Source organism: Pinus tabuliformis, chromosome 3_1, assembly GCF_031772625.1.
Source record: "Pinus tabuliformis cultivar Carrire ecotype Pingquan chromosome 3_1, CPIR1, whole genome shotgun sequence".
NCBI classification, from domain to species: Eukaryota; Viridiplantae; Streptophyta; class Pinopsida; order Pinales; family Pinaceae; genus Pinus; species Pinus tabuliformis.
The window spans coordinates 18,984,087-19,056,175 of NC_142301.1; positions in this window are offsets into that span (position 1 = coordinate 18,984,087).

Consider the following 72,089-nt stretch of genomic DNA (forward strand, 5'->3'; position numbering starts at 1 on the left):
CCCCAAAACATATGAAGAACACAAATAATAAGATCTACTCAAAAGAGTAGTCCATTGGTACCATGCACGTGCATCTAGCCATTCAAGAGAAAGGTGAACCCTCGATCCAGCTGGTGCCTCACTTGCTTGAGATGGAAGTTGACCCTGGCAGCTCTTTTGTGTTGATGTGTAGTAGGTGGATCATCGCTCCTCTCTATTTGTCATGCGGGGGTTGTTGTCCTTGTGGCTAATTCATTGCCATCTTGTTGGTTGTTTTCTTGCGGGGTGATGTGGGTGGTGTTATGCTGAAGTGTTAACCAATGGTGTATCTTTCTTTAATTCACCACCTACTAGAGACTGATTGGGATCTGGTACATGTTGTGGTGCCTGCTGTTGTTTCTTATCTTCCAATATTACTTCAACCACTGAGTCCTCATATGATGTATCAAAACCTGTAATATTTTTTGCTTCAGCCTCCTTGGATTCTCCCTGTTTTTCTAGTACCTGGTTTGATGTTTGTATTTGGTTGTTGACCATCATGGGCTCATCATCTGATGTGTCAGTGTCATTATAGCTTTGTACATCTACCTCCATAGTCTCTGTTTGGGTCTTAATAGAAATATCCTGCAATGTTATTTTCTTCTTTTTATACCAGAACTTCAGGAATTTCTTCTGCACATTAATATTGATAGTACCCATAGATTCCATCGAAGGGTATCCCAAAACAACATCCATGTTACCCATATCTGAAGTATAAAAATCAGAATGCAATACATACTTATCCATAGAAATCTTCAAATCTTTATAGACTTGCACCTGCTCATTATTAACCTATGTGTGCTCCATTTGTTTTGTTGGAACTTGCAATTTGTTTTCCAAATTGACATTTATAAGTTTTTTCTTGCAACTAGGATTTATAGACACAATGATTTTCTCCTTCTGAATACATCCATGAACCTACAATAAGGAGATACCAGCAGAAAATAACCCTTTAGGTTTCTTGGTTTCCTTCTTTCCTGTAAAAATAAAATCTTTGCTAGGTTGTGTGTGTGTCTGTCTGAACTTAATAAGAGACCCAAAAAAATTAGATTTAGGGTCAAAGTGGTCACAAATGGATTTTTCGAACATCTGCCAAGTAATTGTCCTTGGATAGCATTTAGAATGCCCCTGCCACCATTGCCATCTTTCTTGGTCCAAGTAAAGGTATGTCACACATAGTTTAGTTTCATCATCTACGATGTGATTCAAAGTGGAATATTGTTCCATTTGTTTTAGCCATATTGTCGGATTAGAGCCATCAAATTTTTACATCTTCATCGAATTCCAATCTAGGCACTGGAATTTCAAATTCGCACTGCAGTTGTCTCACCTTCACAAAAATTTCTGAAAAAGAGCTGATTTTAAATCAGCAATATCTCCCTCATCCATACTTCGAATCGACCAATTTTTTTTTTTTAAATTGGGTATTTTTTCACAAAGAAATCAGATCTATAATTAGATTCTGCAAATATTTCCCTGGAAGATGCAAATCTGATATGCAAACTCATCGCCCCGAAAAATGTTTGCCACACAACTGATTTTTAAATTAGCGATATCTCCTTGATCTGGACTCTAATTCGGCTGTTTGTTTTTTTCAAATTGGGTTTTTTTTCACAAAAACCATAGATCTGCAATTAGGTTATGCTGATTTTTGACCAGAACGTATAGATCTGATCCACAAACTCACCGCCCTGAAAAATGTCTACAACACAGCTGATTTTTAAATCAGCATTATCTCCCTCATCCAGACACCGATTCAGCCGATTTTATCTTTTAAATTGGGTATTTTTTCACCAAAAACTCAGATATGCAATTAGATTCTATAGATTTTACACTATAACATATAGATCTGATCTGCAAACTCACTTCCCCAAAAAGTTCTTACAAAAACAATAATAATAATAAAACAATTCTTCGTTTTTCCCAAGAAAGTTCTCTAACACCACTTGTTATAGCTCCGATACCACTTGTTATAGATTTGATCCAAAAATATAAGATAATACAAATATACCCAAGAAATAACAATATCTGAATATAGAAATGCTGCACTTTATTAATATCAAACCCTTAAGGTAGGGAAACACCATACATTCACTCATTAAGGAAGGAGAACACTCCACAAGCCATATGCCTATTCATACAATATTCCTTGACATCTCTCAATGGTGAGTCTCTAGCCTCTATATAGGCCTCATACATACAATACCATGGGTCATTACCATGGTTCCCTTAAGACCATCTATATAATACCATGGGCTTATTACATTATTGCTAACTACTTGTGGTCCCTTACATGATACGGGTTAACCACCTTATTTATTACTATGGCCCATCCCATTATTACATTATTCCCTTGGGTACCTTCCTCTGTACCCCATATTATCCCCCTAGGTATACTACAACAGACATGAACTTAATGAGATGGGTGTAGAGGATAGAACTGAAGCTATCATAGAAGTCAAAAAGGTTCTTTCTAAAAAAAACCTTATGCTTAACCTGGAGGAAAAATGCCATAACATACAGGTGGGAATTGATAGATTCATGGCAAAGTTTCAAATTTTGAGGGATAAAGGCCTTCCAAGTCCTATGGTCATCCATGACAAACTAATGACCCAATTGGATTACGTTGACAGATTAAGGAAGTTGTCCAAGGAATAGGCAAGCACTTCAGGTATCAAAGCCTTGCCAACAGGGAAAGTATTGTATGATACTTTAGAGAATCTATTTTTCCTAGAGCATGAGGTGAAACATCTATTTGTCACCAAGCCTAATTTTGCCAAATACACTGAGGTAGATGAGATCTATACAAGAATGCTCAAAGTAAAGTTACCTGAGGATGAATGGTGGGAAAAATGACAGATTTACTATAAGTTACGACAATAAATCTGAATGGAAGCCAGATGAAACAGGTGAACAGGGTCAAAGAGTAGCAGGTTAAAGAGTATTAGTAAAAGACTAAAGAAAAAAGATGATTCCAGCGTAAAAATATCAGCCAGCTTAAAAGAGAACAAATTCAACTGCAACATCCAACACTACCACAATAATAGGGACATCATGATGTAGTTTTCCATCCATCTCTATCTTCATGCTTGAAGATGTTTTTATTTCCTTAATTAAATCTCAAACTGTTATGAAATATTTTGTAATATTTTTTGTATAAATACTTCCCACTTCAAAGTATTTGGGGTGGATTCAAAGACATTTTTGTAGAATTTTATAAAAAATCAAAGTGCTATTGTATGAAAACTGGATTGGCTTGCTGGATCATGGAATAAAGTTCAGACATTTTACAGGATTCTTGTGTAAAGTGAAAATAAAATAAGTATTCTCTCACGTGTATTATTTTTTTTCCTTATGTTTATTAATAATCACATGTGTTTCTATGAAATCTAAATGGTAAACTAGGAATGATATTTCATAACTTGCTTTAATGCACTCTGTCTTGACTATTTACATTCTTAATGTTTTCTGCTAAACTATCTTACTTAGGGAATTCTTAAATGCTCCCTTACTTTCGTAGTTTCTCCTTGTGGTCTATGTAGCAAAGGATTCTTAATTGCTCTTTGTTGATGATCACCCTCGGTTCCTCATTATAATCTTAGTCCAAGGATTCTTCATTGCCCTTTTACCCTGGTTAGAATCATTCCATCCATCAGCCCTTTGAAGATTTGCTTTTTGCTTTGTTAGTCTACCCCGTAAACAATCCCTTTAATGATCTGGTCTAGTTAAGTTATCCTTTGATTGACTCCATAGCCCAATGGCTTGAAGACCTAGCTCTATCCATCTGTTCCAAGAATTCCACCACCCAACTTTCAATCAAAATCAAAATCCTCATGAACACTAAGAACTAGCCTAAAATCTAATAGAAACAAAGTTAAATTATAAAGAGAGAGCCCTCTCTAGACTTAGGTTGGCTAGAACCTGAGTCTAAAAGATTTGGTTTGTGGTTACCTCAGATTATTCCTTCTTTTGATAACTTCTAGGGAAAACTTCTGAGTGATAAAATGCCCAATTGCGCAAATAAATTGGAATAGTTAAATCTCGTCCACTGTTGATATATAGTTAGTTTAAAGCCAAATATTCTATTTATTTAAATAAGGCATCACATTCTCATTCTAGTTGGATGTTTATAGATTATAAATTTAATTCATGTATTAGCAAACTACCTGTCTGGTTTGTGATTCTGTTTTAATGTTTTTAATATTTTCGTTGTCATACTTTAGAATAAGTTTATTAAATTAATTACTTTAAAAATCATCCATCAAAAAAAATATTAAAATACGTATTCATTAGAATGTAATTATTATTATATATTTATATATGTAATTTGATGAAGTATTCCATTAAACCATAGTTCTATTATATTTTCTAATATTAAAACTAAGTTTTCTTTGTAAATGTTACATTTTGATTTAAAAAAAAATTAATAAAAACATTTTCACTCATAATTTTATTTTTAAACACATTTTTATTAGAATTTTTTATTTTATTGGAATAACAAATAGCAAATATTTGTTTTTTTTGCTTTTAGCTAATAAATAGAGAAATTTTGTTATTTTATTTGAATTTGTGAAAAAAAGAAAATTACATTTTATGTATATTCATTAAACTAAGGTATGGCCATATCAATTCAATCGCTAAATAGCCATGGCCATAATGGTTATGTTATGATAGTCACTTCAACATATGCAAGATTGATATGCATCACATTCACATTGATTGATGTAGTAGCAAGCTACCCACTTGGTTATTGTGTTTTAATGTTTATAATGGTTTGGCGGGAATAAGTTAATTGAAAGACTAATTAAATCAACAAATTAATTCAAAAATTCAATTCCTCTTTAACAACATTGTCACCCATTCCTTGTTCTAAATTATGTAATGTGATGGAATAATCATGCATGGTAGAATTACATTTTACCTTAAGCATGCCAAAATTATTAATTGATATCCTAATAATTTCTGATGATAATTTCTTAGACTATTAAATTTGGAAAAAATGCATTTTTACTTTCTACCACCTTAATGTGGTGGCTTTCTTAGTTGTTAATCAGGAGTCATCAATTAATTAAGGACATTTCGAAAATGTTGTCACATTTTATGTTGAAGAAAATGTTAGATGTTGGTTTCTTAAAGTTGTCATGGTCTTTTATCAACTGTCTAAGTATTCTCAACTTGTATTATGAACATGTTTTGACTTCTCACAATCTTTTATATAATTCAAGGTAAGCTTTCAATGCAATAATCATGTATCCTAACACAACTAGCATATCTACAATATGCCAATAGTCAAAAAGTGTGCGTGTATATATATATATTTGGGAAGAATGGTTTTTATTTCCTCTATTTATGTTCAATTCCATGCAAGTGACATGATGGTGAGAAATATAGTTTTAATGGCCACTTGCCCATAAATATTGTTATATTGAACCTCAATCTCATTAATCTTGGGGTGAGAGAGAAAATAATACCCCTCAACACACACACACACACACACACACACACACACACACACACACACACACATATATATATATTCCTTTACAACTATGATCAATTTTATCTTGGATCTTACATGTTTTTTTAGGTGCATTTTCTTTGTCAAATAGATCTAGTATAACCAGACTTTTTGTTGTTAAAGTTTAATGATAAATTATGTCCTCAAAATCAATTAACTTTGGTTGTAAAAGTCTATTTTTCTTTGTTGGTCATCCATGTAGCTTAGCCTTGGATAGCTAAAAAGAAAATCAAATATTTTGCAACCATAAAAATCTGCACAGGTGTTTACCATTGAAGGTTTCAGAGCACCTCGAGCATGGATAGTTGGTCGTGGTACATGATCATTTTTATAATTTCTTCTTCAAAAATAAAATAATGATAATTTGAATTTTAAGCGAAAGGGTGTTTTCTATCTATTTTCTATTACAAATTAGAGACTCCTAGATTCAAAACTTTTGCCTCAATTCACAAGACAATGCCCACACAGGTTATAGTGTAGGAGCCCACAAGGTCCATTACCATTAATTTTGCAATATGTGACGATGTGTGAGACGGGCCCATATCAATACAAACTCTTAAAAACTAAGTATGTGAATGATGTGGGACATACCTCATGGAAGGATGTGTCGAGGACGGATTGAACAAAATAAAAAATCTACCCAATGTTATCATTCGATTTACTGAGCATGCATTTGAAGTTTCAACTGAAATTAATGAGGAAAAGTTAATGAAAAATGTAGTTGTTGTTAGAAATTGTAATTACTCCTGCATGTGGAGTTGGCTAAAATTATTGAATCAGTTAACTAAGTGGATTCACCATCATATGTATCATCCACATTACAATGGAGTCCTTGAGCATTTATTTTCTCTTGCACTGTTTCAGACACAGAGGCTTCAACTTCTCTCTCTGCAATCTTTGTTGCATATTCTTTATCCATATGGACGCTTGCATAATGGGTTTCAATTTTATGGTCTTGACAACCATCATCCATTTTTGAGTGGGATTCTCCAAGCTCTATTTTCCTCTTGGAGTCTTTCTCATCTACTCTCAGATCTGCGGCTGACTTCTTTTCTTGTGACATAACTTGATGTTGTATGTCACTCTCCTTTGTGCCAAACTCTATTTCCAAGATCTTCCATGCTTCCTTGGAAATTGTAGATTTTTCTACCTTGCACAAACACTTCTCATCCAATGCTTGTTTTATAAAATTCAATGCTAAAGCATCACATTTTTCATCATATGGGTTATTAGACTTGTACTCAATTAACTCTTTAACTCTAAGACAAGTTAACATCCTGATAACCCAATGATCAAAATATTCACCTGTAAACATAGGAGGTGGTAGTATATCAAAGTTACACCAATCACACTTGATTTCTTCTTTGTCTTCTGCTACACTTCTAAGTTCCTCGGTTACGGCCTGAGCCTCTCTAATCATGGGAATGATCTTTGCCTCTTCTTTTTTATTCCTTTTCTTAGTCTTCTTCAGTCATGCCTTGCAACCCATGACTGTTGTTATTCATTTTCTTATAGCTTCTTTTCTGATTCCATGAGGCTGTCTTCCATATTGCCATCGAAAAAAATATAATTTTCAATATGCGCCCCCATTAGTCGCAATCTTCACCCAAAAAAGTTATTATGCTTGACAAAACAAACCGGGTCTTGCAAAGCCCTAAACCCTCTTGTTCATAAAAACATTTTAATTATAATTCTCAAAATCCAAAAAAATATCTCTTTCCAAACAAATATCACTAATCTCCTTTTCAAATAGAATAAACCTTTTTTTTTAATTTATAAGGGAAAAAAAAAAAGCAAAATTGTGAAAGCCTTTAGTCATTGTAAGCCTAGCTGAGACATAGACCAACAGGCATGTTTGAATGATAATCGAGTCAAGTTAATTTATGTTGAGTCATACAGTCGTAATTAAGGAGGAGTGTTAGAAATTGTAATTACTCCCGCATGTGGAGTTGGCTAAAATTAGAGAATCAATTAATTGAGTGTTGAGCGTTGAGTCATGTTGAGTGATGCATGAAGCGTTAAGTGCAGTCCATATTTAGAGTGTGAGTTAACTAAGTTAAGTGTGTTTGCATGTTAAGATATTTTAGGTGAGTCGCTAGTTGGAAAAGGTTAAAATACCCTTCACTGGGTTCACTATAAGAATCAAGTTTTGTGTTATCAATAGAAGAGTCGTAGCTCGTGTGTTTTGTGTGTGAAATTTGTGTTTCATCTCCTCTCCCTTTCCAAAATTTGCATGGAATACGTAGGCTCCTCAAGAATGACCAGATTAGCTAAAGATTGATATCAAAAATCAAAGAGAAGCATTTAGTCCCAAAACATTACTTCGAAAAGGATTTGGGCGATACATTAAGTGAAAACAATGATGAAAAATTGAACTATGACAGTAGTTGAGGAAGTGTAATTAGCTATACAAAATATTCTATAATATTTGTTAATTGTGTCAGCTAGTAAGGAAAGGAATTTGAATCTCAGTATAAAGAGAAGCTCTAGAAAGGTTCTCAAGTCCACGTGGGCTCGTTCCATATCGATATGTTCTGTGAGCTACAAGAACTGAATATATGCTTATGGAGATGACTTCAAAGATCGTTGGAGTGTGTTAACTATTAAACAAACTGAAGAATCAAACTTTATTGATGAATTGGATAGCTTGCAGGTTAGGAGCTCCACTTGGAGACTACCTCTAGCAGAACACTCTACATCAAATCATATTACAATCAAAACTATATATAGTATTCACACATCTAGGGAAGTTAGAACAATTTCTTAAGAAGTAGGAACTAATTCCTAATATAAGTCTCTAAAGAACCAAATCTCTCTAGATTTACATATTTTTCATTATCTTCAACACTCCCCCTTAATGGAGAAAGGGTTATTACAGATCCATTTGGGCACATCACTCCCATAATACAGATCAGTGTTTTAGGGCTCATCAAACCCTAATTTCAGTTGCTACATGCCCTAAACAAGTCAGCCTTTTGAATGCCTCCTTCACAGAAAGTTTCATGACATGAAGACATCCTTAATTAACCTCTAGAGGGACCAGCACAGGTAGGCCCATGTAAGGGTGCGCTGCAGAGCAGTTGAGTCCATGCCAGGGTGCTCTGCAGAGAACTTAGGCTTCCTTTCACCTATGTTGGGCGAGTTTCAGCGAAATTCACATAGGGTTGGGGGAATATTATTATCTTTTGGATTCATCTAGAAGGTTCCCTCACTTATCAACTCCTATGGGCTCTAAAATGGATGAGGAATGAGTTAAGATGCATCCTATCCTCTCATCCCTTCCTCCATGGAACTAATTCTAAGTATGGAAGGCCATTCAATACCACGATTTATGACAAAACCTCCTTCATCTCCCTATAAATTGACCACTCATCTAAGTGATCAGGGTCTAGAATATGTTGAATTGTAAGGAGATAATGTTGCTATGAGAATTGTCTTTGAAGCAAGTATTGTAATGCTACAAGTTTGTCAGGCCTTTGATGTGATGTGGATGGGATCCAAGCTGGAGGAATGACATTGAATCAGACACAGTGGTTGTAATTCCTTCTTCTATTCAATAAAGTATTTGAACCTTTCTCCAATATGTTTGTATTATCATATGGTGCTTATATGTCTAAAATGTATTTGATTCCATTCACTTGTATTCAATAGATCTTTCGCTTTGATCAATTATGTGTCTTCTTTTTTCGTTTACAGGTACTTCTCAAGTGTGTTAAGTATGGGAAGGAGCAACAGGATCGATACAAAGGAGACAAGAGGAAAGCAAAAATAAAAGAAGGTCTTCTCATCTTCTTTGTATTGTCTATTTCTTATAGGAAAAGGCTAAAGTGCTTTAAGTTGTTGTTCTAGATATGACTACTTATCTAGGGAATTAGTATTTATCCGTAGATACCAAATTCTCAAAAACAAATTGGCGACTCCGCTAGGGAAGATCATCTTTCCTAGTAGCTTATACACCTCTTAGGACATTCTTTCAGACCCTGCTCGTGTTCATTGATTGTATTTCAGCTCTTTTGCATTGAATTTTGGTCAAAACTGTGTCAAATTGCCTTTCGAAATGGCTCACTGTCACCAGCACAGGCTTGTGAGGGACACAGTGCACTGCAGAGCACCCTTGGCTTAGGGACAGTGCTCTGAAGCGCACTTTCTCCCATTCAGCGTTGCGTTGATCTTCCTAGGGTCAGTTTCCCACCTTTGGAATGAGTTTTTCCAACTTTCTATGCTTGTTTGCTTGTTGATTGATCAATGAATGTCATGTATTAGAGAACAAGTTTCTATCTCCTTTTCTAGCCCTACTTTGACTTAATTGGTTAATGTTTCTTAAACGTTTTCTTTGTCATTATCAATCTATATTCAAAGTTAGAATATAGTTGATTAGTCTTTGTTCGAAAGAAAGTGTCGTAAAATTATTCTTTTCCTTCAAAAGAGAACTACCATAAAGTCTTCGTTCTTGTTAAAGATTGATTGATTGTATGTGCATAGTTTCCTTTTTGTTTGCATTCACATTAAGGAAATCGAAAAAAAATACTTGCATGTTGCATTGGAAAATTTTGTGTGCGCTCATAGGTATAGTGTAGGCAAATTGCATTAGATTGTGCTATTTTCTCTTTGATCGAAAGAAATCTAATTGCTCTATCCCTAGTAGCTAGGATTTTCATTTTTAAATTGAATGGAAAGTATGCTTATCATGATAGTTCCATTCCTAGGAATTTGAGAATACATCACATGGTGAACTTCAAAGGAAAATTTGTAAGCAAGATCAACTTAAAATTAACATCAATTTACCTAATGGAGCATTGTCATTAACAAAAAACATTTAGTGGTTCCGAGCTAGAGACGTGTTCCGGAGTCACAAAACAAAGTAGATGTTGCTAACTTGTCTATAATACATCCCAAGTGTGATACCTCATTCCACGTACATGAATATATCGTAGCTCATCCACATACCTTCGGGTACATAGAGCAGTGTTACAGTATGTAAAGTATATGGGAATGCTCTCACTATGCGGTTTGCATTATACAACACTTATATGGATTGGGCCTCCATGTACCTTCGGGTATATATGGGAGGAAAATGTTGGAAATAATACTGAGAGCGGGGGGGGGGGGGGTGAATCAGTATTATCAGATCAATAAAACTTTTTCAATTTCATACTCAGAAACATATACGCTACTTCAGTTAAGTGAACCAGCGTGTACACGCTACTGTGTCTAAAGCAACCAACGTATAACCAGAAATCTTATGATTCAGTTAGTTTATCTTCAGTAAATGCATCAGGACATTATTAACCGTATTAAAAGTAAACAGGTGCAGAATAACAGAACATATCATCACACAAAAGCCACACACATGAACACGATGATATAAGGTGGAAACCCAATGTGGGTGAAAACCACCTGCTGCAATTTGTTTCTATCTTCCTTTAATAAGAAACTTCTTTTACAATGTACTGGTGCAGTCCTTTACCAGCACGCAGGCTACAACCCTCTTAGCTCTTGTACTAGCCGATCCATTTACTAGTACGTAGGTGCCTGCCTACAGAATGCTCCAACCTTTACTCGATCTCCAGCTGCTCCTGGAAGGGAGCTACAACCCCCTTGCTCTTGTACTGGCTGATATGTTTACCAGTACGTAGGCGCTAGCCTAATGAACTCTATGATCTTCCCGAGACCACGTTTCATACATTTTCATACTGGATCAATAAAACAACCTGCATCATCAATCTCTGAATCACCCAATACTGAATCACTGAAACCCTGTCAACAACATAGACAACATAACAATAACCAGATCCAACTTCATCTTCAAATATCATACATCACATTGTATACGCTACTTGGACAAACCCAACCTGCGTGTATATGCTCTTTTGCCAAAGACAACCTGCGTACAGATCTGCAAATTTTAACTTATAATTCCGCAGCTATATCAAAACATACCCAGATCATAACAATAAACATGCGTCAATAGATCTAGTCTATCCATAGTCAAACCATATGAAGATAATCATTCCAAGCCTTGAGATCCCGTTCCATAGTTCATCATCCTCCACATGAGTGAAACCATGGTTCAGATCACCAACCCATAACCAGCATTTGGATCTCACACTTCATCAGATATTCATTACTCACTCACTCACTGCCTTTGGCCTAATGATCTTCTCCTTATATAGGTTTAGGCCTTTCATAATACCACGGTCCAAAACCATAGTAAACAATACCATCAACTCAATACTAGGGATCAACACGTCTGTCGAGATACTTTGGTCCAAAAAGCATAGGCTCAAGTACCGAGGACTAACTAACACGAACCAAAAGTAAGCTTTCCAACACGTATGCTCTTTTCCATTCATGAACCTGCATGTATACCCTACTTGGTATATAGCGAACCTGTGTATACGCGACTTGGTATATAGCGAACCTGAGTGTATACGCGACTTGGGCTTAATGAACCTGCGTATATGAATTTTCTCTTCTTCTTATAGTCTGATCATCAATTCCTTGCTGCTATCCTTCTGCACTATGATTTGTCATCAGTGTGATTTGCCATCAAGGACAACACTTGTCTCATAATGCCAACAATCTCCCCCTTTGGACTTGATGGCAAAGCTAACTCGTCACACTTAGAACTTGATCTTCTTGTTCCTTTGAGCTGTCCTGCATCCCATGCATTTAGTCACATCTGTAGATTGATCTAGTTATATGTAATTGAGATGTTCTTCTATGAGAGGGTTGCCATCAAGTACAACACTTGTCTCATAATGCCAACAATCTCCCCCTTTGGACTTGATGGCAACAACACCAAATCACTCTCCCCCTTTGACATCAAGGGCAAAGGGTGGACCAAGATATTCTCTTTCCTTGATAAACATTCTGCTGTCCATACTCCCCCTGAGTACCTGCTGAAATCTCCAAATGTGCTCCCCCTTTGTATATGCCAAAGTGTACCAATCTGTCCATGCCAAGTCTCTGTACTGCTGAAGTGTGCTCTTCCTGACTGAAGGCAAGATCTGCAAAAAGATGTTCTACAAGAAAGAACACAACTCTATACATCATAAGTGACCTTCCTAACACCAAAGACTCATACATACATCCTTCACCCAACCAAGTGGGGATCAACCTCCCAACTAAGTGGGGATACATCAGAAGTTTACATATGACAACCAATTACATTACATCTTCATCCCAGGCATAGTAGGGAAACCAATATAGGTCGTTACATGACCTTGACACCATGAAAGAGATACCACATAGAAGAGATATATGACATAGAGATGAAATATCAAGACTATGCAAATCATTAATAACTACTATCAGCAGCATCTGTCAATCACTGTATATATTAGCAATCATGTTTTCCTTCTGTTCTCCATCTACCTCTGTTCCACCTGAAACCAGCAACAGCTGTGAACTAGAACCAAAAGCCAACAATGCATTATTAGATGTTAATCTGCTCCCCCTGAACCTGTGCCAGATGGTCTCTATTAGACCCATATCAGAATCTTCTCATTCTGAGTTTGACCCACTGATTTCCTTCAAATTATCATATACGCGACTGTATCTACATAAAAAAGCGTATATACGCGGATAGTCCTTATCCAATTCGCGTACAAAAATTTCCATATCAGCAACCTGTAAATGTCCAGTAGGGAATAATTCATCAACCTATAACAAGGTATGTCTGCATCAATTCATCCCTTTGACTAGAATTCAGAGTCATTCACATTATATCATGTGTGAAACCACCATAGCCATTTCATCAAGCTCTACATGATCCAAGTATCATTACTTGGGAACATCTGCATCCACCAACATATGTAAGTATCAACCTATCATCATATAGATATGAACTCATCATCATGTCTCCAACAAAGTGACTTTGAGGAGTCATCCATGTATCAGCACTATGTATCTTGAGCTCAAACTCTTTTGACAAAACTTCTTGATATCATCAACAACAACAATCCTTATCCCCATGAGTGGCTGCATCATAAATTTATGATCTTTATGCATATGACGACAGCAGCATATGAGTGACTCATCATCAAGTGAGGAAGATGTGTATTCAAGCTTTGTACTTCTCCTTATCCTTATGAAGATCGCCATGTAAGCACCATATATGCATCATCAATGAGTCAACCATAAATCTGATTTGAACATCAACTATGAAACCCCAATAATCATATGAGATTTTATCATGGACTACTCACAACCACATCATAGAAAGATATATCATTTAGCCATATAAGTAACATCACCAAGGACTATTAATCCATAATGCCAACAATGCAATATTAAAGGCATATTCTCCCCCTCAACCTGTGCCATCTGTTTGCTGTTAGATCTGAACATGCATACATCAGTAGTAAGCATCAAGACATCATCATCATCAAGTTAGGATTAAAACACTTCTAGCATCTTTCAAGTATCAAGTCATTTCTAGACATTCTCAGCAGACTGTAACTGTTAACCAATAGAGCAGATACTGGATTGAATCATATCAGACCCCTTTTCTGAGCCTATCCCCACTGCTTTTCCACAGACTGACATATACGCGACTTTGCAGTGTATAACTCACGTATATACGCGACTTCAATTTATGAAACTTGTGTATGAGTTTCAGGACACTGAAGTTTTACACCTTCAGCTCCCTCTGAGTTTATTATGTCTGTGTTGTGCTGAACCTGAGTATTTTGTGTTGTGCCACATCTTTCTGGCTGAACTTCCTTCTTCTTCCATATCTTCAAGTGTGATGACGTTTTCTCCTTTTGGTGTGATGTCCGTCCTTTATTCATGCATTCCTTTGCTATATGTCCAAGATTGTTACATGCATAACATCTTACATGTTTCATATTCCTCCTGTAGCAATCAGCAGCTTTGTGACCAAACTTATTGCAAGCAAAGCAATATCCATTAAAGTACCTTGAATGTGATGATCTTTCTGCATGATGATCTTGAACTCTTCTTCTTCCACATCTGGTTGCAACATGTCCATAAAATTCAACATTATTCATAGGATAAGTAAAAGATTTTCTTTGAAGAATCTCTTTCCTTGGTTGATGATGAGATGGATCTTTCATTTCTTCATTGATCACTTTAGATTTCTCTTTAGAGTTCCTTGCCTCACCTTGTGAACTAGATTCACCTTCAACAGATTCATGGAAACCAAGACCAGTCTTTATAGCAGGAGATCTTTGACTACTAAGAATATCATCCAAGACTTTAGAGCTATCTTGAAATCGTAAAAGCTTATCCTTTTATTCTAGTTTACCTTTCAAGATATTTACCTCAACCTGAAGCTGTTCTTCCTTTTCAAGAGATTTCTTTTTCAAATCTTCTTCAGCTTTCCTTCCTTCTTCCATTTGTTCCCTTAGTTTGAGAATCTCCTTTTCTTGTTCTTCATTCAGATCCTGCTGCATTTGACGAACTCGGAAGGCACATTCTAGTTGAAATTTTAAGCTGGTGACTTCGTTTTCTTGTTTTGCAATAGCTTGGAGTAGATCTGTATTCTGCTTCTTTGATTCTTCAAGATCTCCTTTTAGTGAGAGGATTGTAGCTTCAAGATTTTCATAGTAGCTAGATCTATCTTTGAGTTTCTTGATGGTTGTTCTTCTTTCGTTGACTTCTTTTCTTAATGATGTCACTTCATGCTGCAATTTTTGACATTGGTCTTCCTTGTCCTTGAGTAGCTTTCTTACCTTGTTTCCTTCTTCTAGTTGGGCCTTTAGTTTGGTAGCTTCTTCTTTGAAATCACATTCCCTTTTGTTCAATAGATCTTGTTGATCTCTAATTTTGTCTATCAGCCTTTTAAATTCTGCCTCTATTTGATATCTTTCTTGTTCACCCATAAGAGAAAATTTAGTAGTTTCGCTATCACTTTCATCTCTTCCAAAAGGAAAGATAGCTGGAACATCAGAGGATAATATATTCATACCTGATAATGATTCTGAATATGATTCTGAATCTGAAGAGCTTCTTATACCTAATCCCCAATCAATTCTCCCACTGTCATAGTTCTTCTGAGATGACTTCTTTTTCTTAGGTGCTTTCTTCTTAAGCTTCTTTCCCATTGTTCCACGGATCTCCTTCAAGCGATCAAGCCTCTATCAAAGGACCTGCTCTGATAACAATTGTTGGAAACAATACTGAGAGGGGGGGGGGTGAATCAGTATTATCAGATCAATAAAACTTTTTCAATTTCATACTCAGAAACATATACGCTACTTCAGTTAAGTGAACCAGCGTGTACACGCTACTGTTTCTAAAGCAACCAGCGTATAACCAGAAATCTTATGATTCAGTTAGTTTATCTTCAGTAAATGCATCAGGACATTATTAACCATATTAAAAGTAAACAGGTGCAGTATAACAGAACAGATCATCACACAAAAGCCACACACACGAAGACCATGATATAAGGTGGAAACCCAATGTGGGTGAAAACCACCTGCTGCAATTTGTTTCTATCTTCCTTTAATAAGAAACTTCTTTTACAATGTATTGGTGCAGTCCTTTACCAGCACGCAGGCTACAACCTGCAGAGGGCTACAACCCTCTTAGCTCTTGTACTAGCCGATCCATTTACTAGTACGTAGGTGCCTGCCTACAGAATGCTCCAACCTTTACTCGTTCTCCAGCTGCTCCTGGAAGGGAGCTACAACCCCCTTGCTCTTGTACTGGCTGATATGTTTACCAGTACATAGGCACCAGCCTACTAAACTCTACGATCTTCCCGGGACCACGTTTCATACATTTTCATACTGGATCAATAAAACAACCTGCATCATCAATCTCTGAATCACCCAATACTGAATCACTGAAACCCTGTCAACAACATAGACAACATAACAATAACCAGATCCAAATTCATCTTCAAATATCATACATCACATTGTATACGCTACTTGGACAAACCCAACCTGCGTGTATACGCTCTTTTTCCAAAGACAACCTGCGTACAGATCTGCAAATCTTAACCTATAATTCCGCAGCTATATCAAAACATACCCAGATCATAACAATAAACATGCGTCAATAGATCTAGTCTATCCACAGTCAAACCATATGAAGATAATCATTCCAAGCCTTGAGATCCCGTTCCATAGTTCATCATCCTCCACATGAATGAAACCATGGTTCAGATCACCAACCCATAACCAGCATTTGGATCTCACACTTCATCAGATATTCATTACTCACTCACTCACTGCCTTTGGCCTAATGATCTTCTCCTTATATATGTTTAGGCCTTTCATAATACCACGGTCCAAAACCATAGTAAACAATACCATCAACTCAATACTAGGGATTAACACGTCTATCGAGATACTTTGGTCCAAAAACATAGGCTCAAGTACCGAGGACTAACTACCACGGACCAAAAGTAAGCTTTCCGACACATACGCTCTTTTCCATTCATGAACCTGCATGTATACCCTACTTGGTATATAGCGAACCTGCGTATACGCGACTTGGTATATAGCGAACCTGAGTGTATACGCGACTTGGGCTTAATTAACCTACGTATATGAATTTTCTCTTCTTCTTATAGTCTGATCATCAATTCCTTGCTGCTATCCTTCTGCACTATGATTTGTCATCAGTGTGATTTGCCATCAAGGATAACACTTGTCTCATAATGCCAACAATCTCCCCCTTTGGACTTGATGGCAAAGCTAACTCGTCACACTTAGAACTTGATCTTCTTGTTCCTTTGAGCTGTCTTGCATCCCATGCATTTAGTCACATCTGTAGATTGATCTAGTTATATGTAATTGAGATGTTCTTCTATGAGAGGGTTGCCATCAAGTACAACACTTGTCTCATAATGCCAACAAAAAACACTAGGCAGCTATCCATCCTTAGGTAACCAAGTCGGCCGCCTTGTACATTGTGATACACTGAGCACAACATTCAGGGAGATTGCCTACCCGTACATCTCGGTTCGCCGAGAGGTATTCTCCAATTCAAAGTTGCATGGTAAACCTTTTGCCTATATTATATTATCCTTCTTTTGTTTTGTTATGTTACTTTGATTAAAAGAAAGTTAATTGACCATGGATAACATCCTGCATGCTCACTTCTTAATTGATCTTAGGTTGAAACATATGGCGACATGTCCAGTGTCCACTGATCAAGGAATTCATTTTAATGGGAATCCTAGTCCTTTTCCTCCTTTTGGAAATATTGGTGCTCTTTATATGGCTACATTTTCCATTCCGAGATTTACTATTGGCTTACCAGTATGGTTGTCTTCAAACTCCTTGGTTCAAAATGTCATGATTTCTCCACAATCGAGTACACCTCCAACTAGATAAAATCAACCTCCAGTTGACCCTTTGCCTTCTTCTTCGGATGTTTCTTCCCCCCCTTCTTCCTCTTCTCCTAGTCAAAGTATTGGTACTAGTAACTAGGTTGCTAAGAAGAAGAAGAAAGGGAAGAAGAAGAAGAAGAAGCAAATTCAGCAGAGGGGCAACCAAGAAACCATTTCTTTGAATGCAACATCTAATGAGAAACTGTCCGTCAATCCTCACAAAGTTCAATATCCATGCAAACTTTGTGCGAGAGACCATCTTCTTCTAAATTGTCCTGATATTCCTCATATCTTAGAAGAATGGTCTTCTCGTTCACGTCATCCTATGTTATCAACTTCTGGAGATCATACTAGTGACACACCATCAGCTAGTGATAGTAAAGTTCATGGAAATGAGGGTAAAGTTAAGTTTCCCTATAGGTTGTGTGAAAGGAATCACTCCATTCACCTTTGTTCCTATCTAGATGAAGGAAAAAGGTGTTGGATAACCGTCCTTCTTCACTGCAGTGACTTCCATCTGGTTACAGGAGACTGTCCCTTAATCCTTCAATAGTTGATGAACTGACTGACTCAAATCAACCATCGGTCAAACCCACTCTCTCTAAAAGTGAATCCTATGAGTCTATACCCGACCCAAATCAACAGGTCGAGGTAAAAATTGACTCAATTTCACCTTCAGTTAATCGTACCTTTCCTGCATAGAGTGAGTATGATACCACTCATGTTATTTTTATTTCTTCAGATTCCAATGAGCTTGGAGGCAACCCTCATGTTCCATCAAGACAGGAGGAAAATCCTCTCATTCTTGTAACTCAAGGGGATAATTCTCCCATTCTTATGGTACCCCCTCAAAGTAGTTTGGTCACTTCCTTTGATTGGAATCGACTGGCAGGATTTTGTCTTCCTTCTTATGTGCCTTTCCAGATCATAGTACAAGTTGTAATATGATTATATCTAGCACTTTTATAAATGAAGGTGCATATGTGAGTATCCTTTCCTCCACTGCTTGGTAAGTGCTCGGTTACCCAGAATCTGTTGGCTTTTAACAGAGGAACTAGTCAACAAATAGGGATCCTTCCTCAGTTGCCTATTACTTTGGGAGGAAAAATCATTTATCTGAATGTGATGGTAGTCCTAGGCCCTTTAGATTACAATTTACTTCTTGGGCATGACTATGTTTATGACATGGGAGCTATTGTTTCAACACTCTTTCGAGTGATGTGTTTCCCGCATGAAGGCATAATTTTCACCATTGACCAGCTTTCATTTCTTGGTCCAAATATGGCTTCCAGTCGACCATATTTCGTAAATGGTCCTTTCATCCCAATGGTATCTTCCCCGCCATGGGTCAATTATGTGGCAACCTGTTCCATGCCTACATCAACTAATGATCAATTCTGTGATGTTGTGCAGAATGTACTGGGGGAATTGGAACGAGATCTCTCTAATGGATTCCTTGCTATGTATTCCTTCAAGAGCATTGTTCTCCCATCTGATGAGAACCTCTTGGAAGTCATGGCCTCTTATGAGTCATGATTGAAGAAAATGAGAATAGTTCTTTTATTGTGTCAACCTCATTAAAAAATGAAACAACTCCCATGAGGATAGTTCCTTGTCTTGTGTCAACCACGTTAAAAAATGAAACCAAGGATATGAGGATAGTTCCTGGTCTTGTGTCAACCTTGTTAAAAAATGAAACAAAGGAGTACGAGGAGAGTTCCTTGTCTTGTGTCAACCTCCTTAAAAAATGAAACAAAGGGTATAAGGAGAGTTCCTGGTCTTGTGTCAACCTCGTTAAAAAATGAAAGAAGGAGTATGAGCGTAGTTCCTTGTCTTGTGTCAAGCATTAAAAAATGAAACAAGGAATACGAGGATAGTTCCTTATCTTGTGTCAACCTTGTTAAAAAATGAAACAAGGAATCTGAGCAGAATTCCTTGTATCAAGCTCATTAAAAAATAAAACAAGGTCCCCTGGAGCAAAGTTCCAAGTTGAGTCTTTGATTATATCTCGTAAAATCCCAGTCGAGTCTTTCACTTGATTTCATAAATGAACTTTCATTCCATCCACCTGATAGACATGAGTATTCTACCTAGGTGAATGTAATGAAGCTTGGGGGGCATGCACCTAGTGGTAAAGTTAAGTTTCCCTATAGGTTATGTGAAGGGAATCACCCCATTCACCTTTGTCCCTATCTAGATGAAGCCAAAAAGGTGTTGGATAATTGTCCTTCTTCATAGTAGCGACTTCCATCTGGTTACAGGAGAATCTCCCTTTCATCATGCTAGGGGCATGTAAACCAATCTCGAGCATAGTTCTTCATTTCAAGCTTGTGTAAAAATGAAACTGAATTCAAGCATAGTTCTTCGTTTTAAGCTTGTGTAAAGATGAAACTGAATCCAAGCATAGTTTTTTCATTTCAAGTTTGTGTAAACATGAAACTGAATCCAAACATAGTTCCCTTTTGTTGAAGCTTGTCTAAAAATAACCCATTTCCATTTTAACCCTCATGATTTCCATTCTATCAGTCTCTTTCGCCAGATGAGCCTTGGGTTTTCTCCCTCTATCGTCACTATATGCTTGGCTAATCAAGAATAGTTCTTCATTTTAAGTGTTATATACCTAGGGGAGATAATATGGGGTACCAAGGGAGGTACCCAAGGTAATAATGTAATAATGGGAGGGGCCATAGTAATAAATAAGGTGGTTAACCCATATCATGTAAGGGACCACAAGTAGTTAATAATAATGTAATGGGCCCATTGTATTTGTTGATGGTATGAGAGAACCATGGTAATGACCCATGGTATTGTATGTATGAGGCCTATATAGAGGCTAGGGACTCCACATGGGAGAGTGTCAAGGATTATTGTATGAACAGGCATATGTCTTGTGGAGTGTTCTCCTTCCTTAAGGAGTGAATGTATGGTGTTGCCTTACCTTAAGGGTTTGATAATAAAGTGAATTATTTCTATCTATGTCTATCTTATTGTTTCTGGGTATATTTGCATTATCTTATATTTTTGGATTAGAGCTATAACAAGTGGTATCAGAGCTACAACAAGTGGTATCAGAGCACTTTCTTGGGCACAAAAGTGGAGATTTTTTTTTTTTTTTTTTTGCAAGATTTCGGGGGTGGCAAGTTTGCAGATCAGATCTATACATTTTGGTGCAAGATCTGCTAAATCTAATTGCAGATCTGGATTATTGGTAAAAAAATAGCCGATTTCAAAAAAAAAATCGGTTGAAGCGGAGTCCGGATGAAGGAAATATCGCTGATCTAAAAATCAGTGGGGTTGCAGACAATTTTCAGGGCAGCGATTTTAGACGTCTTGGTACAAGATCTGAAAAATGTAATTGCAGATCTGGATTCTATGTGAAAAAATACTCGATTTCAAAAAAAAAAATTGGTCGAATCGGAGTCCGGATGAGAGAGATATCGCTGATTTAAAATCAGCTGTTTTTGCAGAAATTTTGGTGACGACGGGAGAGTTGTAGCACAGATATGAAATTTTAAGTGTCGGGATCAAGATTTCTATCACATGGGTAGATGCAGAATGATTGTTCCATTTGTGAAAATAGGTCATAATAGGGATTCTAAACAATATTGATGAAACTGTGACAATTTCAAATTTTCGCCAAGTAAGTGAATTTTTCTCAAACCCTCTTCATGGCGATTCTATATTTTACAAGAAAAGATGATGGTCCTACTATTGAAGAATTCATACAAAGGTACAAGTCCACACATGGGACATATTGGAAGATTCCAATGATGCTTAATATGAGAGATGAGGCTCAAAAGTGGAATTTATCACTTGACTTAAAGCAGTTGCTCAAACTTTCAGATGCAGAATTTGAAAAAGTCTTTTTGGACAAATGGTCTCGGGCTAGAAAAAAGGAGAATGAGACACATAAGGGGTTAATTGCTATGGCATGGGAGAGTGTCAAGGATTATTGTATGAACAAGCATATGGCTTGTGGAGTGTTCTCCTTATTGCAGGTTCATGGATTGATTCAGAAGGAGAAGATCGTTGTGTCTATAAATCCTAGTTGTAAGCATAATTTTATCAATGTTAATTTGGCAAAAAAATTGCAAGTTCCAACAAAACACATTGAAAATATACAGGTTGATAATGAGGATGTTCAAGTTTATAAAGATTTGAAGCTTTCTATGGATAAGTATGTGTTGCATTGTGAATTTTATACTTCAGATATGGATAACATGGATGTTATTTTCGGATATCCTTGGATGGAATCTGTGGGTACGGTCAATATTAATGTGCAAAAGAAATTCCTGAAGCTCTGGTATAAAAAGAAGAAAATTACATTACAGGATATTTCCATTAATAAATAGGTAGAGTCCAAGGAGGCTGAAGCAGAAGATGTTCCAGGGTCTGACATATCAGATGATGAGCAGTTGATGGTCGACAATCAAACACAAACAGAGGCTGAAGCCAAAAAGGTAACAGGTGCTGACACATCTGATGAGGGTTCAATGGTTGAAGTCATATTGGAAAAGAAGACACCACAACAGGCACCACAGCAGGGTGAATTAAAGAAAAAGACATCATGGGTTAAAACTTCAACATATCATCACCCACATCACCCCACAAGACAACCATCAAGATGGAAACCAAGTAGTCACAAGGACAACAACCCCTGTATGACGGATAGTGAGGAGAGAAGATCCACCTACTACACATCAACACAGAAGAGCTGCCACGGTCAACTTCCATCTCAAGCGAGCGAGGCACCAGCGAGATCAAGGGTTCACCTTTCCCTTGGATGGCTAGATGCTCATGCCTGGTATTAGTGGACTACTCTTTTGAGTAGATCTTATTATTTATGTTCTTCCCATGTTTCGGGGGCGAAACATGCTTAGGGGGGTGGAATGTTATATACCTAGGGGGGATAATATGGGGTACCAAGGGAGGTACCCAAGGTAATAATGTAATAATGGGAGGGGCCATAGTAATAAATAAGGTGGTTAACCCATATCATGTAAGGGACCACAAGTAGTTAATAATAATGTAATGGGCCCATGGTATTAGTTGATGGTACGAGGGAACCATGGTAATGACCCATGGTATTGTATGTATGAGGCCTATATAGAGGCTAGAGACTCCACATGGGAGAGTGTCAAGGATTATTGTATGAACAGGCATATGTCTTGTGGAGTGTTCTCCTTCCTTAAGGAGTGAATGTATGGTGTTGCCCTACCTTAAGGGTTTGATAATAAAGTGAATCATTTCTATCTATGTTTATCTTATTGTTTCTGGGTATATTTGCATTACTTATATTTTTGGATTAGATCTATAACAAGTGGTATCAAAGCTATAGCATTAAGCTTGTGTAAAAATGAAACTGAATCCAAGCATAATTTTTTTGGTTTCAAGCTTGTGTAAACATGAAACTAAATCCAAGCATATTTTTCTCCTTCCATTGTCACTATTTTCTTGGCCGATCATACCCTTTCACTTGCTTGTTTTACCCTTTTTGAGGAACAGCTGCAATGAGCAGTCTTATTAGCTAGCCTTGTTATAGACATTTTTGTGCCTTACAGCATGAAGCATGAAATGTCCATAATCTAAGGGATCCAAAGTCCCTAAACATGTTGTTCCTACCCCTAAAGGAACAAGGTCAGCAAACCACAACACTGAATAAAATTTCTCCACCTGAAAACACTCAAAAACAAGGCAATTCTGGATCATGTCAACTGCTCCACTGAGCATCTGCGCTGAATGTCAACTGCTCCACTGTCTACCTGCGTTGAATGTCAACTGCAAAGAAGGCTACCTACGCTGGGCGAGTTTGGACATGTGGCACAGTCATTCCTCAAGGTGTCAATGCCCAGGAAGCTTCCAAAATGACACTTGGATCAGGGAATTCAACTGGTGATGGGTAAGAGGGTCTATATCTCCAAGTGGAAGCAAGAACCGCCAAGTGGACTTAAGAACTGAAGTGAGAGAGGACAATAGTCAGCTTCATGCCAGCCTCAAGCTGACTCATCCTTTCTCCAAAACTCCTATATATAGATCTCTCTCATGAGGTCTAGAGAGGCTGGAATCTTGTGAATGTAAAGAATTGTTGTTGGTTTGAGTCTAGAACTATTGGGTGATTTGCTTTGAAGGAGGTGAAGAGGAGATTTCTTTCTGCTGGGAAGGTGATGCTGGATTGGACCTCTTATGGTTGTATCACTTCCTAAACCTTACTTCTTCCATTAATAAATCATTTGAGGTTCTTCTATATGCATGTGTCTCAATGGTGTGTTGTTATACTTGTATATTTGACTTATTCTAATCCTTGAATCAATTATGAATGTATGCTTCTTGTAGTTTCCCTCTCTTGCCATTTTGCAGGATCTTGGTGTAGCTGGGTCAGTGAAAGAGTAAGGAGCTGGGGGCAAGCAGCAAGGAGAGAAGATTGGATCAATCATTAGCAAAAGACATCGGTTAGTGGATCTCTTTCTCCCCTCTTTTACATCTCATAAAGAAGTAATCTCAGATAGCTTTGCTTTGATTGTTGCTAAGGAACTATCACCCTTAGAGTGGGATAGGGTCATTCCGTATTGGATACTTTTCCCAACAACAAATTGGCAAATCCACTGGGGATCGTATCTTGTTGGTTGTTTGTGTTTTTGCTATTCATTTGCTAAACATAGGGAGTACCGAATCGAACTGCATTTGGATCTTTCAAATGCAAAGTAGAGGGCAGCTACTCTAGCTCAGTTTCTGGGCATGTTTATGATTTGAAGAGCTGATCCACAAGGACTCTGAACAGCTCTTAGTGATAGCTTTTCATCCTCCTTTTCATCCTTTAGTGTGTACTTGATTGATAGCTTTGATTTGGCCAAAAACTGTTGATTTTTGAGCAATCTGTAACCCGGAAACCAAGAGAAATGAGAGTTTCTCTCTTCATTGCAGGCACTGTGAAGGCAGTCTGCATTTCATCGCAGGTCCCGAAGGGGCTACCTGCGCTGAATGTCAAACTGACAATGTTCTACCTGCACTGAACCAGTGTGGCCTTGTGCAACTGGGGTTCCCTGCTTTCTGTTGCCCTGTTTTCATCCCTGTTTTTGCAGCCTGTTATCAATCAATATACCTATCTGAAACCACCTTTGTTTGCCACTATTCCACCTCGGTTGTATAAAGAAATTGTATTTGTTCTTTGTGTATTTCTTATATCATTTGCAGTTTCCCATAACGAAAGTGAACTAGTCTTGCTGTGGCCTCTTAGATCTAGACCTGTGATAAGTGTCGTTCTGATCTTAAGAGTTAGTTTGTTTGTTGTTCATAGCTGATTGAACTTTTGCTTTCGTCATATGGTTTGAATTTATGTATTTCTATTGTTGAAACAAGTAAATCTTAAGGTGTCTTTTGATTTTGGACAAAAGCTTGTTTGCTTTCACTTGAAATTGAATTCAAAGTTATACAACAACTTTCTTTTTGTAGTACACCAACATTAAGAAAGAGAAAAGAAATACCTGCATTGTGCATTTTGCATTTGATAAGTTGCATGTTGGATTTGGGAAAAAGTGCATTAGTGTGTGCTCTATGATCTGTGTGAAAAGATGATGTCTTTGTTTTCCCTCAGTAGTTAAGATTTTCATAAGTCGAAAAGATTGAAAAAGCTTGCTTATCATCTCAGACTGCATTTAGGAATTTGTATCATACATCTCGTGGTGAACCTTGAAAGGAAAACTTTAAAAAGATCAACTTAAAATATATTGAATGAACCTAACAATGCTTTGCAACATAACGCTCATCGTAGAGGTCTAGGTAGAGACGTGTTCCAGCGTCGTTAAACGTAGTGACTGTCGATCTCGAAGAAGGTGGGTGATTCCTCCTGAGAGTCGGTGGCACTAATACGGACTTGTGCTCCCACGTACCATCGCGTATATATTGGGAGACCCCTATAGGAACAAAGCCTTTATCCATAGGAAGCCGTGTCGACCGCCCTACTGATTGCAATGCAGTGAACACATCATTCACGAAGATCGACCACCCGTACCGTAAAACGTATTCTGTGGTTTTGCGAAAGGTTTGGCACACCCTCCGCCTAGATCTCCAGAGTAGTTTCTTTTGGCCTTTTTCAAACTCTATAACTGAAAAAGTCCATCCGAGCATTTGTCACTTCGGGCTCGTTAAAACATCGAAGGAGACTAGAGTCATCTTTAGCTTTTTCTCGACTCTTTAAAACTAAAAAAGTAAGTTGTGTCTAAAAGCGTCTAATAAAATTCATTCAATTCGGAAACACAAATTTCCCCTTTTAATATTTTGGTTGATCGAGTAATCCGCAATCGTGGAAGAAAGTCAATTCAAACCCCGTCGTTCGCGGAGGCTTACGAGTCAACCGTCTTTGTCTCCGGAATCGAAAACAGTACGGACAAAGCAAACTCGTTTAACCGGTTCAAAATCTCCTATAAAAGTTAGAACAAGTGTTCCAACTACATCTGAGGTTCCGGTTACTCCAAACATTTTTGGAAACCCTGCCTCTATAGAAGAAGTTCAACAGCCACAGAAGGACAGTGATACTGATCCTGGTCTGGGGGCAAATACTTGTATAACTGAACCAGTTCTATATGCAACCGGTCCAGAGAGTTTTGTCCCTCAAACAACTGTCGCTGTCGAAACAACCACTTCGTCGGCACCAGAAATATTTTACGGACCTGACGGTCTTCCTCTTCCACTGGGTTTGATTGCGATAGAGGAAATTGCAGAGGATCCGTAAGCAAGTACTCCAACCCATTTTTGGAGTCGGGGTCACTCTATTTCCTTCATCAGAAGTTAATCCACCACAAGTGGAGGTTCCTATAGAATCGCTAGGAAATCTATTGGATAGACTTAAAATGTCTGAACAACCGTCATCATCTAGGACTGTGTCAAACGACACAGCGACAGCAGAAGCCCTTGCTGTCACTCCGACAATGTTTGCCGGCATACCAGCTGTCCCGACTAGCTCACAACCACTAGAAGGAGTCCACCAAGGGACTATTTCGACAGTATGGTCTGTTCCAGTTTGTTCATCCGGAGTAATATCCGGAAACTCTTATGTTGATACTCGCCAAATTGATCCATTTGGAGGTCAATTTGGGCAATCCAGTCCCCAAGGACAATCAATCCCCTTGAGTTCCGGATTGCTACCGTATGGGGGGCAGTATGCCCTTTCATTACCCCCTCCGGGAGGGTACCCATACGGGAGTTCACAACAGTATTCAGGTTATACTGGAATTGCATCAAGTAGTTGGGTACCTATGCTACCTCAACAACCAAGGATTGTATATTCTATGCAACAGTGTGTACCTATGACGAACATCCCAACCACACCGGCTATTGTAACAGTGTCACAAGTTCAAGCGATGCCTGTTGCATGTCAACCTTAGATTTCTCAGGTTGTAGTGCAACAACCCCTTGAACATGGGTCACAACCACAATCGCCAACTGGTGGGGCGACACAGGTCCAAACGGGTACAATTACCCCACACCTTGGTCCAACGGTTAGCATAGCACAACAGAAAATGGCTTCACAACCATGGCTAGTGCAATTCCAACAACCACAATTCCAGCAAGTGTACCAAGGTTTTGAGCAGCAGATCTTTGCGAACAGTGGACAACCGTATATCCAAAACGGTCAAAACCAACCACTTTACAGTGGTCAAGTCCACCAACTGTATCAGTCATACCAACATCAATTACATTATGCTGGTATGCAAAGGCCCACTGCTCAAGTGATTCCATCGTACCCTGGTTATGCTTCGCCTAACCTGAATCAACAGTTACCATTCGTGGCGACTTTAGAGTTACCCGATTTACACCGGTTAACCAACGATCCAATTGCTTATGCCCCTTGGTGGCCAGCGATTCCTCATAAACTTCAATCTGACATTCCTAAATTCAATGGAAATCCAGTTGAAGACCCATCAAATCACGTGATGACTTTTCATCTGTGGTGTTCGTCGAACACCCTAAACAATGATTCGATAAGGCTTCGCCTTTTTCAGAGGACATTGACAGGTCCAGCGGCTAAATGGTATATTGAATTAACTAGAGCCTCTTTCGACAATTTTAGTTCCCTAGCCACGACTTTCTTAACCCATTTTCAATTACCGATAAGGTATGAAACAGGAACAGAAATATTAACCAACTTCAAGCAGACAACTGCCACCCATATATCTGATCATATACATGAGTGGCGTCGTCGTCATAGGATGGTGAAAACATACATTCCCGATCAGCTGTTAGTTGAATGGTTTATAAAGTCGTTACTTCCTGCTATAACGGAAGATGTGGCCAAAGGGGGAGTCGTAACAGAAGAGCAAGTTATCGCTCGTGCACAGTATTTGGGCTTAGTTTATACTCAGTCTGGCACGCTCTACGACAAAATACCTGACGCCCCTAGACCAGAATTTTCAATTCCTCCTCCTCCTAAATCCAATAGTGACTCTCATGTCGGTGATGGCGTGATTGGCACGGAAAACACAAAATCGATAAAGGTTTCGTCAAAGAAAGCTCGTAAGAATTCGGATCAAAATGCAAAAGAAGAAATTCTTGCTTCGGAAGTAAATGCCGTATCAACAGATAAAGGCAAAGAAACCAATCAACCAGGAAGCAAGAAGAAGCAAAAAAAAGGGAAGAAGAAGAAACAAGGCGAGTTATCTGCTGGAAAAACTTCTTCAAACCCTCTTGGGAAAGGGAAACAAAATTATCCATGTCAAATATGTGATGATGAGGATCATTACACAAAGAATTGCCCATTCAAAGTTGAGTTAAAGAGGTTCTTTAAAAGTTCCCAAACCTCAGCTGTGTTAACTGATCCATTTCCCAACCCAGGTCAAAATCTGGTTGATAGTGGAAATGCTTCCCCATCGCAAGTACTTATGTTGTCGGTTTCAAAACAGCAGAATGATGCTTTGATTTCGACAAGGAACAAAGATTACGGGAATCCTCAGCTGTCGAACGAAAAAGGTAAAGATCAACCAAGTAGTTCGACAACAACTTCGACAGAAGTTGTACCACCCATCATTCCTGAATTAACAATAAAACCGCCAAAGGGTGTAGTACACAAGTCGACATTTAATCCTCGCGCCAGAGTGGCGCAACATTATAACATAGTGGAAGATTTGGCACAATCGCCATCCGCTATGTCGACTCTTGAGGTACTACAAAATTGTCCATCCCAAAGGCAGGCTTTGTTATCAGCTATTGGTGGGGTTGATCCTAAGGATTCCAATCTTGTATCCTTTGATCACAAAGGATACGATCCTCAGTTACCAACTCAACTAGCTTTCCTTATTCAAGTGAAAGCCCTCAACAAAACTGTTCACAGAACAATTATTGATGAGGGAGCATCTACATGTATTATGTCGATGAGTTGCTGGAAAACATTAGGATCTCCAACCTTGTCACGATCTTCAACGACATTAAAAGCTTTCGACGGAAGGACTTATACCCCGTATGGTATCCTTAATAACTTGAAGGCTGAACTGGGAGGAAAAACAGTAGAAATTGATGTTGAGGTCATCGATGGAAATCTTGACTACAACATCCTACTGGGTAGACCATGGATTTATGCCATGGCAGCTGTTGTGTCGACTTATTTTAGGACGATCGCAATCCCGTTTGAAGGAGGGATTACGGTCGTCGACCAACAGAACTTCCTCCCTAATGGTTCACAAGTTACAGGAAGCATTCCCATGATCCATGAGAGCAACCATTCGCTTCAAGATATCGGAGTAGGATTATTGAAAGACCCCACATTGATGGGAACTTTCGCGCTACCACCTCCTATTTACATAGGAAATATACCATTTGTAGCAACCTGCAACATGATATCTTCCACGAAGGTCGCAAAAGACAATGTCGACATGGATCAAGCAATTGTTTTGCCCCCAAGCCCTTTAGAAATATTGTAGCAATCAATGTTTCAAGCATGGGAGGCGAACCCAAATCAACGCTCGTCAAGCGTTTGGGTAGATAGGTCTAGAGAATATGAAACCCCATTAGATCCTTGGTCAAAAGTACATGGGACTGACGAAGGAATCTTACAATCAATGTTGATTGAGGGGGCACCATGGAATGATCACCACCATCGTTCCCTTCTTCCAGAATATGAAGAAGATACTCAAAGTGACCTTTATCACCCTTCAGTTTTTGAATTCCTAACAAATACTGTAAATACGGTGGATTCCGAGCGAAACTTGTCCAATATTGAAGAGACTATAGCCATAAATATCTCAACTAAAACAAATGTTGTAGAGAATATTTATGTCGGCAAAGGTTGTTCCCCTTCAGAACTGGAAGTATATAACGCTCTTTTTCGCGAATTCAGAGATGTCTTTGCTTGGTCATATGATGAAATGCCAGGAATTGACTCGAGTATCGTTGAACATGAAATTAAAATGTATCCTGATGTCAAACCAGTAAGACAACGGCTTCGGCAGGTGCACCCCAAGAAAGCCGCTGCCATTAAGGCAGAAGTTGAAAAACGTCTCCATGCTGGATTCATCTACCCGGTTCCTCTAACCGATTGGGTATCGAATATTGTCCCTGTTATGAAGAAACAAGGGACGATTAGAGTGTGCGTCGATTATAGGGATGTAAACCAAGCTTGTCCAAAGGAAAACTACCCTACACGCTTCATCGACCAGATAATTGATGAATGCGCCGGATGTGAAATCTTTTCATTTATGGATGGATTTCCCGGGTATAATCAAATAAATATCCGCCCACACGACCAGTCAAAGACTGCATTTATTTGTCCGTGGGGCACATTCGCTTATCGAAAATTACCCTTTGGTTTAAAGAACACAGGGGCGACGTTTCAGAGGGCAATGAATTATGCCTTCCATGACATCAAGAACATTGTTCAACCTTATCTTGACAACCTTCCGGCTCATTCGCGAAAGCGGACCGATCATCCGCAGCATTTAAGAGCGATATTTCTACGTTGCCGACACTACAAGATAAGACTAAATCCGCACAAATGTGCATTTTGCGTCAGTTGTGGTCGTTTACTTGGCTTTGTAGTCTCTGAGGATAGGATTCGTCTCGACCCCTGCAAGGTTCAGGCAATCATTAATTTGCCTCCACCTTCAAATTTGCTTCAGATTCAAAAACTCCAAGGGAAAGTGAACTTTCTGAGGAGGTTCATTCCAAATTACGCAGAACTTGCTAAAGGTTATACTCGTCTTTTGAAAAAGGATGTACCTTTCGTCTGGGACCAGGTGGCGCAAGCTTCCTTTGATGCTCTGAAAGATTGTCTAGTAAAAGCATCATTAATGTACGCCCCAGACTATCAAAGAGATTTTAACCTGTATCTGGCTGCAGCGGATACGACCATTGCGATGGTTTTAGTTCAAGAAGTCGATGGAATTGAACATCATATATATTATTTGAGTAAAAACTTAAATGATACAGAAAGTAACTATTCTTATGTTGAAAAACTAGCGCTTGCAGCTGTTCAAGCGATTCAAAGGTTTCGACATTATGTCTTCTTTCAGAAAACTACCATCTTGTCAGATTGCAACCCCATGACTTATATACTGTCGCGACAGTTGCTGGGGGGGAAATATTCAAAATGGATAGCGATCCTTCAAGAGTTTGATCTGGAATTTGTAAAATCCAAATCAAAGAAAGCTCTAGTTTTCGCAGAATTATTGTGCGATCTCCCATCGTCGTCCAACGATGAAACATCAGAAGAGTCAATCGTGGACGAAAGTTTGTTTCTGATATCTACAAGCAATGAATGGTATGGAGATATCATAGTTTATCTCCAAACCCAAAAATTCAGGCCAAACACCTCTCACTCCGAACAAAAATGTATATGATATCAAGCAAAAGACCACATGATCGTCGGTGATACACTTTACCGTCGTGGTATCGATACAGTTCTGAGGAGGTGCCTTACCCATGAAGAGGCCGAAAAAGCCCTGAATGAATGTCATTCAGGCTCGTGTGGGGGGCATCAATCTGGATATGCAACAGCACAAAAAATCTTGAGAGCGGGATACTTCTGGCCAACCATGTTCAAAGATTGCATAATCGCAGTCAGAAGTTGCCACGCTTGTCAAATTTTTGATAGTAAAACCAGAAGACCACCCGCACCTTTACAGCCGATAGTTGCTGTTGGGCCCTTCGCCAAGTGGGGCATCGATTTCATGCAATTTAACCCCACCTCGACCGGGGGGCATGGGTATATTATAGTCGCTGTTGACTATTTTACCAAATGGGCCGAGGCGATGCCTACATTGGATAACACTGGTGAAACAGCTACCCTTTTCTTTTTCAATCATGTAGTCTCCAGGTTCGGCGTACCACAGGCTATAGTTACAGATCATGGATCGCATTTCCGCAATCACATGATGGTCGAATTAGCTGCCAAGTTAGGGCTATCTCACGACAGCTCTACTCCGTATTATCCGCAAGCTAATGGACAAGTTGAAGCAATCAATAAAGTCCTGAAGCGTATGTTGCAAAGGATGATTGGAGTTCATAAAAGAAGGTGGCACCTAATCCTGTACTCAACTTTGTGGGCTTACCGAACGTCGGTAAAGAACGCAACCGGGTTCACACCTTTTCAGCTGGTGTATGGCCTGGAGGCAGTCTTGCCAATCCAGTGCGAAATTTCGTCGCTTAAACTCGCAATTGATCTCCTCCCCGGAACTTCAGAAGAAGAGGATCGTTTCTTGGAATTAATCCAATTGGATGAAACCCATCGTGATGCCACTTTGGCTAACGAAGCCCATAAGAAACGAGTCAAGGCTCAGTTCGACAAAAGTGTCAAACCCCGTGTCTTCTCAGAAGGTGATTTGGTCTTGCTTTATGACCAAGAATCCGATAAATTGGGAGCAGGTAAATTCAAATCCTTATGGATGGGCCCCTATATTGTTAAAAGGGTGTTAGCAAAAGGAGCCTACGAGTTAATGGATTATGACGGAATTCCACTGGCGCAGCCCCGTAACAGGCTGTACCTCAAACGTTACTATGCTTAAATAGTAACTTGCATGCTTTTGTTGTATTTTGTTTTCGCTAAAGTATTTGTTCTGGTCGAGTGATCCACCTTTTTTATTTGTTGCAGATGTCGAACCTTCTGAAGACATGTGTTGGATATGCCGACGGAGTGAGTCGTAGTTCGCGGAACCTATCCTCCGCAGCCTAGGCCATTTTTGATCCAAGTGGTGAGTTAGTAAGTTTCAGAGGTGTATGTATTGGGCAATCAACGAATAACATCGCTGAGTATAGCGCGTTGATAGAACTACTCTCTGATGCCATCACACGTGGCATATGCCGACTAATTGTCAGGCTAGACTCACAGCTCGTAATACTACAACTCAATGGTATATATTCCGTTCGCAATCCAGCTATTTATCGCATGTTCCTAAGGGTTAAGATTTTGGAAAGGCAATTTGATTCAATTCAATATCAACATATTTCCAGAAACTTAAACACATTAACCGACTCATTAGCAAATTATGTGTTAGATAGACATTTGCGACATTTATAAAAGAGACACATCATCAATGATTGTACATATGGATCATATAACTCAACCAGAATAAAACTCGAAAATCAAAATATATATAAGCTGTTTATAGTTCATACATAATGTTCTGTAACCAAGACAAAATTGGTCATATGACCTAAAACTCAAAAAGTGCTAGGGGGCACCCTAGCCTAGTGGTGCTCATGACAGCACGTCACGGCCTGTGCAATCATGCGCAAGAGACGAGTCCATCGTCTAGGCACGCCAGTAGTATGCCGCTGCAGCTGTAAAGGTAACTCGTCAATCCGTACATCCGGAATACCAAGAGTAAGGCTTGACGAGCGCTTGTCCTTTTTAGCTCGTTAATGGATTGGAAATGACATCTACTCAGTATAAGTTTAACCCCTTTCCGAACTGAGATAGATTACTTACGAAAAAGGAATACGTTGATTGAACATGGTCAATAGGTTCTCTCTCATATTGTTTTATGCTTCTCTGAGCTTGAGAGACAAATCTATGAAAAATAACTTGTGGAGTTTTCTTTTTGTCCCTTTTCAAACTCTCTAAACATGAAAAGGACCGAGTTATCTTTGTCGTTAAACTCGTTAAAACATCAAATAGCGGAAAACTTGTCTATCTAGGCAAGACCGAGTTTCACCTTCGCTAGACTCATTAAAACATCAAATAGCGACAGATTCACCCGAAGGGTAGAATTATATAACAAGCATATGTTATCCTCCTCAAGCTTAATAAAAAATAAAGAGGTAGTGGCCAGCAATGACTGGGGAAAATGGGAAAAATGGGAAAACCACTTTATGGTAGTAGGTTGCTCTTGAACATGACACTTTCATTCCATCACTGTGACCATTTGGGTTGGGTTATCATCTTGATAGTTATCATACCATTGGTCTATCATACCATCCATCACTTTGTTTTGGGTCAATTCCACCAATTCATTTCAGTGTCACCGACATGTTCAAGACAAATCATCCAGTCAAAATTCATCCTTTGCAATACCATAAACCTTCATTTTCATGACCGCCATTCCTGAACCTTGTGTCGTCAGTCAAATTCCATCTCCAAAATCACTACAGTCATTTCATGTCGTTGATGTGAGATACATCAAGGCCCTCCTACGATGAGTCGCTTCTTGTCGACATCAGCTTATTATCCAAGAAGTTGACTTAGAAACACCCTTCCAGTACCTTGAGGCTTGAATACATCAATGGCAGGTTTCTCACTTTTGACAATAGGTTGACATCAATGGCCTTTGACCGAAAGACTTTGTATGGTGTTCGACATCAAAACATCTATTTACACCATGCAGAATGTACTGCAGTACCTTGAGGATCATTATCATTATTGGTGATTTCTCTCATGTCTGTTAACAGCTTACATCATTGGCTGGTAATCAGACGGTGTCTTCCCATGTTCGACTTCAGATCACATATTCACATGGTTAGACTCGTACATGAGCAAACGATTGAATGAGATAGAAGACCACAGATCTAGTTTCATCCATCCAGGAAGTGCTTTCAAGAGTACTAAATCATATGTACAATGGCTTTACATTGATGGTCATTCTGATCATGGGTTTATATCTGTAGATGATTGTCTATGTACATGTAATGAAAGTTTATAATCTTAGCATGGGTATGCCTTCCCTTAGCAATTCATGTAAAAATCAAAATATCATGATATATGTATTGTAATTGATGCATGTCACCTTCCACTTTGAAACCTCCTCATCACATCGTAAAGCATTTCATTCGACATTGGCATTTTTCTGACTTCATGATTTAGGGGGCAACTATTACAGATCCATTTGGGCACATCACTCCCATCATATAGATCAGTGTTTCAGGGCTCATAAAACACTAATTTCAATTGCTACATGCCCTAAACAAATCCCCCTTTTGAATTCCTCCTTCCCAGACAGTTTCATGACATGAAGACATCCTGAATTGACCTCTAGAGGGACCAACGCAGGTAGGCCCATGTAAGGGTGTGCTGCAGAGCAGTTAAGTCCATGCCAGGGTGCTCTGCAGAGCACTTAGGCTTCCTTTCACCTGCGTTGGGCGAGTTTGAGCAAAATTCACATAGGGTTTGGGGAATATTCTTATCTTTTGGAGTCATCTAGAAGGTTCCCTCACTTATCAACTCCTATGAGCTCGAAAATGGATGATGAATGAGTTAAGATGCATCCTATCCTCTCATCCCTTCCTCCATGGAACTAATTCTAAGTATGGAAGGCCATTCAACACCACCATTTATGACAAAACCTCCTTATCTCCCTATAAATTGACCACTCATCTAAGTGATCAGGGGTTGGACTATGTTTAATTGTAAGGAGATAATGTTGCTATGAGAATTGGCTTTGAAGCAAGTATTGTAATGCTACAAGTTTGTCATTCTTTTGATGTGATGTGGATGGGATCCACGCTGGAGGAATGACTTTGAATCAGACACAATGGTTGTAATTCCTTCTTCTATTCAATAAGGTATTTGAACCTTTCTCGCATATGCTTGTATTGTCATATGATGCTTATATGTGTGAAATGTATCTGATTCCATTCACTTGTATTCAGTAGATATTTTACTTTGATCGGTTCTTTGTCTTGTGTTTGTGTTTACAGGTACTTCTCAAGTGTGTTAAGTACGGGAAGGACCGATAGGATCAATACAAAGGAGACAAGAGGAAAGTGGAACTACAAGTAGGTCTTCTAATCTTCTTTGTCTTATCTATTGCTTATAGGAAAAGGCTAAAGTGCTTTAAACTGATGCTCTAGATATGGCTACTTATCTAGGGAATTAATATTTATCCGTAGATAACAAATTCTCCAAAACAAGGGGTTCACAAGTATTCCCAACATTTACCTAAACAATTCAAACTTGATTCTACGAAGAGGCTTAGTAAATATATCAGCTACATTATCACATGAACTAAAGTATTCAACACATATTTCCTTTGACTCCACCTTTTCCCTTACAAAATGAAATTGTGTATCTACATGCTTGGTGTTTTTATGGAACACTGGATTATAACCAAGTTTGATAGAACTTTGTGTTGTAACATATTTTGGTATGTTGAAAATTAAAAAGATTTTAGTGAGAAATTGCCAATTTCCTTCTAAGCTAAAGGCTGAGATATATATTTATTATGCCTTTGAATGGTTTATTTTTTATATATAAAAAATTTAATTTTAAATATTCTTATTTTTATAAAAATGTAATTATATATTTCTATGGAAATATTTATTTAAAATTAAAATTATATTATAAAAAATAAAAATTTGCTATCATTTAAAGCCAACACTCAAAAGCTAAAAGGTCAAATCCTGTAGCCCACCCCACACTTAACTCTTTAAACTCCCCTATTCTTCCATGCCTCCAAGGGTTATAAATATACTTCACACCCCCAGATCTTCCGACATTTAACTAAGGGTTATTTTTTATATATAATAATTTTAATTCTAAATATTTTTATTTTTATATAAAATGTAATTATATATTTTTATGGAAATATTTATTTAAAATTAAAATTATATTATAAAAAATAAAAATTCGATCCCATTTAAAGCCAACCCTCAAAAGCTAAAAGGTCAAAGCCTATGGCCCACCCCGCACATAATTCTTTAAACTCCACTATTCTTCCATGCCTCCAAGGGTTATAAATATACTTCGCACCCCTAGCTCTTCCAACATTTGACTAAGGGTTATTTTTTATATATAATAATTTTAATTTTAAATATTTTTATTTTTATAAAAATGTAATTATATAGTTCTATGGAAATATTTATTTAAAATTAAAATTATATTATAAAAAATAAAAATTCGATCCCATTTAAAGCCAACACTCAAAAGATAAAAAGTCAAATCCTATGGCCCAACACACACTTAACTCTTTAAACTCCCGTATTCTTCCATGCCTCGAGATATTGGCACATTTAATCCAAGGGTTATAAATATACTTCGCACCTGCATCCAAATATGGGCACATTTAATCCAAGGGTTATAAATATACTTCGCACCACTAAGAGGGATCTGCAAAGATGTTTTTACTTTTCTTTATACATATTATTTCCTCATAACTTTGCACCCCCCTTCCTAAACCACTTACCACTAGTCCCCCCTCTACAAACCATGAACTTTATTGTTTTGACTTTTATAAATATGGCGGGAATGGAATTTCATACTATTATATAATAAATGCTATGTGGTTCAAAGGTCGAATAAAGAAATAAGGTGAAACTAGATTTTAGAGGAAATTCATAGATGGAAGGCCAAGTGGGTGAAATGAAATAATAGGATAAGGTGTAAAATGATTTTATAGCTACACGTAAATGAAATTCATGCCATGAATTTAACAAAGAAAATAAAAGGGAAAACTTGATATGAAATTAATGTACATGTGAGGAAATGTGGCATTCATGTAAATGCATTTCACAATGGGAGATTAAAGTAAAAGAAGCATTGTGAAATCAATTTACAAGCATGGTGAAATCATGTTGTAGGTGAAATTAAAAGAGAGAAAACAATGTAAACTTTGAAACAGGAACTGATACTGTTACCCGTTTCGTAGAGATAACAAAAAAGTGACCTGATTTTGAAAAGGGGTGATGCAGAAAGAACATGTTTTTTTATAGCATAGTTTTTGGCACTTTAATTTTTTTATGTACATTATGTTTTAGAATCGTTTTAAAATAGTAGTGATTTTCATGGTAATTTAAAAAAGTGAGTATTCTGCATCAGCCCCTTTTTTAAAAAACCTGTTTTTTGGCTTTAAATTTTCTAATGTATAAAATGTAAATAATTATTTTGTAAATTTGATCATTTTTGAAGTGGTCACTTTCTTCACATTTTCTTGTTTTTTATTTTAATTTTAACGTTTTTTTAGTGAGGTTTTTATTGTTTTGAATTTTTAAATTAGGAGGTCAATATTTAGAATTTTCGATATTCTACATATTTATACATCCTTAATTAATTTTTCAATCCATATGAAATAATTGTTTCTAAAAAACAATATTTTTTAACAATGGACATAAAAATAACCATTTTTAACATAAATATAACTAAAAAACTACACATTTTGATAATTTTTTGCTAGAATTGACATGTCAAAATCACAATTTTTATACGATAATTTTAACTAAAAATGGTAAAATAATAGCGTTTTTTATGAATTTCATGTCAAAAAATAATAATAATCACTTTTTTTTTCAAAAAATAATGATTAACTTAAAAATCAATGCAAAAATCACATATTACAAATATTGAACGTATAACAACCCTAATTGAGTGTTTATTTTTCTCATAAAATGTCAAAGTCAAAACATTGCAAGGCTTGATTTACAAGGATAACATAAATTTAATCAACAATGTCACGTAATCCAAACTCTTCGTCCTCTAGAGTTTCATCATTGTCTTCTTCCACAATATTTTCTGTTTCATTTTGCTCATATTCCTCTTCTAATGGGTCTTTGATGTTTGCGAATCTCCCAATGTATGTCTTTCCAAACATTCCATGTAATGGTGGTTGGGGTTCCTTTTCCTTTTTTGCCACACGTGAGTTACTAAAGTCCCCTTTCTTCAACCCAATTTCTTGCATTGCATCTGGAAGAAATTGAAGAGCACTAATTCTTTGCTGAATGAAATTGCACTGTACTGGATCTTTTTCAATTGCAATGCAATTTCCTCCTTTTTGAAGGCAACATGCTAGTGCTGTACCTAATTATCAAGTACAGAAGAAATAATGAACTAAATTAGTACAATTACATATTAATTAAAAAATAACATATTGAAATTCAATTCCATATAATAAAACTTACCTGAGCCAGAAAATAAACCCAGAACCCAATCTCCTTCATCCGAACAAATGTCTATAAGATAGTTAATAAATAATTGTGGTTTTTGATAAATGTTAATTATCTCTCCTTTTGCTTCTTTGTCTTCATACGTTAGTTTTCTCACAACAGCATCATAAGTCAGGATTTGGCTATGACTCTTTCCTTCTACCCAATTAAAAATCATAGACATATGGCTATCATCTTTTGCCCAACTATCAATATGAATGAACTGACAATCATTTATAAATTGTTGATCTCCATTGTTAAGAAGATTTGGCTTTTTCCTGTAACATGAAATAGCAAAAGTTCAATTAACTTATACATAAATAAATTTTTCAACATTAATCAAATATACATTTTAAACGTCTTACCATGTAAGCTGCATCCTTAAATTTGTTTTCCCCTTGAAGCTTGACAATATCAATGCCAATTGTGTGTCTGAATGAAATGTCACAAATCTCCATAATGGTGATGACGTGAATTCTACAAATCCCGCAACCACTTTACTAAAAGCTTGATAAGTATAAGGGTCAATATCATAGTCAATGTTTGGAATATTGAAACCATGGGGAATATCTGCAATGACTAGGGCATAATCCCTTTTAGGTATGAGTTTAGCAATGTCTTCACAGTCGCCTTGTATTACTTGATATTGAATAGTGTCTAGCCCATTCCAAATGAAATGATTAAGACTTGGATCAAGTTGAACATTCTTAATACGTTTCTTTTTGATTCTTTCGATCTTTATTTTTTCAATAAGGGTTTTGAAACTATTTGGCGCTCCATAATCATCCTTCCTCATCTTTTATAAAATAAACAAATATATGTGTAATTTATAAATTAAAAATAGTACATAGGTGAATAAAAATGAATGTATAAATCAAGATACCTTTTTAAATGCAAGATAAAAAGCTTTTAATGTTGATGTAGAACTTGAATCTGGATAGTTGCGTACAACATCATCCAAACTATCTTCATTCAACAATCTAACCATTTGTTCTTGAATTTTCATATAAACTTTGTGACTGCATAGATAAAGTAACAAAAAGTTAATATAATGATATGTATAACAAGTACTACCAAGAACAACATGTTTTATTTAAAATATAATTATAATCTAGAAATAAATAAAAATAATTCAACAAACTTATTTTTGAAATTCTTCAGACATTTTATCCAATGATAATTCCCCTAACCTCACACGAGATAATATTGTTTTGACAATTTTATCATCTTTCACTCCTTGCATCGCCCTCCAAGGTGTGATAGTCATATCGTCTGGAAGCTGCTTCATTTCAGGAGCTAATTTACTATTGCCACATATCAATGGCTTAGACGTTTTGACCTTCTGGTTTTTAATGGCAATGTCTTCCCACATGCTAAAAATCTCATCAATCAAATTCCAAACATCTCTAGTTCTAAATGGCAATTGGAAAATGTTATCAACACCTCTGAATAAATCACTATTTTTGTTTCCTTTTCCACCTTTTGAATTTGTTTTCTCTTCAATTTGATATCCTATTTCCATACAACATTCCTTTCGGAAATCTGCAGTAACATTTATCCTATCCCCACCACATTTTTCTTCAAATTCACTATGAATAAATCTAACCCTTTGGATGAAAGTCATAGACATCCTATATTCATTATTTGAATTATGATCCCATGCCACTAACTTTTCTTCTGTATCTGATAAACCAACATAAATGATACATTTCATTGTTCCAAAATGTGGGTTATTAGGATATTCATCCATCAATTGTCTTTGAGCTTCTACAGCATGGTTCCCCCCAAGCACATAATAATTGTATTCAAAACATTTTGACTTATCAAATGTTTCTTTGTTGGGAACTTGAAGTGGATCAACAAGAAGCACATAACTAACCACATGAACATATGGATTGTACCTCATCAATGTCTTCAAGTTGTGAACATGCAGATGATGTGGCTTTCTAACTTGATATTGACATTGTCTTTCACTTGCTTTATAGGTTTGCCTGACATTAAGCTGAAATGTGCGACCACCATCAATTAAGTTTCTCTTTGTCAAATTCTCTCGAATGACATTTTGTTTTGTTTTGATAATGCCATCCTCTAAATCAGCTCCTGGTGTAATGATTTCTCTGCTTTCACTAGGTTCTTGACTGCTGGTAATGACTGCTTCAAAATTTTCAGCGTTACTTTTCTTGGTCATAACATTCCCAACAGATTTATTCTTGGACATTGTTACTTTTGGTTTTCTATGGCTCTTCTTAGTTCCAATGTCAGCTTCAGTAATGACAACATATGCTTCAATGTCAATTTCAACTTCATCGTTCTCAAAAGTAACTTGTTTACCCTTGCTAGATTTATCCACCAGAGGCCTTTTTTTCTGATTCTTTGGATGTAGTTTTGTAGCATCATCAATTACTACATTTTTCCTATTTTCCATATCTTCTTCTGACACTGAATAAAAACTGCTGACAACTTTCATGATATCATGCTCTATGAAATGAATGCCTCCCAACCTAATTGAACAACTTTCAACAAAATTCTGCCAAACAAAATATCATATGTCAATAAAAAACAAAGCTAAAAAATATAGTGAGACACTTTCAAGAACGCAAAATACAAATATAAATAACAATACTTACGATGTTTTGTGTCATCTCATTTACGATTTGTTTACACAACTTTGTAGATACCTCTCTCGTGTCATACAATGAATATGATAGTCGGTATTTAATCCTTTCATGTGACTTGGGAGCCTTTGTAAGTATCTAAACAACTTCAGTGTCCGGTACTGAACACATATCTATGACTCTTCCCATCACCTCAAAAATTCCATTATCATTCTGTATATCAATATATAGATATATATTCACATTTGTCCTTTCTTTTTCTTTCACATACCAGATTCTTGATGGAAATTTCACTTCTTTCGAATTCTTCCAATCTGAAATCATCTTCTTATCACTCGAAAGATTTGTAGTCATAAGCTCAGGTGGAGTTCATTCACCAGCGTTTCTTGAAGATGCACCTTTAAGAGTCTTTGGTCCAAAAAGATTCACTGAAATTCTCTTTGATGCCATTTTCCTAAAAAATAGAAACATATAAATCAGTAAATAATAAAAACATATTAACTTAAATTAACAATGAAAATATATCATAAAAATTTTATTTGTATGATCAACAATCGCCCCACCCACCGCCCCTCACATTCCAAAAGAGCATGCATTAACATTCTAGTGTAAAAAAGATAAATCATGAATAAAACATTTCAAAATTAACTATATATATATATATATATATATATATTATATATTATATGAAATGTCTATTTTTTTTATTAAGTACAGAAAAAATATGTAATGGCACCTCACCCCAACCCCTCAGCACCCCAGGCACACCCACCCAGGCCCCCCTGCGAGCACCCACGCAACCCCCCCCCCCCCCCGCCGGTGCCCCTACAGCCCAACCCTCCCACCACACCCTTAGGCGCCCTCACCCACCCCCTGCCTGGGTGCCCTCACAACCCCATGCGCCCCAACACTCCCAAACCCCCCCTGCCCAGCCCAAGCACCCTCACCTGCCACCCGGCCCAGGTGCCCTCGCAACCCCCCCCCCCCCGCCCGGCGCGGGTGCCCACACCCACCTGCCCCGCCCCACCCTAACCTCCCCCGCCCCACCCCAACCCCCCTCCAACCCTCCCAACCCCCCCAACACCCCCCCAACCCGCCCAACCACCCCCCCAATCCTCCCCCCCAACCCTCGGCCCAGGCGCCCTCAATAGCCCGCTCGCCTAGCGCCTTCACCCGCCATCCCGCCTTCCCTGCCCGAGCACCCTCACCCGCTCGCCCGCCTCACCCACCCGGCGCCCTCACCCACCTCACCTGTCTCACCCGCCCTATCACGCCCCCTACACCTGCGGTAGTCTTCCAATCGCTTATAGCGAGGTGCGGCACCACCGAACGCTTTCTTTTCACCAATACTAACATTCATGGACTATGCCTAATTCACTTGTCCTTACTTAGTTTGTGTTTCGCAACCAAGTAAAATTATGTTTATCCTTTATACCAATGAACACCCATACTCATTCATTATCAACAACAATTATAAACGAACAACAATTGCACAGTATAAAGGGGAGGGGCAACTCCCGAACAAGTTTGCCCGACAACATATATATTAATCAATCTTTCTTCATAATACAATCATCACAAGTAATGCTTGGCAAACTCCAAGCCAATACTTAGCTTCTTTTACAATATAGGCAAATCAGCCTTTTACAATAATCATGTGCACGCCTTGCACAAAGGATGGGTGCTTACCCGAGTCCCCAAGACATCCTTGTCAATCCTGGCACAATTCTTCACGAAAGACAACCCTGGGCACACCTTGCCCAACCCACAACTGGCTCCAAGTAACACCCAAAACTGCGCCCTCAAGACATGTGCATGAGCTATGCGCACTCTCTCTAAATCTACGCACTTTTCCTTGTCCTCCTTGAGCTATGCGAGTTGCCTTGTTCGAACTCCTCCAAATGATCCTCAACGCACATGTATATATATGCGTTTAAGCATGGTTTTACTGTGGGTGGTAGCACTCCAGCTGACCCCCAAAACAATGATATAACACCCCTGCGTGCGCCCTTCTGCATGTCGGCCTACCCACATGCTTCTCCACGCACAATAGGTTATAAATCCACCGTCGCACTTTTCTCCTTAGCCATTTTTCCAAGTGTCGTAAACTGTCCACTTGTTTCGTCGCAAGCAGCTCTCCAAAATGTCACATTTCCGTTAGCGCGCGCCCACCCGTGCGCCCACGCCCGCCCGTGCGCCCGCGCGCTCGTCGTCCGCCCGCGCGCCCATCGTGCACGCCGACTCATCCGACGCCCGTCCGCATTCACGCCGGGAGGCCTTACACGCTCGGTGCCCTCACCCGCCAGCCCCGCCCGGTGCCCTCGCCCGCCTCCCTCGCCCAGGCACCCTCACCGGCTCGCCCGCCCAATGCGCTCGCCCGCCTCGGCCGACTCACCCACCCAGCGCCCTCAACCGCCCACCCCACTCGGTGCCCTAGCCCACCCAGCACCCTCGCCCGCCCGCCCGGCGCCCTCGCCCACGCCGCCCGCCTACCTGCCTACCCGCCCGGCGCCCTTGCCCGCCCACCCGCCTCACCCGCCTGACGCCCTCACCCACCCGCCCGCTCGACACCCTCCCCTGCCCGGGTGCCCTCACCCGCCCCCCGCTCGACGCCCTCACCCGCCTCACCTGCTCGACGCCATGACCCGCCTTCCCCCTCGCCCGGGCGCTCTCACCCACCCTCCCTCGGCCGCGCCCCCGCCCGGCAGGCGGCAGGGTTATTCCGGGAATTGCCTTGCTGCCTGCCGGGCGAGGGCGAGGGCCACGCGGGTCGCGTAGGTGTGCCCGGGCCAGGTGGCGCGACCGAGGCCTGCGCGACTCGATCGGCCCTCGCCCCCACCCGGCAGGCGGCAAGGCAATTCCTGGAATCGCCCTGCCACCTGTCGGGCGGGGGTGAGGGCCACCCGGGTGGCGCTTGCCTCAGCCGTGCCACCCGGGCGTCCCTCGCGCCCAACCAGCAGGCGGCAAGGTGATTCCCAGAATCGCCTTGTTGCCTGCCCAGCGAGAGCGAGGGCCGCCCGGGTGGCGCGGCCGAGCCCTACGCGACCCAGGCGACCCTCGCCCTCGCCCGTCAGGTGACAGGGCGATTCCTGGAATCGCCCTGCCGCCTGTCGGGCTGGGGCGAGGGCCGCCCGGGTGGCACGGCTGAGGCAGGTGCCACTCGGGCAGCCCGCGCCCCCACCTGGTAGGCGACGGGGCGATTCCGGGAATCGCCCTACCGCCTACCGGGCGGGGGACGGGCTGCCCGGGTGGCGCGGCCGAACGCAGGGGCCACCCAGGCGGCCCATGCCCCCGCCCGTTAGGTGGCAGGGCAATTCCGGAATCGCCTTGCCGGCTGCCTGGCGGGGACGCAGGCGGCCCGTGTTGCGCGACCGAGGGAGGGTGGGTCAGGGTGCTGGGGAGGGCGGGCAAGTGAGGGCACCCGTGCGGGGAGGCAAGCGGGTCAGGGCATCGAGCGGGTGGGTAGGTGGGTTAGGGCGCCCGAGCGGGCCAGGTGGGCGGGTGAGGCGGGTGAGGGCGTCGGGCGGGCGGGCGGGTGAGGGCACCCGTGCGAGCGGGCTAGTGGGCGAGGGCGTCGGGTAGGCGGGCGGGCGGGTGAGGGCGCCAGGCGGGTGAGCGGGCGAGTGAGGCCGCCGAGCGGGTGAGGCGGGCGAGGACGACGGGTGAGGCGGGTGAGGCGGGCGGGTGAGGTGGGCGAGTGGGTGAGGCGGGTGAGGGCACCCAGGCCGGGTGGGGGCGCGGTTGAGGTAGGCGGGCGGGCGTGTGAGGGCGCCCGGGCGAGTGAGGCGGGTGAGGGTGCCTAGACTGGGTGGGGGCGCAGTTGAGGGTGGGTGAGGGCGCCCGGGTGGGGGGGCGGATGAGGGCACCCGGGCCGGGTGGGGTGGTGGGTGAGGATGGGTGGGGGCGCCCAGGCCAAGGGGTGGGTGAGGGCACCGGGGCCGGGGGGTGGGTGAGGGTTCCCGGGCTGGGGGGGTGGTTGAGAGGGTTGGGGCATGTGGGGTTGTGCGGGCGCCCGGGCCGGTAGGGGGGGTAGGGAGGGTTGGGGCGGGGGGGTTAGCAGGGCGCCGGGCTGGTAGGGGGGGTAGGGAGGGTTGGGGCGCGGGGTTGTGAGGGCACCCAGGCTGGGCAAGGGGAAGGGTGAGAGCGCTCGGGCGGGCAGTGGGTTGGGTTGGTAGGGATTAAGGGTGCAGGGGCGTGGGGTGTGGGTGAAAGTAGTGAGGGTGTCAGGAAGGGGGTTGGAGGTAAGGGACGAGTCGGGCTGTGGTGCTCACCCTAGCAGCTCACCAGCCCACCGCGAGGATTGGGTGATTCTGAGAATCGCCCAACCTCACGACAGGCGGGCGAGCTGCTGGGCCATCCCCACACCCCCTATCCGCCCCCACGCCATCACACCCCGACCGCTCGCCCGACCTCCCCGCCCTCGTGACACCACGGCTGTCCACCCACGGGCTTTGGGCGATTGAGTTTGATCGGGCCCACCATGCTTACGATGGATGTAATTTTTATTTTGGCTCAGAAAAATTATTAATTTAAAAAAAAAAAATCTTTGAGAATTTTTTTTTAACTTACCTTTCAATTGCGAGAATTCTCCGTTGAATATGTTGTTGATAGTGATGTAGCTGCTCCACAAATTCACGAGTCTTTCAACATTTTTCAGAAAGCTTGGATGTGATGTGAGTAATAGTGATAATGAAATTTTAATATATAAGTGAAATTACGGAGATGTTTTACCGTATGGTTAATGTGGAATAATTTGTTTTAGAATATATTATGAAAATCTAAAAAATTAAAATTCAATTGTTTAGTAAATATTATATACTTTAAGTATTAAAATAATTAATGTAGAATTTGTAGTTTACAATTTTAATTTTAATGATTTATTTCATAAAAAAATTTATTTTACATTTTTCAATAAATTGTAGAACAAAATAATGAAGGTAAATAAATCTAACAAACGTTTTGGAGGGAAATATTTTCGTGAAAATTTTTGGAGGGAAATATTTTCGCGAAACTTTATGGAGGCAAAATTTCATTCTTTAAGCTATATAATATCTTTAGGGGACTCTCCATTTGTATCATTCAACATATTCTATTTGAAAGGGATGGATTATTCTGATAGTGAAGTTTCGATTTAGACACCATCAACATCTTCATCGTGTAACAACTCTATTCATATCGATGAATATAGCGAGAATTCTTCCACTATGAATAGAAAGTCAATTCTTCCACTTAGTCCTGATTCTAAGGACTATGAGAGCAACACTGATGAAAGAGGGGATGAAGAATTTAAAATAAATAAAGAGTCACAGATTCCACTTATTCCTACTTCTAAGGACTATGAAAGCCGCAGTGATGAAGAGCATGATGGTGAAGTTCAAAAGAACGAAGTGTCACAATGTCCAGTTAGTCCTAATTCTGAGGACTATGAGAGTAGTAGTTCTGAAGATCATGATGGTGAAGTTCAAAAGAACGGAGTGTCATGGTGTCCACTTAGTCCTAATTCTGAGGAATATGAGAGCAACAGTTTTGAAAAGCATGATGGTGAAGTTCAAAAGAACGGAGTCTCACGGTGTCCACTTAGTCCTAATTCTGAGGACTATGAGAGCAGCAGTTTTGAAGAGCATGATGGTGAAGTTCAAAAGAACAGAGTGTCACGGTGTCCACTTAGTCCTAATTCTGAGGACTATGAGAGCAGCAGTTTTGAAGAGCATGATGGCAAATTCCAAAAGAATGGAGTGTCACAGTGTCCACTTAGTCCTAATTCTAAGGACTATGAGAGTAGTAGTGATGAAGAGCATAATAATGATTTTCAAAAGAATGGAGTGTCAAAGTGTCCACTTAGTCCCAATTCTAAGGACTATGAGAGCAGTAGTAATGAAGAGCGTGATAACGATTTTCAAAAGAATGGAGTGTCAAAGTGTCCACTTAGTCCTAATTCTAAGGACTATGAGAGCGGTAGTGATGAAAAGCATGATGTTGAATTTCAAAAGTATGGAGTGTCACAGTGTCCAGTTATCCTAATTCTAAGGACTATGAGAGCAGCAGTGATGAAGAGTCAGATGATGAATTTCAAAATATTGGAGTGTCACAGTGTCCACTTAGTCCTAATTCTCTGGACTATGAGAGCAATAGTTATGAAGAGCGTGATGATAAATTTCAAAAGAATGGAGTGTCTCTGTGTCCTCTTAGTCCTAATTCTAAGGAATATGAGAGCAGCAGTGACGAAGGACAGGATGATGCACTTAGTCCTAATTGTAATGAGTATAAAGGTAGCAGTGACAAAGGACAGGATGTAGCATCTTCAATAAGTAAACAGACACATTTTTTACGTAGTCCTAATTCTATGGACTATGAGAGTAGCACTGACAATGCACATGATGAAGAATATCCATTAAACATCGAGTTAGATTTTCCATTCAGTCCGAATTCTAAGGACTACGATAGTAGCACTAAAGAAGCAGAAGATGAAGAATATCCTCCAAGTCAATATTTGAAAAGCAGAGCTGATCATAGTGTGGATAACATTCCTCTTAATGATGATGAAAAGCCTTATACAAATGATGATCCAATGATGGAGATGTTGCCAAGAAATATTGTATCGAGGAGTAGGAGCAGACCTTTTCGTATCAATGCAAGTTTTTCTAGTTATACAAGGGGTAGAGCAGAATATCTGACGAGAAGAAGTTCTATCAGTGCTCTCATTTCAAGTGAATGTTGCCAAAAAGATTGCTTGAAACATATGGATTTCAAATTTTCAATAGAAGGAAGGAAGAGATATTTGTCAATGAATAAAAGCATGCAAAATTCATATTTAGTTGGGTGCATGCAATCTACACTGTCAGGTTATGATTATCGTATTGGGACTTTATTTATCTGTAGAAAAGGTTTCAAAATGTTTCATTCCATTGGGAATTTTTGTCTCTCGAGAATTCAAGAAAATTTGGAAAAGGATCCCACATTTTATTCAGAAGTACGTCATAAAAGACAGTTTGGGCCATTATCAAATACTGCAATGTCATGGATGAAAGATTTCTTTTCAAAGCATGGAGAGTGTATGCCAAGTAGAGAGACAATACATATTCCATATAAATTTTCAAGACGAGAAATCTACAACTTATACAAAGAATATGCAGAAGGTGCCGATGGACATGGCCATTTTATTACATATCAATATTTTGTGAAGGTATGGAAGAAAGAATTCAACAATGTCTGTATTCCTAAGAAGACAAGGATGGGGATTTGTAGTACATGTGCTTCTCTTAAATCAAAAAGGGACAAATGTGAAGGCTTAGAAAGAGGTAAGCGTTCATAACTTTAACTTTTAAAATTGTATAGTCATCAACTATGAAAACATATCTCTTAATGAATTTCTTTTATGTTGTGTAGATTTAATTGTCAAAGAACTTCAGGAGCATCGCGAACAACAAACAAACAAAAGGAAGAAGTTGTACAAGCATCGAAAGAAGTGTTATGATAATCCGAATAAATATTTGGTTTTGATAATTGATGGTATGGACCAGAAGAAAACACTTTTACCACATTTTGTTCACACACCCAAAAATTTACAGGAGGAAAATTTTATTCAGTTTCACTTGGTTGGTTGTATGGTCTTCAATGGGAAAATGTTGCCAAGGGTGTACTTCACAGCTCCAAATGTTCATAATTATGCAAATCTGACCATAACCATAATTCATGATGTGATTTATCATTGGTCTGGTAATCTTCTTGCAGTTTTGTATCTACAATTGGACAACACTTGCCGTGAAAACAAAAATCAGGTTTTTTTTGGATATCTAAACATGCTTGTTGAATTGAGAATTTTTCAAAAGGTAAAGGGTGGTTTCCTTCTTGTTGGGCACACTCATGACCATATTGATCAGATGTTCAGTCCTTTTGTAGTCACATTGAGGAGGAAGGAAGTTGCGAGCTTGCCATCACTAATTGAATGTATTAAGAAATCATACATGCCAGAGCCTACTTTTGATGTGTTGGAAGAAACTGTTGAAATGCGAAGGTTCATTCTAGGATCATATGGTGAGGGGAAATGCATTGAACAACTTCAACATCAATTTCGTATCAAAAAAATTGACGGGAAAACACTAATATGGGGCAAGAAGTATTCAAGTACTGCAGAATGGGCACCGTCATCAGGTTTGCAATTTTTGAAGTTCATTCCAAATCATCTAATATTTGCATCAAAAATATTGTTATTACAATCAGTTGGTGAAGTTCAGAATGCACGCAGACAGAACAGAGATATAAATTATTCTGATTGCCTGGAAGAAATTAAAAAAAATATTAGATATACATATGAGTACTTTGACATTGCTGATTCAGTTTGGTGGGAGTCATTTTTCAATAATCAAAGTGATCTCAATTCAACAACAACAAATGAAGATATACCTTTGAAAAATCCATTTATTTGGCCACAAAATGTGTCGAATGAACATGAGGAAGTAAACATTGTTGAACAACAACAATCTCAAGGTATTATTAATTCTTCACAGGCAGCGGAAAGAGAGATGTATATTGGTTCCAAAAGATCTCATGCACAACGTGAATCCATGGAAGACCTTTATAGGGGTTTAGTACAGGATATTAAGGAGGGTTTCATGATTGCAGTGCTAGCAGATGGAGATCCCAATGGCTATCCATTTTGGGTTGCTAAAGTTATAAAGGTCTTTACAGAAAATGAGGATGTTAAAAGTGTTGAAGTACATTGGTATGCCACAAATACACACCCATTCAATGGTGTATATAAGCCAGAGATGGTAGTTGACAAAAAAAAATGGTGGAAAAAGAAAAAGAAAGGGTACAAATATAAATCGCCGCCACACAGACATATTAAAATTGGAGGATGTTGATATACTTGTTTATGAATTCAATTTAACAAAGAGAGGAACTCTTCGCTTCAAGACGATAGAGATTCTAAAAAGGTTGTTACCAGAAGGAAAGTGTTGACATGGGAGTCTGTTGAAACCAGTCGTAGATCTAGAAGTATTTTGAAACCTGAAATGTTGGGCATGCATGTGGACTCAAATGGGGCACTAGTTGATGAAAGAGAAGAATATGGAACATCTTCGTCAGCATCCAGTCAGTCATCTGAAGATGTGAATTTTGATGGTGTGAAAGAAAATATGAGTGATTTTGAATAATTGTTTAAGACAATTTATATCACTGATGTATGCATCGTATATTTTTCCATATGGTGTTAAATGAGAACTTTTGAGGCATTTTTATGTTGTTGGATAATATGTCTTAATTATGATAAATTTTATTTTTTAAAATATCTACAATGAAATATTAAATTAGAGATATAATGTATGTTTTATTCAATATACAAATGATGACTTTTGAATTCATTTAGTGATGTAATTTGTTCATAATGTCATGGTTTTTTAATTTTATAGTTGAAAAAATTTCAATTTCTTTTTTATCTAGCATGTTATGGTTGAAAACATGTTAAATTTATACTTAGGAAAGAAAAATGATATTCTACCAAAAACATTAATGTGTTTTTTTCCTCATAAACAACTTTGTTTGACACATAAAAATTTGGTTTTATTAGAATTTTTGAAAATTGACCCTAAAAAAAAATCATTATTCCAGTATCATCACTTTCATTTTGAAGCTATATTTTGCACGAAAATTTCATAGTAAATTTCGTAGTCACTGCCATTTTTAAAACATGTTCAAAATTAATGCCTAAACAATAAAAACATCATTCCAGTATACACACTTTTCGTTTTTAGCATTGTTTTTGATGTTTTTTAGGGTTTTTTGGCTAGAGTTCCTGTTATGAGTTTATAGTTCCCGTTTCAAAGTTTACATTGTTCAAAGTGGAAATACTCTACCAACCACAAATCAACACAAGGTTTTGCAAAACCATCTAGGTATTCTACAAGCGTAAAAGGCATTTATAGGCATGAAATGAATTTTGAAAAGGAGAATCAAGCCATGGATTTTAAAAACTATGCTATCACAAAACCAGACCCTAATAGGCTGTTGATCAGGAAGACTTTGAGTAACTATTTCAAACCAATCTTTTGGCTAAGGCTTAGCCTCCTCAACCTGAGAGGGCTCTCTCACTAGGTTAAAGATTTTAATTTGAAGATTAGATGGCTAACTCTATGGAAAAATCAAACAAAAATGTATAAATGGTTGAAATACCAATAAAAAAACATCTATTGGGCTATGGAGTCAAAGTATGTTTCAGTACAACAACAAGATCAGCTTAACATGGAAGTCAGGGCATAAAGAGTCTTAATATATCAGCAAAACAGAGACATAATGCAAGGAACATAGTTTATAAACACATGAAGGAAGTAGGAGCATTATCAATGAATTCTAAGTAACATGTGTTTATACCACTGCAAGTAAGTAAATGAAGAAAACCATGAGAAAATCAAACATTAAAAATCCTCTCTGAATCTTGAGTAGTGAAGCCAATATCTCTGTATTAACATCAAAACATACAGTCTCATACAATAACACAGTGTGCTTGTTTCTTTTGAAAATTGCCAACCCCAGGGAATTCCACCTCTTGTCTTTTATAGATTTATCATCACAATCTTGGATTCCCTGATCCAACTTGAGGGGAATTCGAATTTCCTAGCTTGACACCTATTCATACCTAAAACAGACTATTAATTACAAGTAACAGTTAACTGACTGTCTTAGAGTCCTAATACAATTAGGAGTACAACTCCTTATTATGATAACAACAACCTAATCTAGGAATTAAACTCGATGCTTGACAACTGCTCCTCCTTAACTTCGACCTTGGTAATGTCCATAACCCTCCTGCTAGCCTTTAATAACTTCTCCTTTATCTACCCTGAAAACTAGGAATATGTCCCCTGCACTATAGCCTTGGTCTTCAATGATGTTCCTCAAATCTTCTGATGACAAAACTAGCCCCTTTAATCATGTAACATATGTTAAGTTAGCCATAGAACCCTACTCTTTCACTTGTGCAAAAATTAAACTCCTTGAAGGTGCATGAAGAAGGTCAATCTGGATGTGCTACGAAACTAACTGTTGTTTTTGTAGCGCAGAACTTTTCTTTTACATATATCCTTTATCCTCTGAGTTTTTTCCTTGCTTGAGCTTTAAACATTCATAAGTGAACTCCTCACATTCTCCAAAAACATCATTCTCCAAAAAATAAGCGCTTCTTTCCTTTGAGAATTGATCAAAACATCAAAACTGCACCTACAGCAGTTTCGTAGTGCACTACGAAACTGTTGTGTGAATCAATTTACACAGTTTTCTTCCAAAAATTTTGTTTCTAAGAATTCTTTATAGTTGTTCCATTATGTACATATTCCATATATACTTAATATCCCCCATCCTTGAAACGTCTTCAAAAAGTAATGTCTTTGTTTCAACCAAAATTGTATTAGGATTTCATCACTTATTGCCCTATTCATTTGTGCTGAGGCTGACCTCCTGACTTGCTCTGAAACTGAATTTCAAGGTCTTCAATTTGTCTTTTCATCCTGATATTAGTTCTTAGTCTGCCATTTTTCCTTCTGAATTCCTATAACAAAACCGGCCTCGTTTGAAACTCTGTTGATCAGCCTCGCTTGCCAATGGTGGTCAGCCTCACCCATTAAACCATAAAATGACTTGTAGACCTCCTTGTAGGCCTCCTTGAAAGCAGAGTTGACACAATGATGTTTTGAGAATTTTTGGGTGATAACAAACTACACATGATTTTGTGAATCCACAGAAAGGGAAAACAATACACGGATTTGGAAAACTAGAAGGTTTATCAAACATTTAAATAAATATATTGAAATTCTAAATCCTAAAATTAATTTAAGAGTTTAATCAAATATTTGGAAATTTTATTCAAAAATATATTTTTCCTCAAATATTTGTGACAAAATAAAGGATGATGAAAATCAGAAAATGACAAAAACAGAATTCAAAGGGGTAGATGGCAAACCAATTAGGTTTAAAGGGACAATTAGTTGATTATGGGAAAACAGTTTCAACCTTTTTCCATACTTCAAGGGAATGAAGATTAGTCTAAAACACCTAACCAATTAGGTTTAAAGGGACAATTAGCTAATTATGGGAAAATAGTTTCAATCTTTTTCCATACTTCAAGGGAATGGAGATTAGTCTAAAACACGTAGTAGCAAAAGAGCATTAGATTGAGGATTATTTTGCAGACTCTCAACAGTTAATCAACCAAATCCAGATTTGAAGGCAAGATACTTCCAACAAGTTCAAAATTTCCAACAGATAATTTAGAGAGAGTGTTTTACTTTTAGTATACTATTCATGATTGTATTCCATAACTATTGTAACAATTCGAAGAGATTTTGTCTATATATATTATTTCATTTGTAATAAATAGTGTGGGATTTTCATGCCAAGGCTCTTCACTTTGTAATAGATTCTATTATAGGATTTCTAATGAAATCCTTCTGGCTCCAGTTTGACATAATTTTGTGTTTTCTAGTATGTTTTTCTAGTGTTTCATATCTTAGTTCTACACATGTTCAAAGCATTTATATGAAGGCGTGGGTAAGTGTAGATTAATTCTTAGTCTCTCTAAAATCCCCTATAAAATCATAACCTTTAGAAAGATATTAGCTTATTACACTGTTTGTCCAAAGATAATTCCTCTTTGGCTAGTTTTTTCTTTATGCCTTCTGATAGCCATTAAAAGATATTAGCTTATTGGACTATCTGTCTGAAATAGCTCCTCTTAGAATTGGCTTCAGTTTGGCCTTCAGTTTCCTTTGAATATATTTTGTTGGGCTGGAGAAATCTTCTACATGCATCCAAATTTCCCTAGTTGTTAAGAAGTCCATCTGACTACCTAATTATTAGGAATCTCCTTGCATTCTTCATCATAATCCTTGAAAATCTAAGTCATTCTCTCAGACTACAAGCTTACATGTTCTGAAGGGACCCTACGAGAGAGGCCTTTAATCATGGATAGGGTTTGCCATTGATCACCAACCACCCCTATTAAAACCATAAATTTGGCCATTGTGTTTCAAAGGATGCTATTCAGTGACAGGTGAACAAAGTTAAACAAAGCCTCGTAACCACTGAGGGAGCCCCCTCTGATTCAAGGGACAACTTGAACAAAAAGGTTGGTTGGGTGGGTTTCTTGGCGTAGTTTTTGCAGCCAAGGAATGCCTACGAGAAATAGGTACAACATTTGGCACTGTTGCCGAGGAGAGATGTAACAGAGATATCTTTCTCCGGGTAAGGATAAATATTAGATCTATTCCTTGCTGGTGAACAAGGAGTAGACATTTAGTATTGGTTGCATTTATTTCACCTGGCGACTCCACTTTGTTATATGGCAATTCCACTTGGTAACCAATCCCACTGTTTCGAAATTTCAGCTGCCTTTACTGTTATGCAAGGTTCATTGATACTTGCAATCAGTAGTATATGTCTCCCCCTCTCAACCATGGTTATAAATCTAAAATGTCTACAAGGGATGCAACTTTTAAAGTACACCTATGAGTATAAGTTTCCCATGCAATTTCATGTTCATATCATATATATTTTTCAGATTTTCAGCTGTTGGCAACATGGTTTGTCAATAAATCTAGTGCACACTTGGTTACATTAGAAAGCAGATTACACCTAACTGTGAAAAACTTTCTCAGTTCAGTTAAATATAGGTGTGTGGGATTGATTAGTTATTTTAGATTTCAGTAAGAAAGAGTATCCGATTTAGTGTAGATATATGGTTGCATTTCACAGTTGCAGTTTTTTAGTGTGCAGTAGCAGGGTATTCAAATGACAGGATTGATCCATGAGGATTGGTTATATTTTTATATAATGGTTGATGATCAAGTTTACGGTATGACTCCATTCCCAACACTTAAGGCAGTTGGTCTACTACTTTTCTACATCCCACAGGGGGAAGCTGTCCCCATTGGAGTCGATGTTGTAACATATTTTGGTATGTTGAAAATTAAAAAGATTGAAGCGAGAAATTGCCAATTTACTCCTAGGCTAAATGCTAGGATATGTATTTATTATGTTTTTGAATGGTTTATTTTTTATATCTAATAATTCTAATATTAAATATTTTTATTTTTATAAAAATGTAATTATATATTTTTATGGAAATATTTATTTAAAATCAAAATTATATTATAAAAAATAAAAATTCGATCGCATTTAAAGCCAACACTCAAAATATAAAAGGTAAAAGCCTATGGCCCACCCTGGACTTAACTCTTTAAACTCCCCCTATTCTTCCATGCCTCGAGATATGGGCACATTTAATCCAAGAGTTATAAATATACTTCACACCCTAGCTCTTCTGACATTTAACTAAGGGGGATCCACAAAGATGTTTTTACATTACTGCTTTTTACATGTGTTATCTCCTCATAACTTCGCAACCCCTCCTAAACCACTTACCACTACCCACTCCACAAACCATGAAATTTATTGTTTTGACTTTTATAAATATGGCGGGAATGGAATTTCATACTGTTACACAGTAATTTGTCACTGTCTCCCTGTCAGTCTCTCTACTTGTCATGAGTTCAAATTAATCATGCTCATGCTCTCTAATGTTGCCAAATGACCCACTTTGCCAAAGTTTTTCCCATCATCGTGACTGTTATTAAAATAACCGCGCTGACTCGAGCCTCATAATACAACGAATGTGCTGCCAGCGCGGAAGCACACGTGTTTTCCGCGCTGGTCGAATTTCATGAACCAGCGCATCCTCTGTTTATATTGGGTCGCGCTGACATAACTTTCCCTGTTATTCAGATGCGATGTCAGCGCTCCAGTGCAGTTATACACCCATGTTGATCTTGTTTGGGCGAGTTTGTTCTAGCAGCCGGCCTTCCACATGACTCCAGACCTGGTTGTTGGCCTTGTGAATGTCGCCTTCCCTTCTCTGGCATGTTTGTTTTTTCATTTGAGCCACCTGCCCTGGAGATAAGCTCATCCTCCGACCATTCATGGAGACTCCTTCTCCTATTTAAGCCTCTACCATTACCATGAGCAGGGAGTTTTTGACAGTGTGGAATTGATAGTGCTTAGAGTTCTGCTGTTAGTAGGTAGTTGGTGTGACAAGTGTGGGATTCCTAGAGAGCTTAAGGAAGGTTGTGGAGTGTTGCTTGTGTGAGAGAGAGTTTTGTCTTGGGAGATCTACCTCCAAGGGTGAATGCTTAAGAGACTTGCTGGCTGGACCCTCTTGAGAAGGATTCGACGTCAGAACTTTGGTTGTACTCTCCTCTGTTATTGATTAATAATAGATGACTACTATTATGGTTCCACTCTCATTTGTCTTTGTAATGGTTAAAGTGAGTTATGTCCTTTCTGACTGATGTATAATTGCATTTATTAGATTTCACGCTTGTGTTTGTGTTTCTCTTTGTGTGTGCAGGTGTCTATCCACGAGGATTGTGGAGGATCGTGACCGGCCAAAGCGAAGGAGCAACAATAGCGTTGGAATCCAAGTAGGTGTTCATTGCCTACCTTTTATTTGCAATTAGGAACTTGCATAGTAGCATTGACTGATTGTTGCTAGACCCACTCTGGGCTAGTAGGGATTGCCTCTATCCGTAGAGGGGATTTACCTCTCCAACAATTTGGCGACTCCACTGGAGAGCTGGCCTTTGTCCCTTTTTGCTCATTCTTGCCTTGAGTTTTTGTTTTGGTCCCTTTTGAAGTTTTGGGGATTAATTATCAGTCTTTTGCGTTTCCTGGGTTGATGTGGGAAATGCCCCTGTTTGATTGAAATATTGGTTGTTTTGATTTGGGAGTTTTGATTTTCTTGTCACTATTTTTGAGCTCCATTGCGGATTTAATTTTAACAGTCGCGCTGTCATCGCGCTCACCCTTTTGCAACATCCTGTGCATCGCGTAATTACGCCTAACAGTCGCGACGATCCTGGAAATTGGATCATCGCGGAAAAGACGTGTACAGTCGCGATGTCAGCGCCACTTGGTAGCTTTTTACCCACGATGATCTTGGGTTGCTATCTTAATTCCCGCGACGAATCTTGAAATTGCATCATCACGGAAAATAGGTGTTTTTCCGCGACCATCGCGGGTTGTCTGTGTAAACATTGCGCTGACATCTCGGGTTGTCTGTGTAAAAATTGCGCTGAAATTTGTGATCATCTTGGGTTCTCATTGTGTAACTTGCGCTGATTCCTGAAAAGTTGTTTTTATAACTTTATCTCCTGAATTCATCAATCTTTCTTATCCCCTGTTGTTTCTTGTCTCTCACTAGCTTGTTTTGATTACTTTTGGTTAGGGGCACTCTCTCTTTGATTTCATTCGAGTGAGTCTTGTGTTTTTTACACCATGTGACCTAGCCCTTTAGAAGTTTCATTGAGAAACCATTTGCTTGGGTTACTTGTCTATTCAAGGTTCATCCACAACCCTCTTATTGATTTGCTTGAGGCTTTTTCACTGCTTGTTGCTGGTTGATTTTTAGTGTCGATTATTGAACCAATTTTTTATGTTGATTCGATTTCTTCACTACCAAGCATAGATCACAATTGTTTGGATCGATTAGTTCACACTTGCTTGTTTGTCTTCTTGAATTCACAAAAAAAAAAAATTAATTCATTTAGCATACGAAAGTGAAAGTGCATTTGCATTACGAATTTTCATGTTTGAGAAATTGAAAGCAAAATTTAAATCTTTCATTAGTAGTATCGATGCATCTTGAGATTAGTGTATTCATGCATTGTGTTTCTTAGTGTTTGCATTCGCTAGTCTTGGTTTGGGAATGATATTTCTACCCTCCCATAGGTAGGTGTTCATTGAAGAAAAGGATACTTCATTCATTATAGCTTGCATTTAGGGAATTGCGAGAGATTACATACGGTATGACCTGGAAATTGAAACCTAATTCAAGATCAACCTTAAAATGAACTGAATGAACTTAAAAACGCATTGGAACATAAAGCTCACTGTTTAGAGGTCTAGGCTAGAGACGTGTTCCGACGTCTTTAAACATAGTCACTATTGTTTCACATTACGGTTGGGTGATTCCTCCTTCTGTGACTCGATAGTGGTCTAACACGGATTGTGCTCCCACGTACCGTCGCGTATATGGAGAGACCCCACTAGGCTTTTATCCTTGATCCATAGGAAGCCGAGTCTGCCGCCTTGCGAGCCGTAACGCACCGAACATAGCATTCAGGAAGATTGACTGCAGTACGGAAAGTCCTTGGTTCTCATACGATTGCCAAGGTGTATAAGCATTTTTACGGATTGCTTGGTAAACCCTTTGCCTAGAGTCTCCAGAGTAGTCACTTTTGATCCTTTTCGGACTCCTTAAAAGAAAAGGTGCCAGTGAGCGTCTTGTCACTTCGTGCTCATTAAATATTCGAAGGAGACTAGAGTCATCTTTTCGTCCTTTTCTCGACTCTTAAAACATGAAAAGTTCAAGTTTAGTTCTTGTGTCTTAAAATTTATTCGGCCACGTTAACATCACCTGGTTAGATCTTGTGTGCGTTAGCTTGAGTAGGCTTCTTTTTGTTTAAACATGGCAACTTTTCCAGGGTTCACCAACCCAAGTTCCCCTCCTGACGGGAATCCTGGTCATTTCCCTCCTCTCGGGAATGTTGGCGCTCCTTATATGGCAACGTTATCCCTTCCGGGGTTAACTGTCGGGTTGCCTGTTTGGTTGTTGTCAACCTCTTTGGTCCCTGCTGTATCGGCTGCTAGTCCATCAGTCCCTCCACCTGAACAACATCATGTTTATCCTAAGGTGGATCTCTCCCCATCGACGCCTACTTCTACGTCTTCCTCTTGTACTTCGCCTGGTGAAAGTCTCGATTCGAACAACCAGGTGGCTAAGAAGAAGAAGAAGAAGACCAAGAAGAAGAAGTCTCCTAAGGGAGAGGCTACAAGTATAACTCTTACTCCTTCGAGTCCCCCTGAAGTCGGGCCACCTTCTTCTCCTCCACGGAAGGTTAAGTTTCCTTGTCGATTATGCAAGGAGGACCATCTTCTTCGCGATTGTCCTGGCATTCCCAGGGTACTAGAAGTATGGTCTTGTGATCCGGCCCACCCCTCATCGTCCTCTGAAGCTCACGGCGATGCTACCTTATCAGTTGGGAATGGTAAGGGAAAAGGGAAGATTCGAATCCCCTGTAGACTTTGTGAAGGCAATCATCCCCTTCACCTTTGTCCACTCATGGATAAAGCCTCTAGCGTCTTGGAAAGTCTCCCAGCTCCCTCACCCCAACTCCCCATTGGATATCAATGTATTTCTGCAGCTGCAGATCATCCGCCTCCTGACAATGAGATTGGTTCACATTCTTCTCTTGTCCAGGCCCCTCTTCCCGAACCCGGCTGTGTCTAGCCTGTTCCAGACCAACCATTGGTCAGAAAGAGTGTCGACTCGAGTATGCCCGTCGATCACTCTGTTTCAAACAAGCATCACGCCCATGTTCTTCTCGTCTCTTCAGATTCTCCTGAGTCCCGAAATGACTCTCCTATCCCAGCTGCTCCCGAAGGTTCTCCTTCGGTTCCTTTAGCACATGGGGGCAATCATATGATTCCCCCACCAAGTAGTCTGGTCGCTTCCTTTGATTGGAATCGCCTGATCGTCGGTCGCCTTCCATCCCATATGCCTTTCCAGATCACAGTACATGCTTGTGCTAAGGCAGTACCTGGCACTGTTTTGGATGAAGGGGCGTCTGTCAGTCTTATGTCGTACACTACTTGGCAAGCTTTAGGTTCCCCGCAGCTTGGGCCAGTCACTCAGAATTTGTTGGCCTTCGACGGAGGAGCATGTCCATCTCTAGGAGTTCTCCCGAAGTTCCCTATTACTTTGGGAGGAAACACCGTCTATATAGATGTCTTGGTTACCCAAGGTGTTTTACACTTTAGTCTTTTCCTTGGTCGCGACTATGTTTATGCCATGGGGGCCCTCGTTTCTTCGCTTTTCCGTGTTGTTTGCTTTCCACACGATGGAAGAATTGTGACTATTGATCAAGTGTCATTCATTAGTCCCCCGATGCCTCCTGCCCCGTTGTTGTCCCCTCCTAGTTTTCACCCACCAGTCGCATCTACCCCACCACAGATCAACTATGTGGACACCTATCCCATGCCTGAATCCAGTGATGCCGCCATCGTGCATAGTGTCCTAGGGGCATTGGGCCCTGACTTCCAAGATGTTTCCCTTCCACCGGCAGTGGCAATCTTGGAAGCCCCGACTTTCTATTCATTATGATGAAGTTTGGTTGGAGCATAGTTCCTGATCTTGTGTCAAGCTTGTTAAAAAATGAAACAAGGGTTATGAGGATAGTTCTTTTACTCTGTCAACCTCATTAAAAAATGAAACAACTCCCTTTCCAAATCGAGTCTTTTGATTAAGATCTCGTAAAATACAAGTCGAGTCTTTGATCTCGAAAGTGAACCTTCATTCCATCCACTTTGTTGAATGCAATGAAGCTTGGGGGGCATGTACCTCGATTTGCGTTATTATGCTTGGGGCATGCGAACTCATACCAAGCATAGTTTTTCGTTTCAAGCTTGTGTAAACATGAAACAAAATCCAAGCAAAGTTCTCCATGGTTCAAGCTTGTGTAAAAATGAACCCATACCCGATTTACATCTCGTGATTGCTATCTTTATTTGCTAAATTCTACTAGATGAGCCTTGGTTGTTTTCATTCCATCGCCACCATCTCCTAGGCCGATCATATGCTTTCACTTGGTTGTTACCTTTCCTGAGGGACCACATTTATGAGTGGTTTTGTTAGCCAGCCTCTTGATCATTACATGTTTTGAGCAGTTCCACCATTGCCGGAACCAGTTGCTACCTTTTATACCACTCGTTCCTCTAGAACAAGTCTCCTTTAAGCTCTTTTCTGACTCGTAAAAGATGAAAAGGTTGCCGAGTAATTTCCCTTTTTGACTCGTTAAAGAGAATAAAAATGGAGGTCTGCTTTCAGCTCTTTTCTGACCGTTTAAAGACAAAAAGATAGCCGAGTCCCCTCTCGGATCGTTAAAAGGAATGAGAGGCGTCGCCTTTAAAGCTCTTTTTTCGATCGTTTAAACTAAAAAAGATTGCCGGGTTTTTGTCGTTTCGAACTCGTTATTGGCTCCAAAACGACATGCTTCTGACCACTTTTCTACTTTTTTGGGTCGAAGTCACTACTTACGAAAAGTACTCCGCGATCATACTGGTTGGGTGGTTCTTTCGAGCATTGTTTTATACTTTTTCGGGCTCGGGAGACACAACTTTACGAAAAAGGACCCCCCTGGAGTTTTCTTTTCTGCTGTCTTTTCAGACTCTCTAAACAGGAAAAGATGCCGAGTTCCTCCTTTGTCAGACTCGTTAAAGCTTAATGACATCAGATTCCGTCGAAATGACACTCAAAATCACATGCTATCCCCATCAAGCTTGTTAAAAATAACTGGGGTACTCGCCAGCAATGGTGGAGAAAATGGATCCATAATTATTGTCGTGTCGGTAGTATGTCGCTCTTGAACATGGCACTAGCCTGCATTCATGTCTGGGTGGGGACCTCTCATCTTGTTTTACACTAGACTTCGTGGGTTTTGGTTATCCTATTTGGCCTCTCATGCCACCAATATGTTCAAGAGAAGTTGACCTCTGCAAAATTACACCCTCCCTCTGATACCTCATACAAAATATCTTATCTTTCTCTATCTCGTGTCGATGATGTGGGAAGCATTATGGCCCACCTTCGATCAAGGTTACTTCCTGTCGACTTCAGCTCATTATCCAGGAAGGTGACTTAGAGACTCCCTTCAGGTGCCTTAGAGCCTGCATGCTTCAATGGCAGGTTCTTCGTGTTCGACGTGAGGTTTTCATCATTGGCCTCCGATCGAATGATTCTGCGGGTGTTCGACACCAACTCATTCATTGACACGCCGTGGATTGTACCTATAAGTACCTTGAGGACCATTTTCATTATTGGTGGTACCTCTCGCGTCTGTTAACAGTTTTCATTATTGACTGGTAATCACACGATGTTCATGCATGTTCGACTTCAGCTCATGTATTCACATGCTTGGACTTGTACTTTGTTCGGGTCGGGATGGAGCGCAAGACCCTGGATTTTTGTCTGTTGCAATCCAGGTTGCGATTGTGTGGATTATTATTACATGACTCGTTGATGGATGGCTGCGCCCATACCTGAGTCTTTTGGGATGGCTGCGATCATACCTTATTATCATCATGGTCTCTTCAGCTGGGTGGCTGCGTCCATACCACAAACCTTCTTCGTATGTCTTTTGGATGGTTGCGCCCATGCCTAGACTACATGTAATAGATTCTCAGAGATATCAGTTGTACATACATGCAGATTCTTCATGGTGGTGTTCCAGTTCAGCGAGTTTTGTAAAGCATTTCACCCCTCTCACTCTCTCGGGCTTCATGCTTTAGGGTGCATCTGTTACACAGTAATTTGTCACTGTCTCCCTGTCAGTCTCCCTACTTGTCATGAGTTCAAATTAATCATGCTCATGCTCTCTAATGTTGCCAAATGACCCACTTTGCCAAATTTTTTCCCATCATCGCGACTGTTATTAAAATAACCGCGCTGACACGCGCCTCATAATACAACGAATGTGCTGCTAGCGCGGAAGCACATGTGTTTTCCGCACTGGTCGAATTTCATGAACCAACGCATCCTCTGTTTTTATTGGGTCGGGCTGACATAACCTTCCCTGTTATTCAAATGCGATGTCAGCGCTCTAGTGCAGTTATACACCCGCACTGATCTTGTTTGGGCGAGTTTGTTCTAACAGCCGGCCTTCCAGATGACTCCAGACCTAGTTGTTGGCCTTGTAAATGTTGCCTTCCCTTCTCTGGCATGTTTGTTTCGTCATTTGAGCGACCTTCCTTGGAGATAAGCTCATCCTCCCACCATTCATGGAGACTCCTTCTCCTATTTAAGCCTCTACCATTACCATGAGCGGGGAGCTTTTGACAGTGTGGAATTGATAGTGCTTAGAGTGTTGTTGTTAGTAGGTAGTTGGTGTGACAAGTGTGGGATTTCTAGAGAGCTTAAGGAAGTTTGTGGAGTGTTTCTTGTGTGAGAGAGAGTTTTTGTCTTGGGAGATCTACGTCCAAGGGTGAATGCTTAAGAGACTTGTTGGCTGGACCCTCTTGAGAAGGATTCGACGTCAGAACTTTGGTTGTACTCTTCTCTGTTATTGATTAATAATAGATGACTACTATTATGGTTCCACTCTCATTTGTCTTTGTAATGGTTAAAGTGAGTTATGTCCTTTCTGACTGATGTATAATTGCATTTATTAGATTTCATGCTTGTTTTTGTGTTTCTCTTTGTGTGTGCAGGTGTCTATCCACGAGGATTGTGGAGGATCGTGACCGGCCAAAGCGAAGGAGCGAGAGCGACGGCTCTTCATCAGACAATAGCGTTGGAATCCAAGTAGGTATTCATTGCCTACCTTTTATTTGCAATTAGGAACTTGCATAGTAGCATTGACTGATTGTTGCTAGACCCACTCTGGGCTAGTAGGGATCGCCTCTATCCGTAGAGGGGATTTACCTCTCCAACACATACTATTATGAAATAAATGCTATGTGGTTCAAATGTTGAATAAAAAAATAAGGTGAATCTAGATTTTAGAGGAAATTCACAAATGGAAGGCCAAGTGGGTGAAATGAAATAACAGGCTAAGGTGTAAAATGATTTTACAGCTACACGTAAAATGAAATTCACGGATGCCATGAATGATTTATCTCAGAATGGCATTCATGTAAATGCATTTCACAATGGGAGATTAAAGTAAAAGAAGCATTGTGAAATCAATTCAAAGGCATGTTGTGAGTGAAAGTAAAAGAGTAAAGTGAAAATACTCTACCAATTACACAAATCAACACATGATTTTGAAAAACAATCCAGGTATTCTACAAGGGTAAAAGGAATTTATAGGCATAAAATGAATTTATAGAGAAAGGTGAAAAGGATAAACAAGCCATGGATTTTAAAAACTAGACATGGTTTTGTGAAAACATGGAATGGGAAAACAATACACGAATTTTGAAAACAAGATGACTTATCAAATCATTTAAATAAATATATTGAAATTCTCAATCCTGAAATTCATTTAAGAGTTCAATCAAATATTTGGAAATTTTATTTAAAAATATGTTTTCCCTCAAATATTTTTGACAAAATAAAGGATCACAAAAATAAGAAAATGAAAAAAATACAATTCAAAGGGGCAGATGGTAGACCAATTAGGTTTAAAGGGACATTTAGATAATTATGGGAAAACAATTTCAACCTTTTTCCACACTTCAAGGGAATGAAGATCAATCTAAAACACCTAGCAGTAGATTGAGGATTGTTTTGCAGACTTTCAACGATCTTTCAACCAATTCCAGATTTCAAGGGAAGATACTTGCAAGTAGTTCAAAGTTTCCAGCAGATAATTTAGAGATAGTGTTTTATTTTTAGTATACTATTCAGGATTGTATTCCATAACTCTTGTAAGAGTTACGAGAGATTTTTTTCTATATATATTATTTCATTTGTAATAAAAAGTGTGGGATTTTGATGCCAAGGCTCTTCAAATTGTAAAAGCTTCTCTTATAGGATTTCTAATGAAAGCCTTCTCGCTACAGTTTCACAAAATTTTGTGTTTTCTAGTATGTTTTTCTAGTGTTTCATATCTTATTTCTACACATGTTCAAAGAATTTATGTGAAGGTGTGGGTAAGTGTAGATTAAGTCTTAATCTCTTTGAAATCCCTTGTAAGATCATAAACTTTAGAAAAAGATTAGCTTATTGGACTGTTTGTCCAAAGATAACTCTTGTTTGACTAGTTTTTTCTTTATGCCTTCTGATAGCCATTAAAAGATATTATCTTATTGGACTATTTGTCTGAAATATCTCCTCTTAGAATTGGTTTCAGTTTGGCCTTCAGTTTCCTTTGAATATATTTTGTTGGGCTGTATAAATCTTCTACACGCATCCAAATTTCCCTATCTGTTAAGAAGTCTCTCTCACTGCTTAATTATTAGGAATCTCCTTACATTCTTCTATCATAAACCTTGAAAAGGTAATTCGTTTTGTCAAGCTGGAAGCTGACACATTCTGAAGGGACCCTATGAGAGAGGCCTTTAATCGTGGATAGGGATTGTGATTGATCGCCAACCACCCGCTATTAAAACCATAAATCTGGTCATTATGCTTCAAAGGTTGTTGTTCAGTGACAGGTGAACAATGTTAAACAAAGCCTCGTAACCACTGAGGGAGCCCCCTCTAGTTCAAGGGCTAGGTCGAACCTAAAGGCTAGTTGAGTTGGTTTTCAGGCATAGTTTTTGCAGCCAAGGATTGCCTATGGGAAACAGGTACAACATCTGGCACCATTGTCCGGGAGTGAAGTAACGAAGATATCTTTCTCTAGGGAATGATAAAGATTAAATCTATTCCTTACTGGTGAATAAGGAGTAGGAATTTAGTATTGGTTGCATTTCTTTCACCTGGAAACTCCACTTTGTCATATGGTAATTTCATTGGGTAACCAATCCCACTATTTCAAAATTTTAGCTGCCTTTACTACTATGTAAGGTTCATTGATACCTGCAATCAGTAGTATATATCTCTCCCTCTCAGCCATGGTAAAAAATATAACATGTCTACAGAGGATGCAACTTTTAAAGTACTCCTGTGAGTATAAGTTTCACATGTGATTTCATGTTCATATTGTATATATTTTTCATATTTTCAGTGGTTGGTAACATGGTTTGCCAATAAATCCTATCCGCACTTGGTTACATTGGAAATTAGATTACACCTAATAGTGTAAAACTCTTAGGTATGTGGGATTGATTAGTTATTTTCATATTTAAGTAAGAAAGCATATCTGAATTATTGCAAATATATGGTTGCATTTCACAGTTGTAGGTTTTTAGTGTGTAGTAGCATGGTATTCAAATGACAAGATTGATCCATGAGGATTGGTTATATTTTTATATATTGGTTGATGATTAGGTTTAAGGTATGACTTCATGCCCAACATTTAAGGCAGTTGGTCTACTAGTTCTCTGCATCCCACAGGGGGAAGCAGTCCCCATTGGAGTTGATGTTGTAACATATTTTGGTACACTGAAAATTAAAAAGATTTCAGTGAGAAATTGCCAATTTCCTTCTAAGATAAATGCTGAGATATATATTTATTATGCTTTTGAATGGTTTATTTTTTATATGTAATCATTTTAATTTTAAATATTTTTATTTTTATAAAAAATGTAATTATATATTTTTATGGAAATATCTATTTAAAATTAAAATTATATTATAAAAAATCGGAACGGATGCAAGATGAGGGTTTCGCAGGCGAGAGTTCAGCCAAAGGAAGGAAGATCGGGGGCCAAGGGTAGAGCCAGCGCATCAGGAAGATCCTTGGGCACGGACCTCATAATCACAGATAGCCGGAGAAGAAGAAAAACGAAAAACTAAGGAGCACGGGATAATCAAAGGGCAAGTTCTGACTGAAAAATGGGAACGGAGCAGGGGAGGGGAGAGATCCCCTCCTATAAGGCAGTAATAACGGGTGAAGCGAGAAAGGAACGGCAGAAGGAAGGAGATCGAACAAATGAAGGTGAAACCTCAGCAGCGGGAGCGCAAAGGAGAACAGGAGTAGCAAGTAAATGTCTGCCGAGGGCGACGAACAAACCCAGGTTTGTAATCCCGCCCAATAGATTAGAGAACTATAGAAGTTACATGAGAGATTACGCTTTGATCTGTAAGTTCGTAGGATATTGGCCAGCAGAGAAAGATCTACTTAGATGGATCCAGCAGAGGTGGAAACCAAAAGGTCATGTGGAAGTAAAGTTGGGAGCGAAAGGATTTTTTACAGTAATATTTTCCAATCTAGAAGACAGGGAAAGGATCTTTGAGGAAGGACCCTACTTCATGAACAATGCTGGTCTATTCATGAGGGAATGGGTAGAATGCTATAACCCAGAAAAGGAAAGAATGTTAGCTGCCCCGATATGGATTAGACTCTTCGGCCTACCAACAGAATTCTGGGACCCAGAGATCCTTAAGGGCATAGGAAATGCAATAGGTTCGTTTGTGAAAGTGGCAGAGTCGACGAAGAGGGGAAGATATACAACATATGCTAGAATATGCGCGTACATGAACATCACAGAGCCGCTTCCAGACACAATAGAATTGGAATATCATGACGAGATCTGGCACCAAGCAATTGATTATGAACATATCCCATTTCGTTGCAGAAGATGCCATGAGTATGGCCATCTATATCGAGAATGTCCCATTACAATAGCAGAAAAGGAAAGAGAAGCAGAAAACGAGAGAAGAAATGCAACAAGGAATACAGGAGAAGAGGAAGAGGACTTCAGAGAAGTGCAAAGGAAGAAAAAGAGAGGAAACAGCAAGACACAGATGGGGAAGCAAAAAGGAGCCCATAGCACAGAATCCCAAAACAAGTTTCAAATTCTACAGGAGGACGAAGCAGAAATAGAGACAAATGAGGAAGAGGAATTAGAAGGAATGGAAGCAATGAAAGAAAATGAAGACAAAGAGATAGAGAAAATGAATAAGGATCAAGAGAGGGCAGAAAGCCCAAGAGAAAGCCAAGAGGATCAAAGAGAAATGGAAATAGACCCACAAAAAACAAAAGGGGAAGAAGAGGAACAAGTTATGGCGAAGCTTCTGCAGGAATGGAAGAGGCTCGATGAAAGATTTATCCCAGAGGAGCAGAAACAGAGATATAAAGAAGCTTTCCAAAGATATAAAGAGAAAAAGGGAATAATGGAAGATAGAGAAGATGGGAAAATGGCGAAGCAGGAAGCACAAAATATAGGAGTGAGCAGTACTGGCAAGGGAGGCAAAAAAAGAGGTAGAAGAACAATGAGTGAAACAATTCAAGAAGTTGGAGAGATGCTAGTTAATTCAGGAAGAGTGATACCTCTCTCAGAGGTATTCCAATCCCCTCAGAAACTGTTACGATGATAATTACAAGCTGGAATATAAGAGGCCTCAATAGCAGAGGCAAACAGAGGTATTTGAATGACAGACTGAAAAAAGAAAAACCTAGCATAATGATAGTACAGGAAACAAAAATAAGTACTGAGAAAATGAGAGACCTCCTGAACAGAAACAAGAACAGATATGAAATGATGGGACAGGATGCGATCGGGAGCGCAGGAGGCCTGGTAATAATTTGGAACCCTGAAGAAATTCAATTTAGCAATTGGATAAGCTTCCCAAGAATACTAACAGGGACAACAAGGATAATAGGAACTACGGAGGAGGTTATAATAACAGGAGTATATGGGCCGCATATCCAAGGAGAAAAGGAACACTTTTTGCAAAATCTAAAAGCACTGAGAAGTCTAATCCCAGAGAAACAATGGATTGTAGGAGGGGATTTCAATCTGATTAAAACCTCAGCGGAAAAAAGAGGAGGACTAAGGAGAATGGATAAAGCAATGGAACAGTTCGGAGATTTGATAAGAGAGCAGAGACTGATCGATATTCAAACCATTAATGGAAACCACACTTGGAATAACCGCAGAGGGGGAGTTAATCAAATCGCATCTCGACTTGACAGATTCTTAATCTCCGAACAAATAATGATGAAAGATGTATTCATAGAAGCCACAATTCTACCGGTAACAGGATCGGACCATTGGCCGATTAAAATGGAAATAGATCTAAAGCAAAGACCTCCCAACAAACCCTTCAGATTCGAAGCCTTCTGGTTAAGAAATGAAGGACTGGTAGAGAAACTTGAAGAATGGTGGAGGACGAGTGATCAGAGAGGAAGAAATAAGATGCACACCTTTCAACTCAAACTGAAGGAGATGAAGGATAAATTAAAAAAATGGAATAAAGAAGAATTTGGTAACATTCTAGAAGAAAAAAAGAGACTGGAGCAGAGAATGGAAGAGCTGCAGCAGATGAATATCCTAGAAGGTATTCAGGAGGAAAGAACAAAGGAAGAAGGAATTATATTGAACCAGCTAGAAGAAAGAAGGAAACAAGAAGAGATTTTATGGAGACAAAAGTCAAGGGTTCAATGGCTCAGAGAAGGTGAAAGGAATACTAAGTTCTTCCATAAAGCGATGGTACAACATAGACAAAGAAACCGAATCTTCTCAATAAAAAATCAAGAAGGTCAGAGAGTCCTCCAGCACGAAGAAATTGAAAAAGTACTGGTCAATCATTTCAAGAATCTATTAAAGGAATCTCACGATAATAGATCAGAAGCCATAACTAAGATAAGTAGGGAGATCCCAAAACTGGTAACCAGAGATCAGAATTTGGCCCTAATGAGGAAAGTTACGATGGAAGAAGTGGAGGATATAGTCAAGAACATGAAAAGGAATAAAGCTCCCGGGCCGGATGGGTATACAGTAGAATTCTTTCAAGCAGGGTGGCATTTTCTCGCTGAGGAAGTCTTAGAAGTGGTGGAGGAAGCTAGAATAAATCAAAGAATATGGCCAGGAATAAACTCAACCCTGCTGACCCTGATTCCTAAAACTAATCAAACAGATCAGGCCGAAGGCTTTCGCCCTATAGCCTTATGCAACGTTATTTACAAGATAGTAGCATCAGTGGTGGCTCAAAGGCTGAAATCGATTCTACCAAGCATAATTTCCCCAGAGCAAACTGGGTTCGTAGAAGGAAGACAGATCCTGGATGGGTTAGTGGTGGCCCAGGAAGTAATCCACACTTTGAAAACGAAGAAAGAAAAAGGAATGCTGATAAAATTAGACCTATCAAAAGCTTATGATAGGTTAAGCTGGAATTATCTTGAAACTATCCTCAAAGCATTTGGATTCTGTGATAGATGGGTGAAATGGGTCTTAAGCATGATCTCCACCCCAAATTTCTCTATCTTGCTGAATGGAGCGCCATCAAAGACATTTAATGCTACAAGAGGACTTAGACAAGGGGACCCCCTATCCCCCTTCCTCTTCATAATAGCAGCAGAAGGATTAGGTAGATACTTCAAAAAAGAATTAAGAGAAAGGAAAATCCAAGGCCTGAGACTATGGGATAATCGAACTACAGTCTCCCACCAATAGTTCGTGGATGATATCATGATATATTTCAAAGCATCCATGAAGGAGGTGAGAAGAATAAAGAAAATTTTAGAGGTATTTATGTAAGGCTCAGGTATGGAGGTAAACAATGAAAAATCAAGAACTTTCTTCTTTAATACGATGGAGCCCATTAAAAACCATTTAACCAGGATCTTGGGTTATAGGAAAGGGGATCTCCCTACAAAGTACCTAGGAACGATGCTAGACTCCTCATCCCTCAAAATAGGAAACTGGAAGAACACCCTGGAAAAGATCATGAAAAGACTAGAAAATTGGACTTTTCGTACTCTGAACTTGGCAGCAAGGGTTGTTTTGCTTAAATCCACCATTCAGGCGATCCCGATATACCCCTTATCAGTGATGGCAGCTCCAAAAGGAATATGCAATAAGCTGGTAGAGATTTACAGAAAATTTCTGTGGGGAGGACCCAAGCAACAAAAGAAATGGGCCCTCTATTCTTGGGACAACCTAACCAAACCAAAAGAAACAAGAGGTCTCGGTCTGAGAGACCCTTGGACCCTAAATCAAGTGCTAGTAGCTAAGTTAATATGGAGATGGATGCAAGGGGGGCAGGACCTATGGAAAGAGATCTGGACATCAAAATATAATATGCCAGTCACTCCGGAAGAAACACTAAGGAAGCAAGAAGCACCTCGAGGATCAGACATATGGAACCTAACCATCCAAAACAGGGAATTAATTGATGGGCATATTTTTTGGGAGATCAGAGGAGGCCAGATCGCGAGATTTTGGGAGGAAGCCTGGCAACAGAGGGAGAAAATGTTAGATCTACAAGGAATGCAAGAAATCTACAGAACAGGTATGGACAGAGACCTCATTAGGGTTAAAGATTATTGGACAGAAGAAAGAGGGAATGTAGAATGGAGGGAATGGGAACCTATGGATGAATGGAATAGGGATGCAATAGAGGATAAAAAAATTATATTTAGTAAAGAATTAGATTCCAGGAAAATAAAAAAGAGAGGAGGTAGCGACATCCTTAGATGGGGCAAGGAAACAAAAGGAGCGTTCACCATAAGGGAAGCCTATAAAGTACAGATACAGCAAGAGAAGGGGGAGGCCGAAGAGCAGAAGTGGAGGAAGATATGGAGAAATAAATGGTGGCCGAAGATCAAAATGTTCATTTGGCCGATAGGAAGGAAATGCATCTTAACATGGGATCGAATTCAAAAACGAGGCTTCTCAGGTCCATCAAGATGCAGCCTTTGTA